General features: G+C 41.9%; 2 protein-coding genes across 2 annotated transcripts in view; both read left to right on the top strand.

The window, feature by feature from the left end:
- The first annotated feature begins 1,458 nt into the window (after positions 1-1,458).
- mbtps1 (membrane-bound transcription factor peptidase, site 1) lies at positions 1,459-51,977 on the top strand. Its single transcript, XM_034177268.1, has 23 exons — positions 1,459-1,689; positions 19,777-20,320; positions 21,200-21,463; positions 22,843-23,058; positions 29,507-29,617; positions 29,720-29,829; positions 29,980-30,096; positions 30,406-30,473; positions 30,784-30,886; positions 32,402-32,553; positions 33,322-33,483; positions 35,978-36,122; positions 36,271-36,459; positions 36,822-36,994; positions 37,818-37,933; positions 38,235-38,391; positions 41,594-41,718; positions 41,817-41,894; positions 43,585-43,725; positions 43,823-43,954; positions 44,067-44,193; positions 46,051-46,181; positions 51,184-51,977. The coding sequence occupies exons 2-23, from the start codon at positions 20,074-20,076 to the stop codon at positions 51,381-51,383; spliced, it is 3,264 nt and encodes a 1,087-aa protein (XP_034033159.1). The 5' UTR covers positions 1,459-1,689; positions 19,777-20,073; the 3' UTR covers positions 51,384-51,977.
- Positions 51,978-67,326: 15,349 nt separating this feature from the next.
- slc38a8a (solute carrier family 38 member 8a) overlaps positions 67,327-72,089 on the top strand; it is a 31,166-nt gene continuing 26,403 nt past the window's right edge. Inside the window, 3 exon segments of the mRNA XM_034175643.1 lie at positions 67,327-67,432; positions 67,435-67,535; positions 70,941-71,139. Coding sequence (XP_034031534.1) covers positions 67,336-67,432; positions 67,435-67,535; positions 70,941-71,139 — 397 coding nt within the window. The 5' untranslated portion in view covers positions 67,327-67,335.

Raw genomic sequence — 72,089 nt, forward strand, 5'->3', positions numbered from 1 at the left:
GTTGCGTTGTTCTTTGTTATTTTCTCTGTTTTGTAAAGTGTCTTTTAGCACTGTGTAAAGCGCTATGTAAATATAATGCATTTTTATTTGTAGTACTTGTATTATAATAAGGTGCTGAGAGCTGCACAGAGCTCTGTATACAGTCCTCTTTCAGGGCTTTTAGCTGGAAAACTTTCACGAGCAAGTTGTTCATGTGCAAATATGGTTTGAGTCGGAGTGTTTCTGTGAAGGCTCTCAGTTGTCCAGGTGGTTTCCATAGTAGAGAAGCTTGAATCTTCGACTGGACTGGGTTGCTTGACGTGAGGACGTTTCGCTTCAAATCACAGAAGCTTCCTCAGCTAAAATTCTTGCTCTGGTGGTCTTGACTTCTGTCTTGACTCTTGTAGAGAAGAATAAACCAGAAGCCAACAAAAGCTGGAGTTTTTAACCTAACCAGACCCCTCCTACCGAGAGGCCGACTGCTATAGGCTAGTGACTAAACAATAGCTCTAATTAGCACCTATTGTGCTCTAGTTAATCTCTAGTTAGTTAGTCTAGTTAGTCTCGTTAATGCCTGTTTTGTTTTATGTTGTCATGTTGTCTTTGTCTTCTAATAAAGAAAAAAAAAATCCATATAGTTTTAAAAAATAAGTGTCGGTTTCTTATCTAATACACCTCGTATATATATATATATATATATATATACACGTGTGTGTGTGTAAAAATGATATTGATAGTCTGATTTATATATATTTATTTTTCTCTGATATATAACATATCTATTGATATGTTTTATATAGAAATATAATGTCAATATAATTAGTGATATTCCAGTATTATATTATTATTATAATATTATATATTATAATTAGTATAATTAGTCAGTGTTTTGTTTATCTATCTAAATGTTTATATATAGCTTAATCATATACTGTCTCTTCAAATTACTCAAATAGTTGACTTTACTGCCACTATCTGCTTCTTGATCATATATTATTGTGTGTTCATATATGTGTAATGTGTGTGTTCACAGTGTTTGCAAAATACCCGTCTACAATTTAGGCGATATCAGAATATTCTATTACTGTTAATCCCACTATGAATATTAAAATGCGACGAACCATTTTTCCTGTATCATAGCAACATGTGTGACGTTTCCGGGGGGAACAAAACGTGAAAATCAGTTTACGATGGATTGTGTTGCCCATCAGCAGAGTCGGATGACCGCTCTAAGATGGCGGCTTTACGGCTCGTCAGCGCCAATAGGTGGTAGCGGTCGATGCGGCGTACTCTTTATAATGTCTATGGTTGGTGCTGCAGGCCTTCTGTGTTGCCACATTTGTTACATGTCTTGTCTCGTCTCTTTCAACTCGAAACGAAATTAATTTTGATAACATTTGAATCAAATGAATAGCTTTGATCCTACAGGAATAATACGAAGGAAGTGGTGTTCCGACACGGCATTTATTATGTGACATTTGACGAACAAGCAGCATATGGTGTTCCTGGGTTTGCGGGATATCCACAGCAAACATGGCAACCCGCTGTAAATCGACGTCACTGGTCTGCGGCTGCCAGTGAGTTTGCTGTTGCTAGCTTTTGTTCGCTGATCGATAATCTGGTTAACTAGCTGGTAGCGCATCCAGACACGGACACTAAAATGATAAAACCTTACATGTAAAAGTGAAGTGTTACACGGTGATCAGCCTGGTGAGTATTATCGGCTCGCAATAGAAGAAAGTAGTCGTGTGTTTGTGAGCTAACGCTGTACATGTGAGCTGATGCTCGGTGAGAGAAAAATGATCTCAGTTTGTTTACTAATTTGACATTCTTGACAAAAGATTTCAGGAGAATAAATCGTCTTTAAGTCGCTGTAAATTGTTAGATTATAGTCAGGGGCGCTTGTCGAGGATATTTGGTGTCAGCCACCAATATTGTTTGTGTTGGAAAAAAGTCATTCTTTTCCGTTTGTGTTGAAGTTGTTTGTTACGGGCTTTTACGTTTAAATTATGCTGTACTGGAAAATAATACATAGTAAATGTCACAAGGATGGTATTTTAATTATACAACTAGCAGTACGGCCTGTTATTTTTTTCTGCTTTAAAAAATTATGTTGAATACCCTGCAGGCATGTTTATTTTTACAAAAATGTCTCCATTTAGCAAACAATAATAAAAATACAGGGTTGAATATCTTTTTATTCTTGTATATTTTACTTTTTCCCCCCCTCCAGTTAATGCAGTGTTAATTGCAGGGAGATCATCCCCCCCCCTTTTGCCTGTTGTTTGATATTTATATGATTATATTCATCTAAAGTGTTTTAATGGCAGTTTTAGCTGTTTTGTTGGACCTATATAATGGTTTTGTGTGTGAAGTGACATTTGTAATGACTTGAAATGCTTTATTGCTGCACTTCCAACAGGATAAAATGTCTGTCAATGCAATACACATTATTGTACAGTGTAACGAGATAATGCTTGCAGCTGTTTAAATGTCCAAGGAATAACAAGTGTTCAAAAACCTAAATAATATAATGTAAGAGAAGTATAATGATAAACAAAGTAGTTCAGCAGTCTGAAGTGCATAAAGTAAAAAATAGTGCAGCAGCATGAATGTGCAATTCAGTAAAAATAATCACATTTTCAAAACTGTATTCATTCACTCATTCATTTATTTTTTGGAGCTTGTACCAGGGTATGAGGTGGGATACCCCCTTGACAGGCTGCCAGTCTATCGCAGGGTACACATAAGAATAATAAACAGTAAAGCAGTATTGCAGTGTGTGATATTAGATCTGTACAGTTAGAATGGATATTGCACCTGTTAATCTATAATTATATATATATGTGTGTGTGTGTGTCTATGTATATTGCCTCCAGAATGGATTCACAATGCTTCACTTTCCATGTTTTATGTTGCAGTCTCATTCCAAAATAGATTAAATTTTCCTCAAATTTATACACAATACCCCATAATGAGATTGTGAAAAGGGTTTTTTCCACATTTATTAAAAAACAAAAACAAAAAAACTAAGAAATCACATGTACATTAAGTATTCACAGTCTTTGTCATGAAGCTCAAAATTAAGCTCAGGTGCCTCCTGTTTCCATTGATCATCCTTGAGATGTTTCTGCAGCTTAATTGGAGTCCACCTGGGGTAAACTCAGTTGATTGGACATGATTTGGAAAGACGCACCCCTGTCTACATATAAGGTCCCATAGTTGACAGTCAGAGCGCAAACCAAGCTTGAAGTCAAAGGAATTGTCTGTAGACAGGATTGTCTCGAGGCACAAATCTGGGCAAGGGTACAGAAACATTTCTGCTTCTTAGAAGGTCCCAATATGCACAGTGACCTCTATCATACATAATGGAAGAAGTTCAGATCCACCAGGATTCTTCCTTGAGCTGGCCGCCCATCTAAACTGAGCGATCGGGGAAGAAGAGCCTTAGTCAGGGAGGTGACCAAGAACATTTATATAAAATATCAATGGAGGCCAGCAGGTGGTGCTGTGCAGAACAACTTAAGTAAACTTCACTCCCCAAGGTGAAAGGATCCTTGTCATTTGATTGGTGCTTTGTATGTCACATGACATGATTATTCATCCCATTTGCGTTGCATTGCATTTAGAGTGCAATTTAGTTCCATTTAGGCTGTAAATTTGGTTCCATGCGTTTGGTACCATTGCGCTCTGTACACGCACGCACGCGCACATACACGTGCACACATATACACAACGCATGCACACACAAAACAAATCCACTGCATGGTAAGCTGTCTGGAGGCTGTTAGCAGGAAGTTAGAATGAAAAGCTGGACTAATTTCTCAGATTTTTTTTTTCCCCTGCACTGAGGAAATACACAGTCCTTTTTTAGTAGTAGTACACACATGCACAAGTGCGTCCCTTTTGTGTGAGTGCACCCGCAGGACAACGACACAAGCAAGACGATGATTTGATTGAGCAAACTGACGTTGCTAGTTCTTCCAACACACACACACGCACACACAAAAATCCACTCCACTGTAAGCCGTCTGGATGCTTGAAGAGCTGTTCAGATGAAAAGCTGACATGATTTTGACATGACTCACTGCGGTATTGTATCACTTCCTGTTCCGGAGCACAGCGGTGTTTTGCTGTATCTGTTAGCTGTTTAATCTGCGCAGTTAGATTGATCTAGTTAACTAGATAACGATTTGTTTCACAGTGTAATCTTCATGTGCCTTAACTAAAGCACTCCCTCTGCCGAATCACCTCTAAATTATTTACACATTATTCACTTTGTGTGTTTTTAGGAATCCCCTAGCTTAGCGCAGCTACTAGCTCTTAGCCGGTTTAGCATGGCGGCTTCTCCTGTCTCTCCTGCACTTTTCTGCTTTGGGTGTGAAATGTTTAGTTATTCCTCGGCCTCCTTTAGCAGTAATGGTACTTATAATAAGTGTAGCTTATTCGTAGCTTTGGAGGCCAGGCTGGGCGAATTGGAGACTCGGCTCCGCACCTTGGAAAATCCTACAGCTAGCCAGGCCCCTGTAGTTGGTGCGGACCAAGGTAGCTTATTCGCCGTTAGTTCCCCTCCGGCAGATCCCGAGCAGCCGGGAAAGCAGGCCGACTGGGTGACTGTGAGGAGGAAGCGTAGTCCTAAAAAGAAGCCCCGTGTACACCGCCAACCCGTTCACATCTCTAACCGTTTTTCCCCACTCGGTGACACACCCGCCGAGGATCAAACTCTGGTTATTGGCGACTCTGTTTTGAGAAATGTGAAGTTAGCGACACCAACAACCATAGTCAATTGTCTTCAGGGGGCCAGAGCAGGCGACATTGAAGGAAATTTGAAACTGCTGGCTAAGGCTAAGCGTAAATTTGGTAAGATTGTAATTCACGTCGGCAGTAATGACACCCGGTTACGCCAATCGGAGGTCACTAAAATTAACATTGAATCGGTGTGTAACTTTGCAAAAACAATGTCGGACTCTGTAGTTTTCTCTGGGCCCCTCCCCAATCGGACCGGGAGTGACATGTTTAGTTGCATGTTCTCCTTGAATTGCTGGCTGTCTGAGTGGTGTCCAAAAAAATGAGGTGGGCTTCATAGATAATTGGCAAAGCTTCTGGGGAAAACCTGGTCTTGTTAGGAGAGACGGCATCCATCCCACTTTGGATGGAGCAGCTCTCATTTCTAGAAATCTGGCCAGTTTTCTTAAATCCTCCAAACCGTGACTATCCAGGGTTGGGACCAGGAAGCAGAGTTGTAGTCTTACACACCTCTCTGCAGCTTCTCTCCCCCTGCCACCCCCTCATTACCCCATCCCCGTAGAGACAGTGCCTGCTCCCAGACCACCAATAACCAGCAAAAATCTATTTAAGCATAAAAATTCAAAAGAAAAAATAATATAGCACCTCAACTGCACCACAGACTAAAACAGTTAAATGTGGTCTATTAAACATTAGATCTCTCTCTTCTAAGTCCCTGTTAGTAAATGATATAATAATTGATCAACATATTGATTTATTCTGCCTTACAGAAACCTGTTACAGCAGGATGAATATGTTAGTTTAAATGAGTCAACACCTCCGAGTCACACTAACTGCCAGAACGCTCGTAGCAGGGGCTGAGGCGGAGAATTAGCAGCAATCTTCCACTCCAGCTTATTAATTAATCAAAAACCCAGACAGAGCTTTAATTCATTTGAAAGCTTGTCTGTTAGTCTTGTCCATCCAAATTGGAAGTCCCAAAAACCAGTTTTATTTGTTGTTATCTATCATCCACCTGGTCGTTACTGTGACTTTCTCTGTGAATTTTCGGACCTTTTGTCTGACTTAGTGCTTAGCTCAGATAAGATAATTATAGTGGGCGATTTTAACATCCACACAGATGCTGAGAATGACAGCCTCAACACTGCATTTAATCTATTGTTAGACTCGATTGGCTTTGCTATTGTTAGACTCAATTGGCATTGCTCAAAATGTAAATGAGTCCACCCACCACTTTAATCATACCTTAGATCTTGTTCTGCCTTATGGTATGGGAATTGAAGACTTAACAGTATTCCCTGAAAACCCCCTTCTGTCTGATCATTTCTTAATAACATTTACATTTACTTTAATGGACTACCCAGCAGTGGGGAATACGTTTCATTACAGTAGAAGTCTTTCGGAAAGCGCTGTAACTAGGTTTAAGGATATGATTCCTTCTTTATGTTCTCCAATGCCATATACCAACACAGGACAGAGTAGCTACCTAAACTCTGTGACTGAGATAGATTATCTCGTCAATAGTTTTATATCTTCATTGAGGACAACTTTGGATGCTGTAGCTCCTCTGAAAAAGAGAGCCTTAAATCAGAATTGCCTGACTCCGTGGTATAACTCACAAACTCGCAGCTTAAAGCAGATAACCCGTAAGTTGGAGAGGAAATGGTGTCTCACTAATTTAGAACATCTTCACTTAGCCTGGAAAAAGAGTCTGTTGCTCTATAAAAAAGCCCTCCGTAAAGCTAGGACATCTTACTACTCATCACTAATTGAAGAAAATAAGAACAACCCCAGGTTTCTTTTCAGCACTGTAGCCAGGCTGACAGAGTCAGAGCTCTATTGAGCCGAGTATTCCTTTAACTTTAACTAGTAATGACTTCATGACTTTCTTTGCTAATAAAATTTTAACTATTAGAGGAAAAAATTACTCATAACCATCCCAAAGACATATCGTTCTCTTTGGCTGCTTTCAGTAATGCCGGTATTTGGTTAGACTCTTTCTCTCCGATTGTTCTGTCTGAGTTATTTTCATTAGTTACTTCCTCCAAACCATCAACATGTCTATTAGACCCCATTCCTACCAGGCTGCTCAAGGAAGCCCTACCATTAATTAATGCTTCAATCTTAAATATGATCAAACTGTCTTTATTAGTTGGCTATGTACCACAGGCTTTTAAGGTGGCAGTAATTAAACCATTACTTAAAAAGCCATCACTTGACCCAGCTATCTTAGCTAATTATAGGCCAATCTCCAACCTTCCTTTTCTCTCAAAAATTCTTGAAAGGGTAGTTGTAACACAGCTAACTGATCATCTGCAGAGGAATGGTCTATTTGAAGAGTTTCAGTCAGGGTTTAGAATTCATCATAGTACAGGCATAGTAAGGCACTGCGCTGCGGTGGTTTGAATCATATTTATCTAATACAACCCCTGGCAAAGATTATGGAATCACCGGCCTCAGAGGATGTTCATTCAGTTGTTTAATTTTGTAGAAAAAAAGCAGATCACAGACATGACACAAAACTAAAGTCATTTCAAATGGCGACTTTCTGGCTTTAAGAAACACTATAAGAAATCAAGAAAAAAAGATTGTGGCAGTCAGTAACGATTACTTTTTTAGACCAAGCAGAGGAAAAAAATATGGAATCACTCAACTCTGAGGAAAAAATTGTGGAATCACCCTCTAAATTTTCATCCCCCAAATTAACACCTGCATCAAATCAGATCTGCTCATTGACATTGAACCTATGTTATGACATTGACCCTATGTGTCTTTTTGCAAGGAATGTTTTTGCAGTTTTTGCTCTATGGCAAGATGCATTATCATCTTGAAAAATGATTTCATCATCCCCAAACATCCTTTCAGTTGTCCAAAATATCAACATAAACTTGTGCATTTATTGATGATGTAATGACAGCCATCTCCCCAGTGCCTTTACCTGACATGCAGCCCCATATCATCAATGACTGTGGAAATTTACATGTTCTCTTCAGGCAGTCATCTTTATAAATCTCATTGGAAAGGCACCAAACAAAAGTTCCAGCATCATCACCTTGCCCAATGTAGATTCGAGATTCATCACTGAATATGACTTTCATCCAGTCATCCACAGTCCACAATTACTTTTCCTTAGCCCATTTTACCTTGTTTTTTCCTGTTTAGGTGTTAATGATGCCTTTCGTTTAGCTTTTCTGTATGTAAATCCCTTTTCCTTTAGGCGGTTTCTTACAGTTCGGTCACAGACGTTGACTCCAGTTTCCTCCCATTCGTTCCTCATTTGTTTTGTTGTACATTTTTCGATTTTTGAGACATATTGCTTTTAAGTTTTCTGTCTTGACGCTTTGATGTCTTCCTTGGTCTACCAGTATGTTTGCCTTTAACAACCTTCCCATGTTGTTTGTATTTGGTCCAGAGTTTAGACACAGCTGACTGTGAACAACCAACATCTTTTGCAACATTGCGTGATGATTTACTCTCTTTTAAGAGTTTGATAATCCTCTCCTTTGTTTCAATTGACATCTCTCGTGTTGGAGCCATGATTCATGTCAGTCCACTTGGTGCAACAGCTCTCCAAGGTGTGTTCACTCCTTTTTAGATGCAGACTAACGAGCAGATCTGATATGATGCAGGTGTTAGTTTTGGGGATGAAAATTTACAGGGTGATTCCACAATTTTTTCCTCAGAATTGAGTGATTCCATATTTTTTTTCTCTGCTTGGTCTAAAAAAGTAACCGTTTACTGACTGCCACAATCTTTTTTTCTTGATTTCTTATAGTGTTTCTTAAAGCCAGAAAGTTGCCATTTGAAATGACTTTAGTTTTGTGTCATGTCTGTGATCTGCTTTTTTCTACAAAATTAAACAACTGAATGAACATCCTCCGAGGCCGGTGATTCCATAATTTTTGCCAGGGGTTGTAGATTACAATTTGTAAATGTAAATGGGGAATCTTCTTCACAGACTAAGGTTAATTATGGAGTTCCACAAGGTTCTGTGCTAGGACCAATTTTATTCACTTTATACATGCTTCCCTTAGGCAGTATTATTAGACAGCATTGCTTAAATTTTCATTGTTACGCAGATGATACTCAGCTTTATCTATCCATGAAGCCAGAGGACACACACCAATTAGCTAAACTGCAGGATTGTCTTACAGACATAAAGACATGGATGACCTTAAATTCAGATAAAACTGAAGTTATTGTACTTGGCCCCACAAATCTTAGAAACATGGTGTCTAACCAGATCCTTACTCTGGATGGCATTACCCTGACTTCTAGTAATACTGTGAGAAATCTTGGAGTCATTTTTGATCAGGATATGTCATTCATTGCGCATATTAAACAAATATGTAGGACTGCTTTTTTGCATTTGCGCAATATCTCTAAAATTAGAAAGGTCTTGTCTCAGAGTGATGCTGAAAAACTAATTCATGCATTTATTTCCTCTAGGCTGGACTATTGTAATTCATTATCAGGTTGTCCTAAAAGTTCCCTGAAAAGCCTTCAGTTAATTCAAAATGCTGCAGCTAGAGTACTGACGGGGACTTGAAGGAGAGAGCATATTTCACCCATATTGGCCTCTCTTCATTGGCTTCCTGTTAATTCTTGAATAGAATTTAAAATTCTTCTTCTTACTTATAAGGTTTTGAATAATCAGGTCCCATCTTATCTTAGGTACCTCATAGTACCATATCACCCCAATAGAGCGCTTCGCTCTCAGACTGCAGGCTTACTTGTAGTTCCTAGGGTTTGTAAGAGTAGAATAGGAGGCAGAGCCTTCAGCTTTCAGGCTCCTCTCCTCTGGAACCAGCTCCCAATTCGGATCAGGGAGACAGACACCCTCTCTACTTTAAGATTAGGCTTAAAACTTTCCTTTTTGCTAAAGCTTATAGTTAGGGCTGGATCAGGTGACCCTGAACCATCCCTTAGTTTTGCTGCTATAGACTTAGACTGCTGGGGGGTTCCCATGATGCACTGAGTGTTTCTTTCTCTTTTTGCTCTGTATGCACAACTCTGCATTTAATCATTAGTGATTGATCTCTGCTCTCTTCCACAGCATGTCTTTTTCCTGGTTCTCTCCCTCAGCCCCAACCAGTCCAGCAGAAGACTGCCCCTCCCTGAGCCTGGTTCTGCTGGAGGTTTCTTCCTGTTAAAAGGGAGTTTTTCCTTCCCACTGTCGCCAAGTGCTTGCTCACAGGGGGTCATTTTGACCGTTGGGGTTTTTACGTAATTATTGTATGGCCTTGCCTTACAATATAAAGTGCCTTGGGGCAACTGTTTGTTGTGATTTGGCGCTATATAAATAAAATTGATTTGATTTGATTTTTCACTGGACTGAGGAGCTACATGGAGTCAGTGCACAGCATCACCAGTTCATGTTGGACTTTAGCAGCAGTGGAACACCAAAATCTAAGTCCCTTTTCTGTTGTTTATAAATTAGTACAAATATCAAATGACAAGGATCTATTTTAGCCGTTATATAAAACAAATAATGGTTTTTACATTCTTTCAATGGAACAAATATTTAATTCGGTGAAAGCTGGAACATACCATTTAATGAGGGGACGCTTTCACCTCATGAAATACGAGGTCTATTAGAAAAGTATCTGACCTTATTATTTTTTTTCAAAAACCATATGGATTTGAATCACGTGTGATTACATCAGACATGCTTGAACCCTCGTGGGCATGCGAGAGTTTTTTCACACCTGTCGGTTACGTCATTCACCTGTGGGCAGTCTTTGAGTGAGGAGTCGCCCACCCTCTCGTCGATTTTTTTTTTTTTTTCTTGTTTAGGAATGGCTCAGAGACTGCTGCTTTGTTTGATCAAAATTTTTTCAAAACTGTATGGCACAACTGAGTGGACACCATTCGATAAATTCAGCTGGTTTTCAGTAAAAATTTTAACGGCTGATGAGAGATTTTGGTCTGGTAGTGTCGCTTTAAGGATGGCCCATGGTGCCTGACGGCGATCTGCGCTTCGAGGCGGCAGTGTCTCGCCGTTTCAAGTTGAAAACTTCCACATTTCAGGCTCTGTTGACCCAGTAAGTCATCAGAGAACTGAGAACTTTCAGAAGAAGTCGGCATGAGGAGTTTATTCGTACATTCCATTGTTAACGGACATTTTGTAATGAAAGAACGTGCGGGCAGTCGCATGTCGGGCCGGACCCGACCGCAGGGGGTCGCGACAGGAAAAACACCTCCGTTGAAAACCTTAACGGGCAAGTTGGAACATGCCCAAGCTGTTAAACAATTTCTCAGTTACTCACTTGTTGAAAGCCATCAAAAGCCGCCTGAATTTTACAAATGGTTTTCAACACGGAGGTGTTTTTCCTGTCGTGGCGCACACAGATTCACCGAGTCGTCACGGAAACGACTCGGCGAATTTGCGCGCACGTCTTTCATTACAAAATGTCCTTAAACAGTGGAATGTCCGCATGAACTCCTCATGCCGGCCTCTTCTGAATCTTCTCTGTTCTCTCACGACGTCCTGGGTCAACAGAGCCTTAAATTAGGATGATTTCAGCTTGAAACAGGCCGACGACGGCGCCTGGAAGCGCTGCAGGACGTCCCGCTCCATGGGAAGTCCTTACACAGACAGAAACACCCCATAATCTCTCATCAGCTGTTAAACTTTTCACCGAAAACCAGCTGAATTTCTCGAATAGTGTCCACTCGGATATTCCTCACAGGTCCAGAAAAAAGTTTGATAAAGCAACGCGCGCCGTCTCGAGCAGCGTGTGAAACAAAGGAATTCAGCCGAGAGGGCGGGACCACATCTCACTCAAGGCCTGCCCACAGGGAAATGACGTCACCGACACGCATGAAAAAACTCATGCATGCGCACGAGGGTTCAAGCATGATTGGTGTAATCGCATGTCAATCAAATCCATATAGTTTTTTTTTTTTTTTTTTTTATAAAACTGCCGGTTAGTTTTATAAGATACCTCGTATTTGTACCATTGAACTCAAACAAATTTGTAGAAATTTGTATAATATATCACACAATGTCTGTGTTGGGAATCAGTTTTTTTTTTTATTATTATTATTTTTATCATTTAGGTGTTTTTCTCAAGTGATACCTTCTTAGGTAGCATTACTGATAATTTTAGACTCTGCAGTTACACAAAAACAGAAAATCCTTATTTGAGAGGTTGGAATACAGGGACATTTGGTGTTTTGGGTTGTTGCAAAATGACTTAATTATTAATCATCGATTAAAATAATTGCGTTTTTATATGGATTGACTCAGAATTTACTTATTGTTTTCCAACAGTGTGGATATTTAATAACATGAAATCATCATTTTGCAGTAATTCTCTTGCTCTTTTTCCCTTTCTTTTCTCCCTGCTGTCCACAAATTAAAACTGTTGTTGTGGCTGGTTATTTCTGCCTGTAGCTTTCTTTTGATTACGGATGGGGGTCTTTCCTAGGTTTTTAATTTGGCAGCAGCTTGGTGGTTTTCCTGCCTACTTTTACTTTTTACTTTTTTTTTTTTTTTTTTTAGCTGTTATGTTGACACAAGTGGTTCCAACCCAGCTTTCTCAGCCCTGCCTTAACCAGTAGGGCTATTTTTACAGCCCTGGCATAAACCACTAATGGCAATCTGTATTGTTTTCTGAAAGACAGGCATCCTGCTCCAAGCCAGAACTAGTGATTTGAGCCCCATACTGTTATACGGCACCAGCCGGGGCTTTGGCTTTAATTACATCGTCTCCACCCATATCATGTCTTGTAACTCATATCTGTATTTTCTGTCCTCTCTGTCATTAAGGCTGAACTGGGACAGATCTGTGACCACACACATTCAGGATAAGGATTTTCTTCAGCCTATGATGAATACGAATCAGATTTTCTGTGTGTTTGTGTGTTTGCCCAAGGCAAACGCTCGATGTGTAACACAAATCTTTCCTCGTTGACTTTAGTGTATATACAGTCAGTGTATGATAAATATTTTTTCAAACTCACAAATGGTTCTATAAAACATTAAAAAATAAATATAATGAAATGGACATTATAAAAAGTTTGTTTAAAGGCTTTTATCCCTGAGTTGCCCGAGAGCAGTAATACCCAAAGCTGCTCTTTCTTTTAGCACACTCCAGGTGGGCTGCCACGTGCCTTTTACTAAAACCCCTGTCACACCTTGATGATTGAGCCAGCGTAGGCCGAGCATATTGAAAATGCTGGCATATGTTTAATAACTTATGGGTAAGTTTTGTATAAAGTTAAGAACACATTGATACAACCCCTGGCAAAAATTATGGAATCACCGGCCTTGGAGGATGTTCATTCAGTTGTTTAATTTTGTAGAAAAAAAGCAGATCACAGACATGACACAAAACTAAAGTCATTTCAAATTTCAACTTTCTGGCTTTAAGAAAAACTATAAGAAATCAAGAAAAAAAAATTGTGGCAGTCAGTAACGGTTACTTTCTTAGACCAAGCAGAGGGAAAAAAAATATGGACTCACTCAATTCTGAGGAATAAATTATGGAATCACCCTGTAAATTTTCATCCCCACAACTAACACCTGCATCAAATCAGATCTGCTCGTTAGTCTGCATCTAAAAAGGAGTGATCACACCTTGGAGAGCTGTTGCACCAAGTGGACTGACATGAATCATGGCTCCAACACGAGAGATGTCAATTGAAACAAAGGAGAGGATTATCAAACTCTTAAGAGGGTAAATCATCACGCAATGTTGCAAAAGATGTTGGTTGTTCACAGTCAGCTGTGTCTTAACTCTGGACCAAATACAAACAACATGGGAATGTTGTTAAAGGCAAACATACTGGTAGACCAAGGAAGACATCAAAGCGTCAAGACAGAAAACTTAAAGCAATATGTCTCAAAAATCGAAAATGCACAACAAAACAAATGAGGAACGAATGGGAGGAAACTGGAGTCAACGTCTGTGACCGAACTGTAAGAAACCGCCTAAAGGAAATTGGATTTACATACAGAAAAGCTAAACAAAAGCCATCATTAACACCTAAACAGAAAAAAAAACAAGGTTACAATGGGCTAAGGAAAAGCAATCGTGGACTGTGGATGACTGGATGAAAGTCATATTCAGTGATGAATCTCAAATCTGCATTGGGCAAGGTGATGATGCTGGAACTTTTGTTTGGTGCCGTTCCAATGAAATTTATAAAGATGACTGCCTGAAGAGAACATGTAAATTTCCACAGTCATTGATGATATGGGGCTGCATGTCAGGTAAAGGCACTGGGGAGATGGCTGTCATTACATCATCAATAAATGCACAAGTTACGTTGATATTTTGGACACTTTTCTTATCCCATCAATTGAAAGGATGTTTGGGGATGATGAAATCATTTTTCAAGATGATAATGCATCTTGCCATAGAGCAAAAACTATGAAAACATTCCTTGCAAAAAGACACATAGGGTCAATGTCATGGCCTGCAAATAGTCCGGATCTTAATCCAATTGAAAATCTTTGGTGGAAGTTGAAGAAAATGGTCCATGACAAGGCTCCAAACCTGCAAAGCTGATCTGGCAACAGCAATCAGAGAAAGTTGGAGCCAGATTGATGAAGAGTACTGTTTGTCACTCATTAAGTCCATGCCTCAGAGACTGCAAGCTGTTATAAAAGCCAGAGGTGGTGCAGCAAAATACTAGTGATGTGTTGGAGCGTTCTTTTGTTTTTCATGATTCCACAATTTTTTCCTCAGAATTGAGTGATTCCATATTTTTTTCCCTCTGCTTGGTCTTAAAAAGTAACCGTTACTGACTGCCACAATTTTGTTTTTCCTGATTTCTTATAGTGTTTATTAAAGCCAGAAAGTTGCCATTTGAAATGACTTTAGTTTTGTGTCATGTCTGTGATCTGCTTTTTTTCTACAAAATTAAACAACTGAATGAACATCCTCCGAGGCCGGTGATTCCATAATTTTTGCCAGTGGTTGTATATGTCGTAGTACGGCTAGGTGGTTTAAAAATTTTGGGCATGCACAAAATTTTCGACGTATGGCTCATACATCCTGCATACATGCGACATAAGTCGTAGATAAGTTATGCACACGCCCACACATGTTACTTTTAAGTCACTCAAAAGTCAAAATACCCAAAACTTATTTATAACCCATGAGTAACGTGCTGTGAACCTATGTGTAACTTATTTGACATGTTACCCATGACCACAGAACTTACAGAACTTGTCAGCTACGTATAATGGCATGTTGACAGCGATTGGTATAAAAAATAGGGTTTGGCAGGAGGAACCCATCAGTACTCTTCAGAGTCCATGGTAAACAGATATGCATGATTCAGCAAAGCCATGAGAATACCTACTAGCTGTCCTCCAACATCAGCAAGATCTCATGTCTTTGACACTGCACCTGCTGTGTGCCAACAGAGCCAGGAGAAGAAGAAATGAACAAAGGAGAAGGAACTGGGTCTGCCCATGGCCATAGCCTCAGCCACAAGACTTCTTGCCAGCAGAAGTTTGTTTCAGCATGACGGCGATGTTGATCCTTCAGGCAGCTTGACACTTGCAGGAATTTGATCCCCACAATTCATTGTGCCAGTGTGTCCTGCTTTGTCCTGCTGGATGCCACCCTATATAAAATAATCATTTCGTACCTGATGACGCATTTGTTCTCAGAACTTGGCTGACGAAACCATTCTCTCATCACTCCCAGAATCACAGAGAAATTATCTACAGCTGCAGGGTGTCTCGTGCATGTTATGCGATGGAGAATGCATTTGGAATCTTATTTATTATATATATATATATATATTATAATGGCTTAGTTAAATGGTTGCATTTTCATTCCTTCCTATAAGTTAGATAATGTATTTAAGTTATGTTTATGTCGTCATAATCGTTCAGATGCCCTGCACGATGACATGCAGTGTTTTCAAATAGGCTGTGCGATCTTCATGACTAGTTCATGAAATTAATGCGTGCCAGAACTTTTGAACATTTCAAAATTTTCTTTGTGCATTGTCATGCTGCCGTGCACAGTTCATGCGTAGTCTACAGCCGTTTTCGAAGTGCTTACTCACTAGCACGGCACAGTCCGCACCAGTGCGGGGAACAAATTTGTGTAAGTGTCGATTTATAGTGTGATCGCCATGTGCTTATCAGTGATACACTGCCGTATGCTTTGCATAAGTGGAATTATTGTGCGCAAGTTGCGTACGCTGGCAACACGATACTCAGTCGTTGGTGTAAATTCATTGAAATATTATATACAAGTTCAGAATAAAGGTCCCTGTTCTTCCCCCAGAAGGATCGACAGCCTTGGTGAAGGAATTCGGGCCCCCCCTTCTCATCTACCCCCCTCAGCCTGCTGTTGCCTCGCAACATCAGACTTTACACACGCGCACACGGACAGAAACTGTCAGACTTTACACACACACAGACAGAAATTGACAGAAATTTAACTCATCGAAGGCAGTGCGGTTTTTACTGCTGCAGCCTTCAGCCCCCAGGCTGGGCGGCGTGGGCCCCTCCTGCTGCGGACTACTTCAAGTTCAGTGCACATAAACAATGTCAAATGTATATGTGTTGTCTTTAATTTTGATGTGTGCCATTATTACGGTAAACAAGTAATAATTGTGGATTAATTGCTGTATCTTGTCTGAGGTAATTGGAGTGTAAACGTAATTGCCCTTTTTTGGGATCAGTAAAGTTGCCTGAAGTCTAAATACGACATGTGTATGTCCAACTGGTTATGAATACGCTATGTATGCATCCAACAGTGGGGGAAGAAAAATTCAGTGTATGTCAGCATTTTTAATACAGTCGGCATATGCTGGAAAAATTGTCAATGTGTGACAGGGCCGTAAGGAGTGGCTCTCGTCTGGCTACTCTACCATACAGACCTGATTGGTGGATTGCTGCAGAGATGGTTGTTCATCTGCAAGCTTCTCCTCTCTCCACAGAGAGCTCTGACATCGGGTTTTTGGTCACCTCCCTGACTAAGGCCCTTCTCCCCGATCACTCAGTTTAGACGTGCGGTCAGCTCTCGGAAGAGTCCTGGTGGATCTGAACTTCTTCCATTTACAGATGATGGAGGCCACTGTGCTCATTGGGACCTTCAAAGCAGCGAAATGTTTCTGTACCCTTCCCCAGATTTGTGTCTCCAGACAATCCTGTCTTGAAGGTCTACAAACAATTCCTTTGACTTCATGCTTGGTTTGTGCTCTGACTGTCAATTGTGGGACCTAATATCATGGCCAAACAACTGAATTTACCCCAGGTGGACTCCATTTAAGCTGTATAAACATCTCAAGGATGATGAGTGGAAACAGGAGGCACCTGAGCTTAATTTTTAGCTTCATAGCAAAGACCTTGAATACTTATGTACATGTGATTTCTTAGTTTTTATTTTTAATAGATTTGCAAAAAAAAAAATTCACATTGTCATTGTGGGGTATTGTGTGTAGAATTTTGAGGAAAAAATGAATTTCATCCATTTTGGAATAAGGCTGTAACATAACAAAATGTGGAAAGGGTGAAGCGCTGTGAATATTTCCAGGATGCACTGTACACAGAGAATGGGCAGTGGTGGCCTTGAACTGGGACAGTCGCATCAATCCACTGCTTTTGTTTATAACAATTTCATTAATTGTCAGAGATTTGTCACACCCCTGTCATCTAGTTTATCTGTCACTTAAAAAAAAAAGTAGGCAAAATTCCAAACATTCTTATCTTGAATTAAATTATATCTTTGGGCATCAGATGATGTTTTTGGGCATCACAGTTGTGGCCTTGATTCTGTTTACTTGTGGTCTTATCTGGCACCATGACCCTCGAACTCAGCATTGTGAGTTGTAGAGACGGATAAACAATTGCATTCGATATATTGTATTTTTCCCCAAAGTCAAGACTTTGTGAATGTCACATTTGCCTGAAATCTTTCAGTGAGTTATGCGAAAGCTCAGCAATAAAACTGACCCGCTGACTTTCAAGAAACCTAAACTTTTCACTGCTAAGACAAGTTACAAGGGGCTGGTTGAAAATTTTTGCCTCCTATGTCAATAACAAACAATTCTTGTATCAGTCGTGTATTTGCTTAAAACTTTGAATTTTCTCTGTCAAGCAGTGATACTTTTCCACGTAGGACAAGTTTTTTTTCTTCTCTTACATGAATAAATTAGGTGTATTGTCTCTGTATAATTGACGCATCATTAGTGTATTGGTGTTCTTTCAGTTTGTAGAAAAAAGCAGAGGGTGAAAGATTTGTGTATTCTGCATTTGTTGACTTGTGTGTGGGCGGGCCTTGTCGTGCTGAATAATTGCTTTTTTTTCTTTAACTAATCCACTTCTAGCATGTATGCAGCTTTTGCAAAGTGTCCACAAATTGGTCGGAGTTGACCGTGCTGCCGTGTTCCAGAAACACTGAGGACTATGCCATCATCTCAGGCTGCTATAGGGCACCCCCTGAGGGCCAGGCCATGCAGGCTTGCCCTTCAAACTCCTCCCACTTCCTGACTGCATTGAAACCCGCACAGGCATCACCACAGACAACATTCATTTGTCCATAATGTTTGCAAGTGCACACAACCCTCCACTATGAGGAATTCAATAACAGCACATCGTTTCAAACGCACGTCCATGTACATCGCTTTTTTGTTGTTGTTTTTACCAACTGCTGTGCGCATGTGTTACCTCGAAGGGGATTCTACAGAAGCGCAAAAACCGTTTTGGTTAGTGATAGTCAAAATGTGATGGATTATTCTCTTACAAGATTGAATCACATTGGAGGCAGAAACCTTTCAGCCGGCCCTCTTTTTTTCCTTTTTTTATCAACAAGTATGTGCTTGTTGATTGTTGTGTTTTGAAGATCGATGATCTCTGTTGATCTGGTATAACATTTGGAGGCTTTGCAGGAAGGAAGGCTGCCTGATTTTTGCCTGTGAGCTGAAGTCACCATGAAGCTGCTTTTCATGATCTCCTACGTAGAGTTTGGAGAATTTGTGATTGTGTTCATAGTCGATTGTTTTTGTCTCTGATTTTGTGACCGGGCTGTCCAAGCCTTGGGCCAAAGACAAATGTTCCTGTAGCTACCATATCCATTTTGATGGAAAGGAGGACAGAGAGGCGTGTGTGTTGAAGTGTGGCATGTCACACGTGTTTCAGGTTGAGCGTGTTTGTTTGCTTTTTGGCGTATCTGCCCTTGAGACATACTGTCGTTCTGTCTTTTGTGTGATGGATTGCATAGCACCAAAAGATTACACGATCAATGTCATATGTGTCTATTTGCCACACTGGACAAAAGTCACAGCAGTACTTCAGTACTGGACCAGGTCAGAAAGGTCTGCACGCTCTGGTTTGGATACAAAACTACTCGTCTTTCCAGAAAGTCATATTACATGAGGATGCTGACAATGTCATCTCTTTTTTTTGTTGTTCTGATCAATTTTTTCATTGTTGACATGGGCTTGTGTGTCTTTTTGTGTTTCAAGAAGAAACAAAGTTGTGTACAAGATTTTCTTCCATATTTATTTATTTATCAATGAATGCCTTTTTAATTTTTTTTTTTCCAATTTATTTCCTTAATATATTGGGACCTTTTTTTGATAACATTTGAGTGCAAGATTGAAAATTCTTTATAATTTATGGTTATAGTGTGCTGGAGACCCTCCTGTCCTGTGCACCAACAGTTTTTCCTGTATATTTATTTTGTGAATTGTTCTGTAATTTGTATCTGTATCATGGCCCAAGCAGAGGGTCACCCCTTTGAGTCTGGTCTGCTTGAGGTTTCTTCCTCAGGAGTTTTTTCTTCCCACTGTTGCTCTGGGGGTTAGTAAGGTTAGACCTTACTTGTGTGAAGCGCCTTGAGGCAACTCTGTTGTGTTTTGGTGCAAAATAAATGAAAATAAATAGAAAAATTACAATTTACTGGTATATTAAACAAAGAATTTATTCAGTATAAAAAAATGATTCAGTGATTGTAAAAATAATCATGAGTTGGAGCCCTGTTTTCATTGTTTTGTTCTGTGCTGCCTGTGATGTAAATGTGAGTGTTGTCTTTCTGATTATTTATTTATTTATTTATTTATTTATTTTCCCAGGGGTAAAACCTGAAGGGCCTGCAGTGGAGCTGTAGCTTGGCACTGCCACTCCTTCTACCACTGCCTTCTCCCCACCTTTATTCGCTCACTGCTTCTCGAGGTCGTCTTCTCCAGTTGTCAACATGGTGGCTGTGTTCATACTCTGGCGGTGTCACTGACCTCCACCGTGGACTCTCCACCATGGAGAGGAAACGCAGAAAGAAATTAATCTAGCTGCTCAGGCTGTTTGCAGTATGGACTCATTTTTAGAACTGTGGACCTGAAAAGCTCTGCTTTTAGCTGTTTGGTTGCCATCAGATGCAGCGCCGGCCCGTGTCAAACGGCCTGTCGGAACTGATGGTTTGTGCCACTTCACAGCTCAGAATGGTCTGGCTTCCTGTGTGGGCGTCCTTGCTGGTGGGGCTGCTGGTGGGCTTTCTGCCTGTGGTGGGGATGGAGCCAGCGGGTAAAGCCAAATCTGTATCTGCCCTCCCACTGTTGTCTGGCTCCAACTGCTCCCAGCTCACCTTAAAAGTAGAGTTCTCCTCCAGAGTGGTGGAACATGGTAAGAATGGAGTTTGAACTGTGGAACGCTCATATTTCTTATTTTCCTGCGTCGGTTTGTCGCGTTCCCACCATTAGTGTCGTAGTGTTGTAAAGGTGTGTTCAAGTCGACATAATTCTGTAGGAAAATCAGACACTGAAATGGGAAGGCTCTGAAACAGACATACCTGTAATGCTTCCAGCATATTTCATCAGTAGCTGGCTGGAAATAAACAGACGTCTGTGCATGTGTCGCCCCATGTGGAGCTGGAGTTATGTCAGGAAGGCTGTAGAACTTGTGCAGTATTGCTAATGCAGTTCTGTACCGGATCCAGTGTGATGAGTTGAAAGCCAACACAATCTGTATATTTATTTTTTATTTGGATTTAATTTCAGTGCAGATACTTTTCCCTCTGGAATCAACCTGCTCATTCTACAATGATTCTTTTATACCCCAAATAGAGCTATAAATGTTATTTGGTCATTTTTTTACATTTAAAAGTTTTTGTCGCTATTTACAATATATCATCAAGAAAAAAAATTGCAGTGCTAGTTTTTTCCCCAATATTGTGCGGCTCTGCTCCTTTCCTTTTACTTTTTGGAAGGAGGGGCTTTGGTCTCTTATCAACAATCCAGTCTGTCAGCTGAACTGTGAGTTAGTTCTTGGTGCAAGGTCATTAATAATTTCTGTACCTGTTTGAACCCTGAGGGGATATATTATTTTTCACCCCACTCTTTATTCTGACATCAGGAGCAGGAAGTTAGAGATTATGGCTGATTCCACATCTCTTCCTTGCAGGACAGATTTAATGTGTTGTTCAGAGAGCGTTGCTGATGTAGGCTAGCAGAAGGTTGAGCCTGATAGTGTTCTCTCATTCTTTCTCCTCACCCCCCTCTCTAGAATACATCGTAGCATTCACAGGATACTTTTCAGCCAAGGCCCGGAGTCTGTACATCAGCAGTGCCCTGCGGAATGTTGGGAATACAGCAGTGGAGTGGCATATTGTTCCCAGAGAAAACCCAGCCTCTGACTTTCCCAGTGACTTTGAGCTGGTCCACATCCGTCAAGCTTCGCCCAGCAGCCTCCTGACTTTAGAGGACCACCCTTACATCAAGAGGGTGACGCCTCAACGCAAAGTGTTTCGTTCACTCAAATACATTCCCTGTAAGTATTTAATTTTTTTATAAACCACTGTTGTGAGAGTCACACCTCAGAAGACATGTTTGTAGTTTCTCTATCTTCTTTGGAATTGTTGGCCCGTTTGTGGCTTTGTTTGCTGGAGGAGGTGATTTGGGGGGAAACAGAACATCTGTGTTTGCTTACTGAAGGAGGGAGGAGGTGGGTTGGTGGCACGTGGTTTGCCAGAGTGTGGTGGTGGTGGTGGTGGTTGGGGGGGGCGCGCACACACACCCTGTTCCTGGCACTAGATGAAAGACTTCAGTTTGCCCCCGTCTGCATACACAAATCAACATGGGGTGCACACAACCTTTTATTTTCCAAAGACTGTGGAACAGGCAGTGGTGGCCACCAAACCTGGGGTTTGGACATGAAAGAAACTTACAAGTAAAACTAAACTAAAGATACATGAAACCTCACATATATCATTAGAGATGGAGAAGGAAGAAGTGTCTGCTTCTGCTGCATTCATACAAAAACCTTCCTGCAGGGTTGTGTGGACTTGTGACTGTTATTTGTGTTTGAGCATGTAACATTGTGAAATAATTAAAGGAATGATTAGCTTCTTTAATTTAGTACATTTCTGTGCTGAAATGGTTTCTCTAACTAGCCACACCTGCTCCACCATCAGTTTGTCATGAACATACTGTCTAGTAGGTGGTAGATATTGGTGCATCAGAATTCACCAAAATTTTAATGACTTTACATTAATTGCCCTTTTATTTTGGTGAATTTCAAGGTGATAGCATTTATTGTTTTTTTACTTTGTTTCTGCTGCATTCATACAAAGTTCTTCCTGCAGGCTTGGGTTGTTATTTAAATTTTAGAACATAACCGCTATTACAATCGGAAAGTTATTCCTCTGATTTGAGAAATTTCTGTGTGGAAACAGTCTCTCTCATTGATTGTCGGGGAGGTGATGGTCTAGTGGTTAAAGCTTTGGGTTTGAGACCAAGGGGTCCTCAGTTCAAATCCCAGCCTGACTAGAAAATCACTAAGGGCCCTTGGGCAAGGTCTGTAATCCCCTTGTTGCTCCCGGTGTGTAGTGAGTACCTTGTATGGCAACACCCTCACATCGGGGTGTATGTGAGGCATTATTGTAAAGCGCTTTGAGCATTTAATTCTAACTGACCCCTCGTCTCACACACATCCAGTTGTAGATCGTTCAGGTTAGTAGGTGTATGTTGGTTTGAGTTATAGATAACTGTCACAGATTATAAAGTCAGTCATAATCTGACAGATTATCCGAAACAGTTATAAATTTGACGGTAAATTACAACACCTTTCTCATCACGGCACACAGATTAAGAGATTGCAAGAAGGCCAAATCCATTATTTCAAAGAACATCTGCTATTTTGTTCTTTAGCACCCGAGTCTGGAGCACCCTGCAATTCCACCCGCGGGACACAAATATGGCAGTCGTGGCAATCATCCCGGCCTTTTCGGCGAACCAGCTTGTCATTGGGTTCGGGTTTCTGGCACGCCACAGGCCGGCACTCCACCCGACGTCTGCTGCGGGCCATCCCTCGCCACGTGGCCCAGATCCTGCAGGCTGATGTTCTCTGGCAGATGGGCCACACGGGTAAGCCCTGGACTTTTAACCTGCGGCACAGCATGTAGCTTTATTAACCGGCACATTTCAGAAGTCCTTTTTTGCAGTGTGGTTAGGTTGAAAATAATAAGGTTTTGGCAATACAGCAATAATACGTTTAAAATGTGTATTGTTACCGCTGCCTGTCGATTAAGCATGTTTGATTTTCTTGTCCTGCTCTTAATGCCACTAGAAAATGCTTTCTCACACACCCCCAACCCTTAATGATGTTTGATTGTTTTGTGGACCTGAATAATCATATTTAGTTGGTTTCTTAAGTGTCCTTTATTTCTTTGTTTGCATTCAGAACCTTTTTGCCATGGCATAGCCATAGATTCTAATATGGCATTAAATCTTAACCTACTGCTGTTGTTAGTGCCAGGAGGTAATGTGTTCCGTGCTGTTTCTTTGTGTCTGTGTCTTATGCAAAAAGTACTGAACTGATTTTCTTGAATCTTGGTAGAAGGCTGTGCTATAGGGGGATTGCATACTTGCCATATTGGATTTTGATCACACAGGGGATTGTGGGAAATGTGTGCCTGCTGTGGATGCACTGACACACTGAGAAAGTAAACAAAATGCTCAGAATGCCAGAGATTACTTTTTGTGTCCCTGGATGCTTCAATAACCATCCCAGGGATAAATGTGAAGTTTTCTGTTTTTCCTAAGAATGCAATGCTTAGAAACAAGTGGATTCACAATATTGAAAGGGCTTGAAATAAGGGAACGCTTCATAAGTTCAAACTTACTTCATCTCACTGAGTCATGTAAGAAAACTTAAATGGTAGACATGGCACTGACACATGCAGTCCTCCTATTGGCTAAGGAGGAAACTGCCAACTTCTGGAGTGGCTTTGATTAAGGGGGTGGATCCAGGAATCTTTAATAGGATGTGCTGGGGTGGGCTTAATAACAGACAGGAAGTCAGTGTAGCACATGTGCACACCACAGCATGTGCTCTTAATTAACATAAGGATTTTAAAAATCCAAAAATAAGCAAGATGGTCAAATAAACATCCATTGCATTGTTTAATGTTATTTGGGGAAAAAGAAATCATCAGAAGAATGGATTGCTAGCCCACAGCATAATAAATACAGGCAGGTCAAGGCGGTTGTTAAATCCAGCTTTTATCAGCTTCGTCTTTTAACCAAAATTAAATCAATTTTATCCTTTTCTGACTTGGAGCGCATCATGCATGCTTTTATTTCTTCACGCCTGGACTACTGCAATTCACTTTTTTATGGAATTAATCAAAATACACTTCACAGATTGCAGTTAGTCCAGAACGCTGCTGCACGCCTCTTAACTGGGAGCAAAAAACATGAACATATTACACCTATTCTTGCGTCTTTGCACTGGCTCCCTGTTAATTTTAGAATTGATTTTAAAATTTTATTATTTTGTTTTTAAAGTTTTAAATGGACTGGCCCCACAATATATTGTAGACCTCCTCCAAATTTACTCCCCAGCGCGTGCTCTGAGGTCTGAGGGCCTTCGTGCGCATGCATGAGTTTTTTCACGTCTGTCGGTTGTGTCATTCGCCTGTGAGCAGGGACGATTTTATGGGGATTACACAGATTAAGGAGTGCTCCAGCTGGTTTAAAGACCGCCCACAGCGTCTGATAGCGCGGCACACTCCGAGCGCTGATCGACAGGCTGAAACCCCGCTGAAACAACCAGATCATTTCCAAAGTGAAGGCTTTGTTGATCCGGGACGTCGTCTGACTTCCACAGAAATGGCAGAAGACGTGGACATCAGCACTTTTTCGGCACATTCCACTGTTACAGGAGTTTTTGTCATGGAAAGAGAAGCGGGGGGATGCGCCACGGAGCCGCTCATGGCGCGGACAAAAGCACCTCCGTGTTGGCCTCACAGGACGGCTTTCAGACAGCTTTCGGTGGCTTTTCAGTCGTGTGACTATCCGAGAAATTGTGGATGAGCTGGACATGCCAGAACATGTCCTGTGAGGCTTCATCACGGCATTGCTTTGCGCCATGCGGCTCCGTCCCGACACGCGAATTTCTCCGCACGTCTGTCTCAATGTGCCGAAAAAGTGCTGATGTCCACGTCTTCTGCAATTTCTGTGGGAGTCAGACGACGTCCCGGATCAACAAAGCGTTCAGTTTGGAAATGAACGGCACATTCCACTGTTACAGGAGTTTTTGTCATGGAAAGAGGAGCAGAGAAATTTGCGCGTCGGGACGGAGCTGCATGGCGCAAAGCAATGCCGTGATGAAGCCTCACAGGACATGTTCTGGCATATTCAGCTCATCCACAATTTCTCGGATAGTCACACAACTGAAAAGCCACCGAAAGCCGTCTGAAAGCCATGTGAAAGCCGTCCTGTGAGACCAACACGGAGGTGCTTTTGTCCGCGCCATGAGCGGCTCTGTGGGGCATCCCTCCGCTTCTCTTTCCATGACGAAAACTCCTGTAACAGTGGAATGTGCCGAAAAAGTGCTGATGTCCACGTCTTCTGCCATTTCTTTGGAAGTCAGACAACGTCCCGGATCAACAAAGCCTTCACTTTGGAAATGATCTGGTTGTTTCAGCCTGTCGATCGGCGCTCGGAGTGCGCTGCGCTCTCAGACGCTGTGGGCGGTCTTTAAACCGGCTGGAGCACTCCTTAATCTGTGTAATCCCCATAAAATCGTCCCTGAAAGCCATCTGAATTTTCCGAATGGTGTCCACCTGGCGGTCTCTCACAGTTTCTGGGAAAATTTGATGCAGCAAACCTCCAAATCGTTCAGACATTTTATTTACAATAAAAATGGGACGAGAGGGGTGGACCACTGCTCACCCAAAGCCTGCTCACAGGCGAATGACGCAACGACAGGCATGAAAAAACTCACGCATGCGCACCAAGGTTCAAGCTTGGCTGATGCATCACACGTGATTCAAATCCATATGGTTTTTGAAAAAATAAAAAGGCCGGATACTTTTCTAACAGACCTTGTATTGTTCAAAATGTGCATTTGTGTGTATTGTTTGAACCTTTTTGTTGTACAGTCTTTCACATAAGACCTCAAATTACTTTTATAAAGTGTCAAAACAGTGATTTATTATAGTTTGCTGTGTGTTTTGAATAAATGTGTGGAAAATTATTTTTTGCTTTACTTTTTTCTTTCTTATTTTTAATTGTAAACCTTTATTACACTTATAAAACACAACAAAAGCATATACGAGGGCTGTCAATAAAGTATAGGTCCTTTTTTATTTTTTTCAAAAACTATATGGATTTCATTCATATGTTTTTACGTCAGACATGCTTGAACCCTTGTGCGCATGCGTGAGTTTTTCCACGCCTGTCGGTGATGTCATTCGCCTGTGAGCACTCCTTGTGGGAGGAGTCGTCCAGCCCCTTGTCGGAATTCCTTTGAGAAGTTGCTGAGAGACTGGCGCTTTGTTTGATCAAAATTTTTTCTAAACCTGTAAGGCACATCGAAGTGGACACGGTTCGAAAAATTAAGCTGGTTTTCGGTGAAAAGTTTAACGGCTGATGAGAGATTTTGAGGTGATACTGTCGCTTTAAGGACTTCCCACGGTGCGAGACGTCGCGCAGCGCTCCCAGGCGCCGTCGTCAGCCTGTTTCAAGCTGAAAACCTCCACATTTCAGGCTCTATTGATCCAGGAGGTCGTGAGAGAACAGAGAAGTTTCAGAAGAAGTCGTTTCAGCATTTTATCTGGATATTTCACTGTTAAAGGAGATTTTTTTAATGAAAGACGTGCGGACGGGTCCGCGCGTCGGGACGCAGCCGGCGCGGTGTGGCGGCACAGGAAAAACACCTCCGTGTTAATCATTTGTAAAATCCAGGCGGCTTTTGATGGCTTTCAGTGGAGTGAGTATATGAGAAATTGTTTAACAGCTGGACATGTTCCAACTTGTCCTTAAGGCTTCCAACAGAGGTGTTTTTCCTGTGGCGGAGCGTCGCAGCGGCTGCGAGCCGACGCTGCAATCCGTCTGCACGTCTTTCATTAAAAAAATCTCCTTTAACAGTGGAATATCCGGATAAAATGCTGAAACCGACTTCTTCTGAAACTTCTCTGTTCTCTCACGACGTCCTGGATCAATAGAGCCTGAAATGTGGAGGTTTTCAGCTTGAAACAGGCTGATGACGGCACCTGAGAGTGCTGCGCGACGTCTCGCACCGTGGGAAGTCCTTAAAGCGACAGTATCACCTCAAAATCTCTCATCAGCCGTTAAAATTTTCACCGAAAACCAGCTTATTTTTTTCGAACCGTGTCCACTTCGATGTGCCTCAAAGGTTTAGAAAAAATTTTGATCAAACAAAGCGACAGTCTCTCAGCAATTTCTCAGACAAAGGAATTCCAACGAGGGGCTGGACGACTCCTCCCACAAGGAGTGCTCACAGGCGAATGACGTCACCGACAGGCGTGGAAAAACTCACGCATGCGCACGAGGGTTCAAGCATGTCTGACGTAAAATCATATGAATGAAATCCATATAGTCTTTGAAAAAAATAAAAAGGACCTATACTTTATTGACAGACCTCGTATATTCTGAAAGCACAGGTTGTCCTGAAAAAAAGAGACATAAAACTTGATTGTGGGATGCAGGGAGAGCTGTTAACAGCAATAATAAAACATTTATGACAGACGAGTGAACTGTCCAAAAAAGCCCTCAGACCCCAGAGGGTTAAAGGGTGGGGAGGTTGTTTCTGTAGTTTTTTTTAAACCCTCCCTCTGATTTCTTTATGTGGAACCTGTGGTTACAATCTTATTATATAGTGGTGTGTGTGTGTGTGTGTGTGAGTAACTTCGATCATGGAGAAACTGGGGAGAAATTACATTTGCCATTTGGTTTGCTTATGTATTTTGGGTCAAGGATGAATGCCACCAAAATGGAACATTGATAGGACTAATATTTTGGGGGAAATTAGGGATATTAGGTAACAACTGTGAACAGTGGCTGTTGATAATTAAATTCTGGACTCACGCCATAGCAGGGGGTGGTAAATCATCTATATATTGAAATTAAAGTGGCCTCTGTGTACGTGTGTGCATGTGTGTAATTTCAATTACGGAGAAACTGGGGAGAGCGAAAATTCTGCAAAAATGAAAAGTTAATAGTACAAATACTTTTGGAGAAATTGGGGATATTGCATAACAGCAGTGAACAGTAAATGTTGATATCACCATTAATCACTCCCTGGGAATCAGTCAAGCTCTGAACAAAGGAAATATCTAAACCTTGCTGTTGTAAAACATGACATCAGCTAAATGTGCCAAATAATAAATAGTTATTCACCAAACGTTCTCATTTTTAATTTCCTGCACTTTCAGTTAAAATTATTATAGAAACTTTGCATAATTTATTACCGCCCTTGAAAAATATCAGCTACCTTTTTTATGAACATGACCTAATCTAGAGCCCATGGATCCCCACGGGTAGCATGCTAACATGTACTTAAAGCCCTGGTCACATGGTGCTAATGAAGGACACTGAAGCCAAAACGAAACAAGAAATCTGCTCTTGCGTTGACATCATTTAACCGTTGTCCAGCTATGTTCCTGTAGCTGCCGCTTCGTCAGAATTTTTAAACTGTTAAAAAATATAAACCAATCCAAACAACAACCTCAATTTGTCCGTATTTAGTTTTGCTTTCTTGTCTTGATGGTTGTTTCATAGTTCCTGTAACGACTGTTGTCCAACCTCGCAAGTGCGACGTCTTGCATGAACATTGACAATATCTGAATGGATCAATAACTAAAGGTCCAACAAGCTGAACATAACATCCTTGTATCGCTGATGACTCATCCATGTGTGGGACGAAAAGCAACGTTGTCATACAGAAACAATAACAAGAACGTTTTATCGACTACTTTAACTATTTCTGCCCGTTCCAGCCGTTTGTGACTGGCCTGTGTGTGCGCACACGTAGTTGTCAAAACAACCAGACCCCACACCTGCAATTACCGTGGACATGAGGACAGAGCTGGCTGCACTCGGTCTCAATCCCGCTGTCCTTCATGTCATCATAAATGTTTCATTTTGATTTTGTTTAAATTGTTAAGGTTAATGTTCGCTGTGTTTTTCTTTCTTTAGTTTTGGCTTTGTTTTGTTCCTTTTTGCGCTCTTGATTCACATGCTTTTCAGTGATGGGAAAAGTGCAGGATAATTCATCCACCTTTTCTTGACGATTTATGACTTTTTTCCTTCGTTTAGCTATCATCATGTTCTTTGTGACCGGGGCTTAAGCGGTGGCGGTGGTACGCGCTCTTGAAGTGCTTTTAGGTTAAAATGGCATTTTTCGTGTTGTGCAACACACTAATATGCAGCATTTTAAATATGTTTTGGCTGAGGATTGTTCTACCAGTCACTGTCCTGTAGTATCACTTTTGAGCTTTTTGGGAGATCAGAAGATGTCATTGTGCATTTTGTGTGTGTGTGTGTGTGTGTGTGTGCGCGCGCACAGGATCTGGTGTGAAGGTGGCCGTGTTTGATACAGGCCTGAGTGAGAAGCACCCTCATTTTAAAAACGTGAAGGAAAGGACCAACTGGACAAACGAGAAGACGCTGGATGATGGTGAGGATTGAACACAGACATGTATTTCAGCTGGAAGCTGTAAAATTGGACTTACGTGTGTGTATGTCTGAGGTCAATGACGGTCATGCTTGTATGTTTCAGGTTTGGGTCACGGTACGTTTGTAGCGGGAGTGATTGCCAGTATGCGGGAGTGTCAGGGCTTTGCACCGGATTCAGAGCTGCACATTTTCAGAGTGTTCACAAACAACCAGGTACACACAGAGCTGGTTCTTATGAATGAAATGTGAGGTAATCTTTAACACTCTACTGAGAACGGTTCCACGTTAGACAGAATTGTGTTTAGGAGTATTTGATTTTTTGTGTGTGTGTATGTGTGTGTCTGTCCTTTCCTTTCCTTCCAGGTGTCCTACACGTCGTGGTTCCTGGATGCTTTCAACTATGCCATCCTAAAGAAGATCGATGTTCTCAACCTCAGCATTGGGGGACCTGACTTCATGGACCACCCCTTTGTTGATAAGGTGATACCCATATCCTAGTTTGGCAGGCGGGGTTGGGGGGGAGACTAATAATAATGACACACACACAAATGAGGATTGTTGGTCTCATAAAGAGCCAAGTGTACGTGAAAAAAAACAGAACTCTCACAAAATTCTAGGATGCCTGAACCATTTGGGCAGTTCTGTATAAGATGTTTGAGTCCGACTGGAGAACCACATCGGCCTCCTGCTGCTGCAGCGTTACCGTCCACTGGACGCTCGAGCTTCACCCATTAACCCAGCAGTAACCTTTCACCCTCACTCTAAACCATTTTCTTGTTTGTTTGACAGGTGTGGGAGCTCACTGCTAACAGAGTGATTATGGTCTCTGCTATCGGCAACGATGGACCTCTGTATGGGTGAGCTGGTCCCTCAAATCTACACTTTCATTTTCATGTACCTGCTGCTGTTCTTCACATAACCGGACCATAAAACATCACTGAGTCATTTCTACACCAGTGGGTGGATGAAGTTTACATGTATGGTGTCTTGCTTTTTACATATCTTTTCTGCTTGGCTCTAGCATTACAAAGTTTATCCTCCAGGGGGCAGATTAGCATTGAATCATCTGTGGCTGTGAACAGAATAATGTACTTTATTGTATATGTGGTGACACCGTACAGTTGAGACTTTTATATAATCTTAAAACAATTAATTCATCTGTCTCAGCACATTGAACAACCCAGCAGACCAGATGGACGTGATCGGGGTCGGAGGGATCGACTTTGAAGACAACATCGCTCGTTTTTCTTCCAGAGGCATGACCACCTGGGTATGTTCAGCCATGAACACAGGGTTTGACGTCTCATTAACATAATTTGTTTGCTTGTTAGCAGGTTAGCACAAATGGCAGTTAGTAAATTTTCACAACCCTTCATGGGAAAGTCAGGTTTAATCTAGAGTAGAAATGTTACTTTTTTTTTTTTTTAGAAGTTCTCACTGACCATTTCCCAGGTCCAACTCTGGGTACTTGTGAAATTTTGTAGTTTTTCAGTGATAACATTAATGATTTTAGGTCAGATATTTCATTCTTTTATCTTGATTATTCAATTTAAAGTGTGGAAAGGTGATTTTTAAAAACAAAACAAATAAAAAAAAAAAAAACAGCCAGCCTTGATGTGACCGCCTGTGACCATTTTAGTCCAATATCAGAACTGCCCTCATCAAAAATTTTAGAATAGAATCTTTATTTGTTATTGTACACGATGTGGGATGTTCTGTGCATTTAAAAGACATGGAGAGACATTTTAATTCAGTTTGTATTTCATGCAAAACATTTTAGTCTCATTTCTTTTCGTCAACAATAATACATGTTAATTTTGTTCTTGGTTGACCTTTAAAAACACTGTCTGTCTCGTTTTCATCATGAAAAAATGGTCATTGACTAATATATTTCATCACATCTTGTCTGCCAAATTTAACACTAATTTCATATCCTTTTGAAATAGTTGCGATATCCTGATACGTTGTAGGTGTAATGTGGTAAAGCACTGAAAATAAGGGATATAATTGCAGCTTTAGTCCTTATAGTCCATAAAAAAAAATCCTCAAAGTGTCAACAGATGAGATTTTAGCAGCTCTTTGTCATTTTTCATAAAGGAAAATACATTTTTTACTGTCTGTAAATGATTTGAGGGTTTTTAACCTGTAAATTTAGTGGCAATGTGATATTGTCATGAAAATTTTACTGATCGATATGGACAGCTGTAACAGCCTGTTAGAAAGTCTGCAGTTTTTACTTAGTATATCAAAGTGCAAGATCATTTTATACCACAAAATGTTGCTGGAGCTCCTGAAGGAATCGCTGGAAACGTTGAGCACACAGGGGAAAAAAGATGGAGAGTGACTGTGAAAGCGCACTCGTGTCACATGCACCTCCCATCCGGACCTTTCACAATAAAAGCTTTTACACATATGCTGCTGCTATGACAACAACAGTGTTATTTATTGGTGTAAGACTTTCTAATGTTGTGTACAAACTGCTCTTCAAAATAAAATACCAGACAAAAGTTTAACTCAATCCTTTTAGTTTTTCTCATTTATAGTTCTCAGGATACTAGTCTATGAAATAATTATGTTATGATAAATATCTGTTGATCAGTATGGGGATCAAAAAGTGTTTTCTTTTTTTGTTTGTTTGTTTGTTTGTTTTTGTGTAGTAGTAGTAGTAGTAGTAATTTTGCTATTATTCATCTATTTATTTATTTTTTATTTATTTATTTTTGGCCATATTGCCCAGCCCAGTTTTAGTATACTTTCAGATGTATGTTTGTGCATCTCTGTCCAGGAGCTGCCCGGGGGCTACGGCAGGGTGAAGCCTGACATTGTCACCTATGGTTCTGGCGTTCGGGGGTCAGGGATGAAGGAGGGATGTCGTTCCCTGTCGGGGACCAGTGTGGCTTCTCCTGTGGTGGCCGGCGCTGTCACGCTCTTAGCCAGGTTCATATCAGCAGCTCAAGTCCATCCTCAGAGAGTGGCACAAATCTTTATTCATCTTATTATTTATTTTCCTTGTGATTTGTTTGAATAATTGTAATTTTAAAGCAACAAAAGAGAAGCTGAACACAAAAGGAAGCTCCGGCTTCAAGGCCTGTCTGAGTCCTCTGAGAGCATTTCAAACATTAGTTCTATTATCTAAAGCGAGAGCGTGTCTTACTGTGTGAACGCTCTCTTCAGACTGTGTGGAATACTCCTGGATAATAGCTGGAACAGGTCTGGAGCTCTCTGTTGGCCTGTGATGGTTCCAGTTACAGCACATCCACGTGAGAGTGTCGCTGCACATCGATCCGGTCTGTGAAAACACGTGTTTTTGGACTTCTCGTGTTTCTTTCCGTGTTGGATGCGGTGTGAATGTCTGTTGTGCTGCAATCCAACACGAGCAGTCATGAACTCTTTCCCAGTTGAAGGTTTATTACTTATGTATTTATTGCTGTTGGGTCTTATAATTCAGATGACAATAACTCTCTTTATAAAGCCTGTTTGAGGTGTGGCTGTAACTGAGAGATTCAACAGATGGATCATGTTTTGGGAATTAACATCACTCTGGTTGTCACAGGCACCTCTGCTTTCTCTCTGGAGAGACACACACACACACACACACTAGTTCTTCTCTTTCCTCCAGCAGTGTTTTGATTCAAATCCGAGGAAACTGACACCGTTTCACTCTCAGATGAACACTGCCTCAGCCTGTCCTCCTCTGTCCTCCAGCACGGTTCTGAACCGGGAGTTGGTGAACCCAGCCTCCATGAAGCAGGCGCTGATTGCCTCGGCGCGCAGGCTGCCAGGGGTCAACATGTTTGAGCAGGGCCACGGTAAACTAGATCTGATCAGAGCCTACCAAATCCTCAACAGCTACAGACCTCAGGCCAGGTAAGTAGAACATGCAGAGTCCACTGTTGGGATGGAACAGATGTCCTCATACCTGCACAACCACACACCCTTTTAAGGCCCCTTCACACATAGTGTGAAGTTTGGTCAAATACGGAGAAACAGCATGAAACAGTTTGAATTAGCACACCACAAAACAGCCCGAAGGTTGATGCACGTGATGGTGTCTTTCGAGCAGGAACACATTGTGAGGTGCACCACATTGCACTGCTTATGTGGAATAAATAAAACATAAAAAACAGCTGGTACCTGTGGAACCACATCGCGCTGCTGATGTAGAATTTAAAAAAAAACACCCACGGGATTTGTACCTGCACTTTACTGATTGCCAGCCCGAAACTTTACCACTGAGCTCCCGTCACTGGCCTGTAAACGGAGTTCACTCTTCTCATAAATGGTTAATGGGCTCCATTTATATAGCGCTTTTCCATCTGCATCAGACACTCAAAGCGCTTTACAAATAATGCCTCACATTCACCCCAACATACAGCAAGGCGCCTTGTATGGCGCCTTGCTGCCATACAAGGCGCTCACTACACACCAGGAGCAACTAGGGGATTAAGGAAGTTGCCCAAGGACCCTTAGTGATTTTCCAGTCAAGCTGGGATTTGAACCGAGGATCTTCTGGTCATCACCACGTGTGTCACAGTGGGCAGTTGTTAGTCCATGTCTGTCCAAACACAGTACATGGTGCTCAGCTGGGATCGCCACAGCTGCTTCAGTGGGTGGACACACCTCCTGTCAGTTTAGAGCACACACCAAAGCCACACTCGTGGGGCACTTAGACAGATTTCACTGCCAGCACGACAGTGATTGTCTGCTGACTGTTCTCGTGCCAGAGGGCAAATGGCCACACAGTTTTAAGTGCCAAGCGAGTGGTGTTAGATGTTCATGCATGTCAGCTGGAATTTGGCCGACACCTGTTGCGAGAGGGATTGATGGGTCTTTCAGCCGTTGGTGTGTGCAAATAATTGTAGCAACAGATGTACAAGGCGTTTGAGGCAGGGATGATTTTACACATTTTGTACACAATTCTTGCTTCATGCGCACTTTGTGCGCACTTCAACCAAAATTTACACTATGTGTGAAGGGGCCCTTAAATACCTCCCCAATTACAGGTGCATTTGAAAAAAATTGTATATTTTGGTAAAAGTTTAATATTTTCTGTCAGGTATTTTAGAAAGTGAAACATTTATGTTTTCTAGACTCATTACACATAAACTGAATTGTTTGAAGCATTTTTTTTATTTTAATTTTGATAATTATGGTTTACAGCTTCAAAAAAATACAAAATGCATATGTCAAAATATTAGAATATTTCACTTCAAGTTTGAGTAACTCCCTATTTCTGCAGTATAAATAACTTGAGTCTGTCAGTCTGGTTCAGTCCACACAAACACAATTTTGGTGAAGACTGCTGACACTCACTGACACCCTCCACAAGGAGGGTAAGGGCCGGATCAGGGCATATTCATAGAGGAATAAAGTGTGGTTGGAAAAGAGGAACAAGCAACAGGGATGAGTGTAGCATTGAAAAACTTGTCAAGGAAAGCCAATTCAAGAGCTTAGGGAAGCTCCACCAGGAGCGGACTGAGGCTGGAGTCAGTGCAACAGCCACCACCAGATGCATCCAGGAAATGGGGTATAAGTGTCGCGTTCCTAGTGTCAAGCCAATCCTGAACCAGAGACAGTGTCATAAGCTTCTTACTTGGGCTATGGAGAAAAAGAACTGGACTCGAAGGAACATGTTAAGGACCATTCTGTGGCCGAGCTTCATCCACCTATCATGTTTCATAGAAATTGGCCTAAAGATGTGGGAAGAGCAGGCCAACAAACAGATGTGACCTTAACCCCAGTGATTGAACTTTGGGAAATATTTGCTCTCATCTTGGCTATTTTGGAATCCACATTTGACTTAAATCAGTGAAGCAAAATTTTGATCTTTGACTCAAAGAATGACCTTTTATCTTTGTAAAATACAACTTTGAAGGCCAATTCCAGTGTTGACCTTCATCCACACGTTTGGTGGAAACTGGCCAATAGACTTGAAAGCCAACAAACAGACAACTGTTTGTCAACTGTATTAGTATCACTGTATAGGTTGTTATAAGAAATAAAAAAGAAACATGCTTGTTAGGTTTGTGATCCTTGCACAGGCAGTGACCAGGACAATGTGTGAAAATCAAAACTTGGTCCCCATTTTGAAAAATGTTTGTGAATAGGACAGGTTAAATGCAGACACATAATTTCCATAAGGGGATTAAGTATAAATTAAGTGATCATCTAAAATTCATGTGCTGAAATAAAGATCAAATTTTGATCATTTGTCCCCACACACAGTTATTTAACATTCTTTTCATGTAACCTTCTTTCTGTAACTTAAAAAAAAAAAAAAGAATATAGTGTAAGTCTTGTTTTGGAAGTGCTCCACACAAGTGAAGCATTCCGTGCTCTAACATTATGACTTGTCCGCCAGTCTTTCTCCCAGCTACATTGACCTGACAGAATGCCCGTACATGTGGCCATACTGCTCTCAGCCGATCTACTACGGAGGAATGCCCACCATCGTCAACGTGACCATTCTCAACGGTATGGGTGTGACCGGTAGGATTGTTGACAAGGTGAGCACCATAAACAATCAGAATCAGTCATTTCAGCATCTTTTTCATGAAACGTTACAATAGACATGGAGAAAACGCTGTTGTTCATAAATTTGTAAACAAACATTTATCTTCTTGAGCCTTCTTAAGAGTCTTCTCTCCCGTTCAGCCCATCTGGCAGCCATACCTTCCACAGAACGGCGACCACATTGATGTGGCCGTCTCGTACTCACCAGTGCTCTGGCCGTGGGCCGGCTACCTGGCTGTGTCCATCTCTGTGGCCAAGAAAGCGGCATTATGGGAGGGGATCGCTCAAGGTCATGTGATGGTTACAGTGGCATCACCTGCAGAGAATGACGTGAGTTGATGCAACCACACCTGACCTTTGTGTACCTAATGCAGAGTCATTTATAGGTGTTACTATGCAGATGTGGGACAGTCACTGTCAAGTCATCCTCAAGTCATGAATCAGCAAGTCTCAAGTCAGCTTGCAAACAATTGATGGTCATTTTGACTTGAGACTTGATTTGGGACTTGCTGATTCATGACTTGAGAGTGACTTCCTCCCATCTCTGTTACTATGAGAAGCTTTTGTTTTTCCTTTGAGAATACATGGTGCGTAGTAAACCATGTGAAATGGTATACTTACCTTCATTTCACAATTTGGAAATATCACATTTGTCACAACCAATAATCATCTTGACCTTTCACCCACTGCAGTCTGAGGTTGGCGGTGATCTGACTTCCACCGTCAAATTGCCAGTCAAGGTGAAGATTGTTCCAACTCCTCCACGGAGTAAAAGGGTGCTGTGGGACCAGTACCACAACCTGCGCTACCCACCAGGCTACTTCCCACGGGATAACCTCCGCATGAAAAATGATCCCCTAGACTGGTCTGTGCAAATGCTTTGTTTTGAAACTTTAACAGTAATTGTGTAATAATGTCATTTTATTACATAAAGAAGTCATATTGTAAGACCTGACACTCACTCTATGATTACAGTGAAGGACAAAGGACATGGTGTTAGGTTCAAGCCTATGCCTTGTTTTGAATATACCATTTTCAAATATTGTCCCAACTGTTCCCTGTGTGGGGACGAGGGAAACATTAGGTGAATCCCCAACAACAAAAACTAATATGGCTGTTCACCATGTCTTATGTGGCTAGAAGACTGTAAACATTTCCAATTTATCTCACATGAACACTGTGGAATGTCTCTGAAAGTTTCTTTACATTTGTTGGTTTTATTTTATTTAGAAAATGAATGACGAAATTCTGCAGGCCTTCTTTCATGTGTCCTCATCCAAATCCATTTTCAGTATGAACCCGTCGTTCAATACGGAGCAAGTTTTGCAGTGTGTGATGCATAACTGCTCATACAAATGCAGTCCTAATAACAGGCTTTAAATTATCTTGATAATTTAATGAAGGTAGCGTTCCAAACAAAAAACACATCCAGTACTACATCTTCTACTGCTTTCTATCATGACCCGTCTTTGAGATGAAAGTATTATAAACATTCCAAAGATAGTTTTTCTATGTTCTCAAAAATAAAAGCTGCTTACAAATTGGTGAATTAGAAAATACAGCTGGTTTTGACCTGCTTCTTGTGCGGGTGGTTTGCTTTTTGAGCCAAACTGTACTTTTCAATATTTGGACAATCAAGTTTCAATCGAAACCAACTTGGCCACATGTTTTGTTCTTGTTCTTTTCAGGAATGGGGACCACATCCATACTAACTTCAGAGATATGTATCAGCACCTGAGGAGTATGGGATACTTCGTAGAAGTGTTGGGAGCTCCCATAACTTGCTTTGATGCCAGTCAGTACGGTAAGATTACTGAACATGCATTTTTGGTTCAACATCCTTCAGACAATTGGGAAACTATCATGAGGTCTTTTACATTGTAAATAAAATTTTGTTTACAAGAAATCAAACTTGTACCAAAAGACTTCTAAATTAATTTGTACACACCAGTTTTGGGTCCCTTTATGTATGTGCTGCTGTCGTACAGAAGGAAAAAACCCTCAGAATATGGAGATGTACTTGAACACACACAAAAAGACTCCTATTTGACATAGCTTCTGCAGTTGCACATGTTAACAGTTTGGTCGCCTTTGTGTCTCTGCAGGCACGCTGCTGATGGTGGACAGCGAGGAGGAGTACTTCCCAGAGGAGATCACCAAGCTGCGGAGGGACGTGGACAAAGGTCTCTCGCTAATCATCTTCAGTGACTGGTACAACATCTCTGTCATGAGGAAGGTCAAGTTCTACGATGAAAACACCAGGTATTCAACTCTCAACCTAAACATAGACCACACAGAAATCACCAGCGCTGACTAACATATCCATTACCACATACAATTCAGAACCAAATAGGGAAATGTGATACTTTATTGAAAAATGGTGTATAACTTCTTTTATAGCCTCTAAATAATAGTTGTAAAGATGTAAGGGTAGAGTGTGGTGGTTGTGTGTGTCTGGGATGGCCTATGCTCTCTGTCCCAGACACAAACAACCCTCCACCCATGTATACAGCTATCTATATACATCTGTCTTTCCGGCAAACTTTTGTATCTTATAACTCAAGAACTGTAAAACTCTAAAAATCAAAGTTTTTATACATTAATACTGGGAGGTCAAAGCTCTGTGCACCAAAAAATCATGTGTTTCTAACATTTTAAATGCTTTTTTCCCTAAATATTTGGGTTTCAAGTAGGAAATGTGCAAAACACCTGAAATATTCACATTGCCCACTAGATGGCGGCAGTAGCTGCTCAAATGTGCAGCAAGGTCTCAACTGGGCAACTTACATGTGGGTGTATATTAGGGATGTCCCAATCCGATCATGTGATCGGAAATCGGGCCCGATCATGTGGTTTCAGACTTGATCGAAATCGGACGTTGCATCCCGATCAGGAATCCGATATAGATTTTATCCTCATTATTTTGATCAGCGCTATTTCAAGCTTGTTTCTGTGTAGGCTCTCAGTTGTCCAGGTGGTTTCCATAGTAGAGAAGCTTGAATCTTCGACTGGACTGGGTTGCTTGACGCGAGGACGTTTCGCTTCAAATCGCGGCAGCTTCCTCAGCTAAAATTCTTGCTCTGGAAGTCTGACTTCTGTCTGACTCTTGTAGAGACGAATGAACAGAAGCCAACAAAAGCTGGAGTTTTAAACCTAACCAGACCCCTCCTACTGAGAGGCAGACTGCTATAGGCTAGTGACTAAACAATAGCTCTAATTAGCAACTGTTGTGCTCTAGTTAGCACTCTCCTAATGACAGGGCAGCTGTCCCTCCTAATGATGGGATGGATGCCTTTCTTGATGGCTCCCTTGATGACTCTCCTGATGATGTGAATGACTCATTACCATGAACAAAGGACTGAAACTCCTTTGACCTGAGTACCCCATTGTAAACAGGGGACAAAGCGTGTCTCAGACCCCTCCCCGGTTAAGGCTGGCTTTCAAACGTTTCACAAAGAATGCCTCCTTGACCCCTCTCTCATACCATTTATTTTCTCTGGCTAATATTTTAACTTCCTTGTCCTCAAACGTGTGGTTAGTGTCTTTAAGGTGGAGATGAACTGCAGACTGAGGTCCACTGGCGCCCTCTCTGCTGTGCTGGTATAGTCTTTTGTGTAAAGGTTGCTTAGTCTCACCTATGTAGTGTTCGTTACAGTTTTCCTGACATCTGATAGAATACACTACATTGCTCTCTTTGTAACTAGGGATCCTGTCCTTAGGGTGAACTAATTTCTGTCTCAAGGTGTTAATCGGTATAAAGTAAACTGGGATTTTGTGCTGTCTGAAGATCCTCTGTAGTTTTTGGGAAAAACTATACCAGCACCGCAGAGAGGGCGCCAGTGCAACTTCAACTTTGTCACTGATTCTTGAACATTGCTCTCAAGAATCTGCTGATATTGACTGGAATCCATGTGACCCTCAACTTTAACAAGATTCCCAATACCTGCACTGGCCACACAGTCCCACAGCATGATGGAACCACCTCCAAATTTTACTGTAGGTAGCAAGAATGCTGTGTTCTTTTTCAGCCCCTTGTTCTGTCCAAATAACTCAATTTTAGTTTCATCAGTCCACAGCACCTTATTCCAGAATGAAGCTGGCTTGTCCAAATGTGCTTTAGGATACCTCAAGCGACTGTGTTTGTGGCGTTTACGCAAAAAAGGCTTCCTCTGCATTACAGCATCATACAGCATCTTTGTGCAAAGTGCGCTCTATAGTTGAACGATGCACAGAGACACTATCTGCAGCAAGATCATGTTGTAGGTCTTTGGAGCAGGTCTGTGGGTTGACTGTGACTGTTCTCACCATCCTTTGCTTCAGCTTATCTGAGATTTTTCTTGGCCTGCCACTTCAGGACTTAACTAGTACTGTGCCTGCAGTCTTCCATTTCCTCACTATGTTCCTCACCTAAGGTGAAGACTGGATCTCTTTGATACTAGGTCCCTTCAGAGGATTCTTGGGTATGATTATAACAACTTGCATGTCAAATGAACAGTTAACTTAGGGACACTATGTTGAGGGGTATCATCTTTTATATTGTGCGGAAACACAAGCTATAACATTTTGGACAGGCGTCTTGTTCCCAGGGACTGGGGAAGGCCAAGAGGATGCCCACGTCTCACCTGGGTGCAACATAATACATGGCTACTTTTTGTGGGTACACAACACAGCATGCTACCTGACCTGACTGCTTCACCTCAGGGAGCTTTGGTGGCTTCTGTCTCATCGTGCACTTTGATTTGCCCACAAATCTATTAATTCATCAGAAAACCTCTCACTGGTGTCTGTTGTCAGATAAAACCCCTTTGCACCTTATGCACAGTCTGAACACACCCCAAATTAACCGGCACTATATGCTTTTGACTGGACGATTGATCATTTCCCAACATGTCTTCTTCCTGCTTTTCACTTATTGAATGTGTGTGTCTATAAAACATCTGTAAAACTTGTTTTTTAATTATGACTTCACTGGTACGACTTTCATAAAATGGTAATTGAATGGACTTATATAGAACTTTTCCATCTGCATGAGATGCTCAAAGTACTTTACAAATAATGCCTCATATTCACCCTGATGTGAGGGTGCTACCATACAAGGCGCTTACTACACACTGGGAGCAATATGGGATTAAGGACCTTGCCTAAGGGCCCTTAGTGATTTTCCAGTCAGGCTGGGATTTGAACCGAGGATCTTCTAGTCTCAAGCCCAACACTTAATCACTAGACCATCACCTCCCCATGAAAACAAACAGGGAGGTGCATGCTGTCAAATATTAACTTCAGTTTTGCCAATTTAGCAGATGGTCTGATATTGTGGTTTATTGACTCGTGCATCCATAATATGTGATGGTGCACATTTTTAGCCGATCACTTCCACAGCTTCTGTCAGATGTTGCTATGATTCTTCAGTTGGCATTTTAAGCTCTGCTGGTTGAATGGATGATTTTCTTGTTGTTGCATGCAGGCAGTGGTGGATGCCGGACACAGGGGGCGCCAATGTGCCAGCTTTAAATGACCTGATCTCAGTGTGGGGGATGGCTTTCAGTGACGGGTTGTATGAGGGAGACTTCACTTTGGCTGATCATGACAGTAAGGAATATGGAATATTATTAATCCTGTGCTCTGTTGTAGATATTCTTATTGTTAATTTAAGTTCCTCCTATACTCATTCTTTTCATTTTTTTAAGTGTACTACGCCTCAGGTTGCAGCCTTGCCCGATTCCCAGAAGATGGAATAGTGATTGCCAAGAATCTTAAGGACCAAGGTAGTATCCCCTCCTGCCTTAGTGTAACACAGCCCCTTTTACTAACTGTACTGATTGATGGTACTTTTTAACATTATGGGGTCTAAGGGTGTTTTGCACCCCCGCCCCCCCCCCCCCCCTTTTTTTTTTTACCATACTTTCAGTGTTTCCCATTTAAATGTACTTTGTTTTAGTACAATGCCCATGTGTTGCCTATCAAAATGTCGGGAACAATCTCAGCTTTTTGAATCTTTGACATATTTATCTACAGCCCTATATAGAGAATTTGGCCCCTGAATATGAAATGCATTTTTAGAAAATTCTTTAAAATCTGTATTGAAAATACACCTTTATTTCTGTGAACAAACTATTTTGATGCTAGAAATGAGCCTACCAATCTTGTATTCAGTGAAAATTCTGTCAGTCACTGCATATTCCTAAATTGTTGAGTGATTCAGTAAAATGACACTCAATAAAAATGCTTACTACATATCAAGCTTCATTCATTCATTGCATTTACACTTTTTTTGCGAGCCGCCCCTAGTCAAAGACGCCCATTCATATCCATGACTTTTATACCAAATGTAACTCATGCAGAGTGACTTTGATCATTTTGAAATAGTCAGACTAATGGAGAGTCAATCTGTCAAACACAGAGACAAACTAACAAACATTCAGACAGACAAACAGAATAGATCAGTAAAAATAGATCTTATGCTCCCATCATATTAAATGGCGCTGAGGTGAAAACAGTTGAAAACTGTAAATTTCTGGGATTGTTTTTATCTGATGACTTGAGCTGGAATTATAACACCAACAGAATTGTTAAAAAGTCTCGACAACGGCTTTTTTTTTCTGTGTAAGCTGAAAGAATTTACGCTGAACAAGAATATTCTCTTAAATTTTTATCACAACTGCATTGAAAGTCTTCTTACAAACGCTATAACTGCATGGTTTGGAAATGCCACTGCTAAAGAAAGGAAGGCTTTGAATAGAGTGGTTCGTTCAGCCAGTAGGACTATTGTTGTGGAACTGTCTGTCCTGGAGGACATTTACAAAAAAAGGCTTTGGCTATTACTAAAGATCTCCTCCATCCTGCCAGGGACCTGTTTGAGCTCCTTCCCTCCGGTAGGCGCTATCGGTCTATTAAATGTGGGACATCACGTTATAGAAAAAGTTTCTTCCCACAAGCCGTGGCAATGATCAATACTCTTTGATTAGTTTTAAATGTATCTTAAATTACTTTGTGGCTTTGTCATTTTTATGGCCTTTTTTAGTTCTTTTATGTCTTTTTATTGTTTGTGTGTGCACTTTTGAGCTCCTTGCACCATTTTTCCCAATGTGGTTTTAATACTGCAAATGGCAAATGAACTTGAACTTCTAACAAACTAACAAATGTTCTGAATAACAGACCTGTTAATCTGTGTAGATGTACATTAACAGTGAGAGTGACAATGTCTGCTGAGAGCAGAGGCAGCAGGCAAGCTTTGACCATGTGATGTTCTCCGGCCTCTAGAATCAAAGATGACCTAGAGCAGAGATGGGGCAAGATCCTAAACTTTGTACTTTCAGGAAGTGGCCAAGCAAAGTCTCTGTGACATTCCGTCACTGACGTATGAATAGAACTATGACAAAAAGTTAACTCGGACACGCTGGTGCGTCCATGGACCCCAGAGGGTTAAACTGTCATCATGTTGTTTGTATCTGGTAGGTCTGGAAGTGTTGAAGCAGGAGACGGCAGTAGTGGAAGAAGTCCCCATCCTGGGACTGTACCAAACGCCCTCTGATGGAGGTGGGCGTATCGCTCTCTACGGAGATTCCAACTGTATAGACGACAGTCACAGACAGAAAGGTAACGCTTTACAGTGTGTGTGGTTCTAGTTGTTTTAGTCCTCACTGTGTAACACAAACAAAAGAGTGACTGTTTTTGATTTTTTTTTTTCATCCAGACTGTTTCTGGCTGTTAGACGCTCTCCTCCAGTATACGTCCTACAGTATGACTCCGCCCAGTCTCAGCCACTCACACAGCCGGGTAGCGCCACCAACAGGCACAGACCGGCTACTGCCACAGAGACTGGAAGGTGAGGGGAAGATCTACTCAAATACATGTCTTAGTTTAGTGACGCTCAGCTGGACACGCCCACTGGTTTACATTGTTTGAAAACAAAAAGATCTTTTTGTCTTTCAACCCAGGAAACCATCTTTACCGTTACTCCAAGGTTCTGGAGACTCATCTGGGAGACCCAAAGCCCCGCCCCCTGCCTGCCTGCCCCCACTTGTTTTGGGCAAAACCACAGCCAGTCAATGAGACGGCGCCCAGGTAGCTCGAACTTTTACAGTGTTAATTATCCACCTGTGAGGTAATCAGACTTGCCGTGTTTTAACCGTCGGCGTGAAATGATCCTGGTCATGTGACTTCTCTTTATCAGGCCCCAAACAAACAAACCATGTTGTCATTGTTCTGTGCTAGCAATACAGATGGCACCAAACACAAACAACACTGAACAGGGGAAGCGATCTCACACACAGAAACACACAATGAGATAACAAAATAATTCCAGCAGGTGGCAGACAAAGGACACATGTATTCTACACACCTGCTCCTAATTTCCATCAGTCCGTCAGCACTCTCCAACCACCCAACAGGTGGCAGCAGACAGGCAAATCAAACTGGATTTTTGTATGATTTGGTGCATCAAAGTGAACCAGATTTTAATCAGTTATCCTGATGACATACCGTTTTCATTTGGGAAGATGCAGTTTGATGAGATTCATAGTGTTTGAGGTATCATGGACTTCTGCATTCACACTGTATTTTCTATATATAATATATTTCTATATTTTCTGTATTTTCACACTAATTCATGCATTTATTTCTTCTAGGCTGGACTATTGTAATTCATTATTATCAGGTTGTCCTAAAAGTTCCCTGAAAAGCCTTCAGTTAATTCAAAATGCTGCAGCTAGAGTACTAAAGGGGACTAGAAGGAGAGAGCATATTTCACCCATATTGGCTTCTCTTCATTGGCTCCCTGTTAATTCCAGAATAGAATTTAAAATTCTTCTTCTTACTTATAAGGTTTTGAATAATCAGGTCCCATATTATCTTAGGGACCTCTTAGTACCATATCACCCCAATAGAGCGCTTCGCTCTCAGACTGCAGGCTTACTTGTAGTTCCTAGGGTTTGTAAGAGTAGAATGGGAGGCAGAGCCTTCAGCTTTCAGGCTCCTCTCCTGTGGAACCAGCTCCCAATTCAGATCAGGGAGACAGACACCCTCTCTACTTTTTAGATTAAGCTTAAAACTTTCCTTTTTGAAAAAGCTTATAGTTAGGGCTGGATCAGGTGACCCTGAACCATCCCTTAGTTATGCTGCTGTAGACTTAAACTGCTGGGGGGTTCCCATGATGCACTGAGTGTTTCTTTTTATTCACCTCTTTTTGCTCTGTATGCACCACTTTGCAATTAATCATTAGTGATTGATCTCTGCTCTCTTCCACAGCATGTCTTTTTCCTGATTCTCTCCCTCAGCCCCAACCAGTCCCAGCAGAATACTGCCCCTCCCTGAGCCTGGTTCTGTTGGAGGTTTCTTCTTGTTAAAAGGGAGTTTTTCCTTCCCACTGTCGCCAAGTGCTTGCTCATAGGGGGTCGTTTTGACCGTTGGGGTTTTTCTGTAATTATTGTATGGCTTTTGCCTTAATATAAAGTGCCTTGGGGCAGCTGTTTGTTGTGATTTGGTGCTATATAAATAAAATTGATTTGATTTATTTTGCAGGCTGCGTGGCAAAAGCCCAGCAGTAATCTCTTAATAAAAAAACAACAAAAGAAATATGTCATTATTAGATATTTGAGCATGTCATTTATTTTTTTAGCCCCTCTGATTTTCTGTTGGTAAAATTAAAATTTTTGTGTCCAGAATGTGGTTTTGCTGTTGTGCTTTTTGCTCTTGTACTTTTCCCGCCAGCTTCACATTTGTGTCTCTTCTGAACAAATTTACAGACTGTTTCATGAATATTCAGTGATGTTTTCTTCAGTCAGCGCTCCATGTAAAGGAAGAAATGTGCCCCACTTTGTAGGAATGGGGCACATTTAGAGCCTCGTGTCGATTATACTGCAGGCTGCCGATCTGGTTTTAACCTTTAGAACGTCACCCTTTTGTCTCTCTTTCTGCCCTCAGTAACCTGTGGAAGCACCAGAAGCTTCTCTCGGTGGATCTGGATAAGATCACACTGCCTAACGTCAGGCCGTATCGTCCCCAGGTCAGGCCACTGTCCCCGGGAGAGAGCGGGGCCTGGGACATACCTGGAGGTAACCACAGCACCACAGTCCTCTTTATGTGGGTTTCAGTCCAGTGCTGCCGTCTCGGGTCATTAACATGAACAGAACGTTGGTGCGCCACTGACGCCACAGTCGCTCCTATCTGTTGGTGCAGCCTTGAGAAAAAGAAACATCTGTAGTAGAGATGAAGGCTGCTGCTGCATTCAGTGGGAACTGGGAACTCTGATTTTCAAATAAGAAAAAAAGAAAATGCCACCAGAAAAGTTTATGTATTTAAGTTGCACAGTTTCACATTTATGTAATCATACAGGCTGACATAATGATTGAGAGGCAATTAATCGTGTTAGTTCATGGGGATAGGAGTTGTTTTGTCAATATTTTAGACCTGGGTTCGATTCCTGGACACATTACCTGTCCATGTCCTTGGACAAGACTCTTTATCTGCATCTTAAAAGGGAGGGAGTGCCAAGATGGCGCCGTTGTGTCTGGCTGCTCATCTGCTGCTCTCCAGTCTGTTTATTTTATTGTTTTTAATTTATGCTGTTTTTAAGTCAGAGGCACTGCGGGTGTATGATTGCCAAACTCTGCTGGATCTCCAGCCCCCGGTTCGTGGTGTGGTGTGGTTATCGGCGGGTGGACAGAACTTTCTGCCCTCATTTTTATCGGAGGTGCCGGTTTTTCTGTGCCGTGCTCCTGCGCTGCCTTTCGGCCGAAAGCGCAGTCGTCGCCGCGGGAGACGGAGTGGACGTCTGGTGAAGCTGAAGTTCTGTTTGGCCTGCTGTTTGGCTTCCGGACGAGCTGTGCACAGAATTCTGGCAGGATCTGTGCTGCCCTGGTGCCTTGTGGATCCGGTTAGAGCCTGTGTGGTGCCGCTGGTCGGCTCTGAGGACTGTTGGCCCGGCCGTCCACGTCTTCGCCGGATTGATGTGCGCCAGTGGCGCTGTCGGAACCTGGGCTTCGCCGGGTTCCGAACACTGAGACTGTCATCCTCACTGAGGTCCTTACCCTGGGTCTCCTGAACATCAGATCACTGTCCTCAAAATCATTGTTGATTAATGATTTAATCATGGATCACCATTTAGATATGATTGTCTTGTGTGAAACCTGGCTCAAACCCACAACTCTCCTTCCTTTGAATGAGGCCTGCCACCAGCGTACACATTTAGTCACGTGTCTCGTGGTGTGAAGCAAAGCGGGGGTGTGGCTTTTATTTACAAATCTAGGTTTCTTTATTAGCTGTTGGGGGTCACAAATCTAATTCCTTTCAGCATCTGACTCTCCGCTGTGCCCATGATGCTAAGTACTGTCAGGGTCATAAAACTGGAGCTCAGCTATGTTATTTTGTCACTGTTTATAGGCCCCCTGGCCCATATTCTGACTTCTTAGATGAATTTGGTGCATTCATCTCTAGTTTGTCAACTAGTGCAGACAACATTTTGATTATTGGTGACTTTAACATTCATATAAATAAGCCCTCTGATCCACTTAGCAAATCATTTATGCAAATTGTGGATGCTTTAGGATTCCAGCAATGCATTCAGGACCCGACACACATTAGTGGAAATACCCTGGATCTGGTTCTTGCACGTGGGTTTGCTGTCACAAATACTGACTTTTTGCCTCTCGCATCTATAGTTTCTGACCATTCACTTATCAGGTTTACATTTACGCTGCCACGTTTAGTGAAACAACAACCTTGTCTACTACTGCAGCATCGTATTAAACCCTCAACTATGACTGAACTTGAGGCCAGACTACCTGATATTTTAGCTTTGAATCTGGAGAATGCTAAATCAGTGGACAGCCTCGCAGATAGTCTAAATTTAACGCTTAAAACTACGCTTGATAAGATTGCGCCCCCTCTTTTAAGGTCATGCCCTCCTAAGGCACAGTCACCTTGGTTCATTGATTATTTGCGTGACCTCAGACAGAAGGCTAGAAGTTTGGAACAAAAATGGCGTTATTCCAAATTAGGTGTTCCGCCTTGTGTGGCGGGATGCTATTTTAGATTATAAGCATGCACTACTGGCCACGAAGCGGACCTATTACTCTGATTTGATCAGTAAAAGCAAACATAACTCAAAGTTTTTGTTTGACACGGTCGCATTTCTTATTCACAGGCAGCCACCTGTTAGTCGTTCTCCCTTTTCAGCACAGGATTTCTTGGATTATTTTGAGAAGAAAATAGAAGATATTAGGCTGAGCATATCTCAGCACGCCTCGGCCCAGCCGTTAAAACCTGCTATGGAGGTGGGCGCTACCACTGAGGTGTTACCTAGATTGACAGAATTTAATAGTATTTCATTGGGCGTGCTGATGAAACTTGTGGCGTCTACAAAAAGCACAACCTGTTTATTTGATCCCATACTAACAAAATTAAGGACCTGTGGCCCACTCTTGGGCCGACTATGCTGGAAATTATTAATCTGTCGTTAACCTCTGGATCTGTTCCGAAATGTTTTAAATCAGCAGTGATTAAACCATTACTTAAGAAATCTGACCCTAGTGTATTGAAAAATTACAAGCCAATATCAAATCTATCATTCTGTTCCAAAATTTTAGAAAAGGTGGTTTCACGGCAGCTCATAGACCACCTCACTGAGAATGATCTTTTGAGCCGCTGCAGTCTGCTTTTAGGAAATATCACTCCACAGAGACAGCGCTCACTAAAGTTGTGAATGATCTTCTGCGAGCAATGGACTCAGACACCACTACGGTTTTGGTGTTGTTAGATCTCAGTGCTGCGTTTGATACCGTGGATCATCATATTTTGCCCAATAGGTTGGAGAATTTCATATCTGTCCAGTCGTTCTCAATGTGTCTTGTATAATGGCACTACCTCTGACCTTGCTGACATGAGATTTGGGGTTCCACAGGGATCTGTTTTAGGCCCCTTGCTTTTCTCCCTGTATGTGGCACCCCTTGGGCATATACTGTGGAGTTTTGGGATTGCCTTTCATTGTTATGCTGATGATACTCAGTTGTACATGCCGATAACTACGGGAAATCTCACTCCCATAAAATCCCTGGAGGACTGTCTTCTATCAGTGAGAAGTTGGATGTCTAGTAACTTCCTACTTTTAAACTTTGATAAGACTGAAATGATGGTTCTTGGTCCAGCGAGACATCGGCCTCAGTTTGACCAGCTGGCGCTCAGCCTGGGTTCCTGTGTCATAGATCATACGGACAAAATGAGGAACCTTGGGGTAATTTTTGATCCCACGTTGTCTTTTGACCTCCACATCAGGGATGTTACTAGGACTGCTTTTTTCCATCTGAGAAATATAGCGAGGATCCGCCCCATCCTGTCCATGGCTGATGCTGAGACCCTGATTCATGCTTTTGTTTCTTCTAGACTAGATTATTGTAATGTTCTATTTTCAGGGTTACCACAGTCCAGCATTAGGGGTCTTCAGCTGGTTCAGAACACTGCCGCCAGACTTCTGACACGTAGCAGAAGGTCTGAACATATCACACCCATTTTGGCATCTTTGCACTGGCTCCCTGTCTCTGTGAGAGCAGATTTTAAGGTTTTGTTATTGACTTATAAGGTTGTTCATGGACTGGCGCCATCTTATCTGGCTGATCTGGTGGAACTCTACGTGCCGGCCCGGGCTTTGCGGTCGCAGGATGCGGGACTTCTCTGTGTTCCCAGGGTGAGGAAGAAGTCAGCAGGTCAAAGAGCCTTTTCGTATCGTGCACCCACCCTGTGGAACAGTCTTCCTGCGACCGTGAGGCAGTCTGAGTCTGTGGACATTAAGTCAAGACTCAAAACCTATTTTTATTCTCTTTCTTATGGATGGTTTTTATTTTTATTTGTTTTATTCTTTTACTTCTGTTTTTATTCATGTATTTGAATTTTTTTTATTCATTTTTAATGATTTATTCAATTTTATGTTGACTTGTTTTATGTAAGGCGCCTTGAGATGGCTTTTGCTGTGATTTGGCGCATTATAAGCTAATCTTCTCAGCCCACCCAGCTGGAAATGGGTTCCGGTCTTAGCTGGGGAAGTAACTTGTGATGGACTGGCATTGACTTACTTCTTCCTCCACCAGAGGGCAAAATTGGGTAACGCAGGCGCTAAAGGGGTAAAATATGATGCATATGATGTAGTTTCTCTACATGGCACTTTCTCTGAGATTTTGGGTGAATTACACGCAAACAAAGTGAAAATGCAAAGAAAAAGTGATGATGCGGTGGAAAGTGGACATGTGTTGCAGTTTGTTTATGACCCCGTGCTCAATTGTGTTGAGGCAGGGTTGCAAGCGAGAGAACACAGCTACTCTGGCTAGGTGTGTAGGCTAGCACTTACTGACACGACCTCTCCCATTTGCCTTGTCTTCCCTTCTCCACTGGGAACAGAAAAAAAACTGCACTTTTCGCGACTGCTTCAGTGATTGCAGCCAAAAACAAAACTGTACACCATTTGTCCGTGTGAAGTTATGCTGTGTATATACTGCGCAAAGGGAACAGCTGTTCCCATAAGTAGTCAAATCCCACAATATCACGCAGGGTTCAAACGAGACTGCAGTGCCTTATTCCTACTTGGGAACTCAAAAAATGGTTGTCAGCTCCAAAGTCGATGTTATTCCGTAAATTGGTAGCTGATACATTAAAGGTTATCCAGTCCTCCGTCTTGTGCCCAATTTCTTTTGTGTCTTTATTTAAATGAAGCATCTTTTGTTGTTGTTGTTGTTTTCTCCACTTTGTGCATTAAATGCTCTGACTTTCTGCTCTTGAGCTCCATCGAATACAACTCATGTATTATTGAGCACAAACTGACAGGTCAGTAGTTCTGAACCCAGAGTGAAGCCAAGTCTCAAAATGCCCTTAAGCAAAACAACAACAAAAAAAACCTGCTCAATCTTAGAGCAAAAAGAAAAGTAGAACAAAGATGTAGATGATGAGTTTGATTTTATTTTGACAGTTCATTTTCTGACAAGCTGATGTCTTCTAGTTGAGATGATATTGATATAAACAAAATGACTGTTGGTGTAAACGTTTGACTGACCTTTGCTCTTTTCCACTCAGGAATAATGCCTGGTCGTTACAACCAGGAAGTGGGTCAGACCATTCCTGTTTTTGCCTTTCTGGGAGCCATGGTGGTTCTTTCCTTTTTTGTGGTCCAACTCACAAAAGCCAAGAGCAAACCCAAGCGCAGGAAACCCCGCATCAAACGTCCCACATACCTGCAGCAGCAGACGGCGACTGGGAAGAACCCGACGGTCTGATTGGACCTGCGATGTACAGCTGGTGCTGGGTTCGGACCAGAGTGGGCTTTACCCTGGCAGATGTCAGAGGTTCGGGCTTAATCAAAGTGTCATAAACTCTAGAGGCGAACGTCTTGGAGCCTGTTGACAAACTTCAGCTGCAGGTACGTCAGCAGAAACCGTTTCCGTGTCTCTGTGGCCCGGGTGCGTGGATTTGTGGACTAATGAACAGTATTCCTTGGTGTTGTGCCTGGTCCAAAAACGGTGTTCTTGCTTTTCTGACCAAACACCTTCTTCATTGATGAAATATTTTTGACTTTTCTATTTATTTAATTTGTTGATGCCCTGACACACAAACATAGTCGCTTCATACAGTCACATAACGACAGGTGGACAGTGGACCTGAGGATGGACTGTTTTTTCCTGAATGGACAGTCAGATCCTGCCCATATGGATTCAGTCTTTTTTTTTTTCCTTTTTTTCTCTTTTTTTTTTTTTTAAAGAATATTTTATAATGAACTCTGGCCAAACCTTGTGTTAATATTCTTCTTTGTGACCTGATGGTCAACAAACTCTTTAAATACATCTTCAAATAAAAAAAGCATATTCAAATCATTCTGCTTGATATGTTCACACTGATGGTTCAATCCAGATTTATTGCATATTTGACTCAAATCTGGTCTCACTGATTGATTGTTGCAAGGATCTGTACACAATTCTTGGAAGCTGAAAATGTCCCAGTTCTTGCATGGCCGGCATACTCACCGGACATGTCACCCATTGAGCATGTTTGGGATGCTCTGGACCGGCGTACACGACAGCCTGTACCAGTTCCTGCCAATATCCAGCAACTTCGCACAGCCATTGAAGAGGAGTGGACCAACATTCCACAGGCCACAATTGAAAACCTGATCAACTCTATGCGAAGGAGATGTGTTGCACTGCATGAGGCAAATGGTGGTCACACCAGATACTGACTGGTATCCCCCCCAATAAAACAAAACTGCACCTTTCAGAGTGGCCTTTTATTGTGGGCAGTCTAAGGCACACCTGTGCACTAATCATGGTGTCTAATCAGTATCTTGATATGGCACACCTGTGAGGTGGGATGGATTATCTCAGCAAAGAAGTGCTCACTATCACAGATTTAGACTGGTTTGTGAACAATATTTGAGGGAAATGGTGATATTGTGTATGTGGAAAAAGTTTTAGATCTTTGAGTTCATCTCATACAAAATGGGAGCAAAACCAAAAGTGTTGTGTTCATATCTTTGTTGAGTGTATATGTGTGTGTATGTGTGTGTGTATATGTATATGTGTGTGTGTGTGTGTGTATATGTGTCAATCAATCAATTTTATTTATATAGCGCCAAATCACAACAAACAGTTGCCCCAAGGCGCTTTATATTGTAAGGCAAGGCCATACAATAATTACGTAAAAACCCCAACGGTCAAAACGACCCCCTGTGAGCAAGCACTTGGCGACAGTGGGAAGGATAAACTCCCTTTTAACAGGAAGAAACCTCCAGCAGAACCAGGCTCAGGGAGGGGCAGTCTTCTGCTGGGACTGGTTGGGGCTGAGGGAGAGAACCAGGAAAAAGACATGCTGTGGAGGGGAGCAGAGATCAATCACTAATGATTAAATGCAGAGTGGTGCATACAGAGCAAAAAGAGAAAGAAACACTCAGTGCATCATGGAAACCACCCAGCAGTCTAAGTCTATAGCACCATAACTAAGGGATGGTTCAGGGTCACCTGATCCAGCCCTAACTATAAGCTTTAGCAAAAAGGAAAGTTTTAAGCCTAATCTTAAAAGTAGAGAGGGTGTCTGTCTCCCTGATCTGAATTGGGAGCTGGTTCCACAGGAGAGGAGCCTGAAAGCTGAAGGCTCTGCCTCCCATTCTACTCTTACAAACCCTAGGAACTACAAGTAAGCCTGCAGTCTGAGAGCGAAGCGCTCTATTGGGGTGATATGGTACTATGAGGTCCCTAAGATAAGATGGGACCTGATTATTCAAAACCTTATAAGTAAGAAGAAGAATTTTAAATTCTATTCTAGAATTAACAGGAAGCCACACTTTGAAGCCGTCAGACCATTCAGAGTGAAGCACATCTCCAAGGAATCAGTTGGCGACCGGGGTTGAAGCCACTTTGGTATGTGGCATAAATCAGATTTTGGGAAAGTGGATTGAATGTCCAGACTGATTTTTTTTTTTTGGGGGGGGGGGGGGTTCCCTAAATATCCCCTAAATATCGCCCAAAAAATCAGTTTGGATACATTCTGGATTTGCTAAAAATCTGATTTGGGGTGAAGACCTGAATGTGGTCTCAGAAAAAACAGCTTCCAGCTATTTAAGGGCGTAAATAAACATCCTGATGTGGCGGTACTGTGGTAAGCGAGAACAGTTCTCACATCTTGTGCTGACCCATTTAAATTTTCCTCCACCAAATGTTTTGGATGTGTGTCAAACATTTTAAAGGGTCATTGCTGCTACTTTTAGTTATCCGTTTGCTGTGGTAGCTTAATGAATAATAATTATTGTTTTGGATTCTACGAGTTACAAATATGAATCGAGTCCATTTCCTTGGCACTGTGTTGAGAAGGAATAATTGCATTCCTTTCTGCAGGCGAATGGCCTAATTCCATTTCATTGATGGGTTTAGTATTGGTTCTAGACTGGATTCAGTGATGCAGATTGATTTCATCAGAGGTGATGTCCGTCTGTGTGCTTGGGGGTTTAAGCTTTGGCTCCTTATCCTGGTCTAATAGGCCAGATCAGCCTGTGAATCTGTCACCCGTCCTCTTAGATGACGGCTCCAGTGGTGAACTAATCTTCCTCGGAACCTTGGGAAACTGGAAAATGACCTTTAGAGCCAGCTAGTTGAGCTAACAAGATTTGGGAAAGCTGGTTGTTAGCCGAGGTCACATGCCCTTCTACCCTCCAGGGTTCCCAGATGCCAGGACTTCCTGGTGGGCCAATCAGAGTGGCTGCTCACATCCTGGACGGACAGTTTAAAGAGACACTGTGGCGGCGCTGTTAAAAGAGACACTGTGGCGGCGCTGAACTGAACTCCTACACCCTCCTGACACAACCCCTGTCTGATTGACCAGGTCTTGTGTCCTGCCAACCTGTACCTATCCCCTCCACTTTATCCACTGACCTGTGACAGCCCGGGTAACAGATGGCCTCACCTGGTTCGCCTGCACCCTTCATCAATCTCCCAAACCTACTGAAAGTTTCAGCGTTGTCCATGTTATCGTGCTTACATTTATGACAACCAGACCAAACCAGTTTATTAAGTTTCATCAGAATGAGTTTTTGGTTTAGAGTAGTTTCAAACTAGTTTGAAAGGGGGGGAAACAGTTTCAGGTTTTGGGCTTGTTTAAATTTCATCTAAATTAGTTTACAACTGTTTGAAGTCAGATTAATTTTTTTTTTTCTATTTAGCTAGGTGAAATCTATTTTAAACCATTTAAAATTGGTTTAGAGCTATTTCAAACCATTTTGAAAACAGATTGGACAGATGCTTGGTTCTTTCTGAGGCTGAGTACTTTTTATTACTGTACATTATTTACTTGCTATTTATTGCTGTCATTGAAACAAATCCCACGATATGTGGACTGTGGACATGAGGCCTTATATACGAGGGCTGTCCATAAAGTATAGGTCCTTTTATTTTTTTCAAAAACTATATGGATTTCATTCATATGTTTTTACGTCAGACATGCTTGAACCCTCGTGCGCATGCGTGAGTTTTTCCACGCCTGTCGGTGACGTCATTCGCCTATGAGCACTCCTTGTGGGAGGAGTTGTCCAGCCCCTCGTCGGAATTCCTTTGTCTGAGAAGTTGCTGAGAGACTGGCGCTTTGTTTGATCAAAGTTTTTCTAAACCTGTGAGACACATCGAAGTGGACACGGTTCGAAAAATTAAGCTGGTTTTCGGTGAAAATTTTAACGGCTGATGAGACATTTTGAGGTGATACTGTCGCTTTAAGGACTTCCCACGGAGCGAGACGTCGTGCAGCGCTCTCAGGCGCCGTCGTCAGCCTGTTTCAAGCTGAAAACCTCCACATTTCAGGCTCTATTGATCCAGGACGTCGTGAGAGAACAGAGAAGTTTCAGAAGAAGTCGGTTTCAGCATTTTATCCGGATATTCCACTGTTAAAGGAGATTTTTTTTAATGAAAGACGTGCGGGCGGATTGCAGCACCGGCTCGCAGTCGCCGCGACGCTCCGCCACAGGAAAAACACCTCCGTTGGAAGCCTTAAGGACAAGTTGGAACATGTCCAGCTGTTAAACAATTTCTCATATACTCACTCCACTGAAAGCCTTCAAAAGCCGCCTGGATTTTACAAATGGTTATCAACACGGAGGTGTTTTTCCTGTGCCACCGCACCGGCTGCGTCCCGATGCGCGGACCCGTCCGCACGTCTTTCATTAAAAAAATCTCCGTTAACAGTGGAATATCTAGATAAAATGCTGAAACCGACTTCTTCTGAAACTTCTCTGTTCTCTCACGACGTCCTGGATCAATAGAGCCTGAAATGTGGAGGTTTTCAGCTTGAAACAGGCTGACGACGGCGCCTGGGACCGCTGCGCAACGTCTCGCTCCGTGAGAAATCCTTAAAGCGACAGTATCACCTCAAAATCTCCCATCAGCCGTTAAAATTTTCACCGAAAACCAGCTTAATTTTTCGAACCATGTCCACTTTGATGTGTCTCACAGGTTTAGAAAAAATTTTGATCAAACAAAGAGCCAGTCTCTCAGCAACTTCTCAGACAAAGGAATTCCGACGAGGGGCTGGACGACTCCTCCCACAAGGAGTGCTCACAGGCAAATGACGTCACCGACAGGCGTGGAAAAACTCATACATGCGCACGAGGGTTCAAGCGTGTCTGACATAAAAACATATGAATGAAATCCATATAGCTTTTGAAAAAAATAAAAAGGTCCTATACTTTATGGACAGCCCTCGTATGTCCCTCCCCCTTTCATGGGTTGACAGATGACATGCGATTTGTACTCACGGGAAAAAACTGTAAGTCACTTCAAAATATACGTAAGTGGCAGGACAAGCAAAAAACAATACAAAACTGTGACCCACATTCTAGAAAATATGGTAACCTGTGTCTCATCCAGGGTGACTCTTTCGTGCAACAGGTTCTGGGGATAAAAACTGGGACCTGTGGGTGTCAAGGTCTATATAGGACTTCCTGATAGCTCCCACCAATTATCTCCCTGCCACATCCCATGAAGCCACCTGTTTTGTTTAATCAGAATAGATAAAGGCGAGGGTTTCATCTACTTTTTGGTCTTTAAGGTAAAGGGGTAAAGCTGATGGTGCTTCTGTATCATAATTTGAGTCTTAAAGTGGATGTTCACCAACAAACCATTACACAACTTCCTGCTTACGTCCTTTATCTAAGTGTGTCTCACTTCCTGGGGTGAAAGCTGTTACCTCCGAGTTACACCTCAGGAAATTGATTTGTGTAACATTTTAATTATTTTTTTAATCTGTGGGGAAAAAGTCAAGAACTCAATTTCAGGAATGAAATAAGTTGACATTGCCTATTTTTGTATGAAATTTGGACACTAACAGCCGCCATCTGCCTCATCTGTGTTTATGGTTCATTCAGGCGTCTCCACAGACTGCTCCATTGTGACCTCACTTTCCAGGTCAGAGAAGGAGGCGTGCAGGAAAAAAAAAATTAATCCTGTATGCCGACATCAAAAGACAGACGATGAAAGCTTTTGTGTGGCTAACCTCAAGGATCAATCAGAAAAACACGTGTGGAATCTCAGCAGTGCAAAGATGACATCACGGCTCCTTCCATAGAGAATGGGCTGACTGTTGTTGGAATCGAAGCATGTAGATGTGAGATGCTTCCTCAGAAGAACCACGAAACGTCTCAGCCATAATCATCAGCAGCTCTTTCAGGCGCACACAGACACACAAACCTCCAGTGTGATGCTGGATCCAATCAGGGAATAATAACTTTATGGTTGACTTATTGTGCAAAACGATACAAAGCTTTTAATTTAGCATGATTGATTTTTGATTTCTTGGAGCCTCCTCAGTTTGAACCTCAGTTTGACTCTCAGCTTCATATTACAGCCTGACAGATGTAGATTTTTGGGGGGCGTTGATATGAATATTGGGGAGTAAAAAATTGACAATACCGATAACATTTGCTGATATTTTTTTTTAAATCGCAGTCATTCCTAACATTTTGTTATTAAGCCCTGGTAATTGAGATTTGATGTTTTACATTTAAACATAAATTTTATTATAAATAACTATGAATATAATCAACATGTGCCACGCTGCCATCACTTGGATTGGCAGTTGTTGTATTGCATCGCTCAGCATTTGCATAAAATAGACTTCTCATCTATTTTGGCTCCGCATAGCTGGCGGCACGGTGACAACTTTTCTCTTGTCGCTGTAAAATTTCCACTCTGATTGAACATGAATGTCACCTGTTCACTTTGCCTCTGTCTCTTGTAGGAAATGCGACCAAGGGGTGATGGGGTCCCAGCCATGCTTGACCGCACTGTAAAAAATGCTGTTGAAACACTCTGCTGGGCAAACTCTGTCATGACACTGTTTTTAACAGCCAATAAGTGTTTTTATGCATTGTTTATTCTGTGAATTAAATGTTTTTGTATCTACAACAATAACATAGTCATGTTCATGACAGGTTCGTACTGTCTGATATTACTGGCCAACCAATACATCATTCTGGTTCTGCTTTATGTATCCAAAATGATTGAAATCATTTTCATGAAATATGAGACTATCGCGCATTAAACGACTCAATTTGAGAAAATATTTGGTCTTTTTTTGTTGGTAGCTAGGGATATTTTTTGAGAACATGTTACTGAAAGCCCTACCTGATGGTGGAAGGACTGGATCATCTGTGGTTAGTTAGTACACTGTGTTGTTGTTAGCATTTAATTAGCTGATTAACATGTTTGGGGCCTTTGCAATCAGGTAACCAAATGCTAAATGGCAAGCTGCCTAGCAAAAAAGTCCACGGCCACATTTCCTACATTATTCCACAAGTTAATGATGTTTGTGAAATACTTTAAATCTAGTATTATTACTATCTTTAGGTGCTATGTTTGTATTTTGCTGACAAGGTCGGTATGACTATTACCAAAGACGTCTCTGTCACCCCAATAGATGGGCTGCCATAAGATAAATGGTGCCCCCTGGAAGAGGGATAATACGTAATAATATTTCTACTGGATCTACTGTGGTGACCCCGAGTAACTGGGGGCAGCCAAAAACAAAATAATTCAATACATTGAGGGAATTATATTGTTTGTATCGGTGGTGGAAGTAAATTTCACAATGGGGGGGGGGGCCGCGGATGAAGCAGGCTATTATGTGTTTAGCTTGGTAAATACGCCATCTAGTGGTTGTGTTAGTTCACTTTGTTTAACACAGTAGAAGAAGAATTTAGACAGGAAGTCATTGAAAGACAGTCTCACTGCAGTTCATGGCAGTTCCACTTTCCTGGCTCCTTCATTTTGGTGTTTGTTAAAGCATCGTCTGTAAGTGTTCCATAGTATAAATAATTGGACATCAGTGCTTTGGTTGCATATTTAAGGGTCAAAACATTTTTGCCGCGATATAAAAGATGAAAAACTGTATGCTAATACTAATGCTAATCGTGATGCTAATTGCTAAACTGACAGCTATATCTCATGGTTATATCTATAGTAATGTGCTAGTTGAAGCCTGAATGTTGTTTTAGGACAAATAATGATATCTGTTTCTTGTCTGTATTGTTACAGTTTCACAAAAAAGAAAACAAGATTCAGTAAACTACGTTGAATGTCTCCCGGAGTCCGCAAAGTTTCTGGATCTGTGTTTAGCTGTTCGATAGCTAGATCAGTTTCTAGCGAGGCCATTACAGTGAAAAGCCGGCACCACAGCAAACAGCAATGCTACAGAAGCCACCACGTGGAGCCACTGCCATCTCGAAGAGCTGAGTAAAGAGTGACCAGGCAGAAGAAATCTACGCTTCAACACCTCTATACAGGAAACATACCGACTCAAAATGACTGAAACCAGATCCCAGAAAAGTGACATTCGATCAGTCCTTTCATGAAAGTCGTCATCACATGCAAGCTCAAGAGCCAACATTGAACTACTGAGAGCAAAAGCAAAGGCTGAAGCTGCTCAAACAAGAGCCTCCTATGCACAAAAAGAAATAGAAATCAAAGTTGAACAAGCACGTTTACAAGCCACTCTTGATGCTCTTAGGGCAGAGCAAGAAAAGGAAGCTGCTATAGCAGAAGCAAATACTTTAGAAGCTGGACTACTTGAATTTAGCCTTGAAACAGGCAGTGAAACCTGTGGGTCATCTCACACTGAGGACCAAAAACAGCGCACTGCCGAATATGTATTAGAACAAGCAGCTGTTACTGCAGCACAGCAAAACATTCCAGCAACGACTGAAAATGTTACTCCAGCATCTCCTCCCCAACCTGTAGCAAAACAGGAAAGCAAACTGAACTATGCATCAAATTATGCTGCCTTTGACAATGGCCTTGATAAACCCCTGTCAACCAGCTTTAAACCACTCACACCTGGGTTTCAAACTGTCCCCAAAACAAGCAATGTTCTGAGTGATTATATGCCAACCCTGCCAACCTATGACCTTGCCAAATACCTCGCATGCAGCCAACTCATAACGACAGGCCTTTCCACCTTCAATGACCAGCCTATAAACTACTGGGTGTGGAAATCAACCTTCAAAAGTGCCATAGCAGGTTTAGACCTATCTGCAGGAGAAGAGCTTGATTTGCTAGTACGGTACCTTGGTAAAAACTCATCCAAACAAGCCAAACAAATGAAAGCAGTCAACATAAGGTGTCCCGAAGCTGGCTTAATTATGACTTGGGAGAGACTTGAGGAAACATTCGGCTCTACAGAGGCCATAGAGCAAGCCCTGTTTGATAAAGTAGAAAGTTTCCCCAAAATTACAATGAGAGAACCTTTTAAACTCTGTGATCTCGCCGATCTGCTGTTAGAGGTAGAGGCTGCCAAACTCGATGGCTATTTACCTGGCTTATCTTATTTAGACACATCAAGGGGAATCCAACCTATCATAGACCTTACAACATACAGGAGAAGTGGATGACATACAGCTCAAAGTATAAATGTGAACATGGCACCAGCTTTCCCCCCTTCACTGTCTTTTCCAACTTTATACATACTGAAGCTAAAACACGAACTGACCCCAGTTTTAATTTGCGCAGTTCTAACCAGCCTGCACTGGAGAGGAAATATGGTCCTGAAAGATTTTCTAAAGTGCCCATATCTGTTCACAAAATTCAAATCACTTCAGCTGACAGATCAGAGGAAGGATGAAAACCCCAGCTAACCCAAACAAGCAATGCCCAATTCACAATAAAGCCCACCCCCTAAAACGATGCAGAGGGTTCAGAGAGAAATCGATGGAAGAGCGCAAACAGATCCTTAAAAAGTTTAACATCTAGCATCTGCTGTTGCTCGTCCACTGATCACCTTGCAAAGAACTGTACCACAGAAATTGTATGTACAGAGTGTAATAGCAATACTCACGTTTCAGCTCTCCATCCAGGTGCAACCCCCTGGGAGTCCAAAGAATCCCCTCCCCTCACACAGCAAGGCGGGGAGAATGACAAATCACACCTAAGAAGTTTCGTTGAGCTGCACCAAAGTTTGTGGGGAAGGCGTGAGTGCCAGGGAATGTTCAAAGATAACACTACTGAATGCGTACCCTGCTGGCCACAAAGAGCAAACAAAGAAAATGTATGCAATTTTGGATGAACAGAGCAACTGCTCACTTGCTCGCTCTCAGTTCTTTGACCTGTTCCAGATCCAAGGAACAAATCACCCATACACGCTAAAGACGTGCTGGACTCACAGGGGTAACTGGAAGGAGAGCGTGTGGCTTTATAGTGGAGTCAGTGAACGAAAAGTTAAGCCTCCCTCTGCCAACACTCCTCGAATGCAATGACATTCCCAATAACCACTCAGAAATCCCTACCTCAGAAGCTGCCCGCCACCACGCCCATCTGCAATAGATTGCTAATATGATCCCACCACTCGATCATACGGCTGACATATTGCTTCTGCTCGGCAGAGATGTGCTGAGGGTTCATAAGGTCAGAGAGTAAATAAATGGCCCAGGCAACTCTCCATTTGCTCAGAGACTTGATTTAGGATGGGTGGTGGTAGGTGACATCTGGATGGAGTACACAGACCCTCACAAGTGAACACCTACAAAACCTTTGTTCTGGAGAACGGCCGAACAAGCTACTTTCAGCCATGCAACAGTCAAATCAAAGCCAAAGAAACATTCGCAAAGATTCCTGAACACTACCAAAATCAAGGGCAAATCTCCCCAAGCACTCATGACCTCGGATGTAATGTGGACAGCATCGGTCAACAAATTTTTGCATGCACAGTGGATGACCACAAACTTGCTCCTTCAGTCGAGGACACACGTTTTCTCCAAATAATGGACTCTGAGTTCTGTCAAGGCAGTGATAATAGCGGGGTAGGCCCTCTGCCTTTCAGGTCACCACGGCAAAGGCTACCTAACAGGCAACTGGCTTACGACCGCCGCATGTCACTCAGATGCACTCTGGAAAAACGGCCTGAGATGAAGGCACATTTTCTGGAGTTCATGAAGAACATGCTCAGCAGAGGGCATGCAGAAGTTGCGCCACCTCTTGGTCAGAACCAAGAATTCTGGTACCTGCCTCTGTTCAGGGTTTATCACCCAAGGAAACCTAATAAAATCAGGGTTGTGTTTGACTCAAGTGCTCCATACGAGGGAGCCTCACTCAGTGATGTGTTGCTTACAGGCCCAGACCTCAACAACAGTCTGGTTGGTGTGCTGATGAGGTTCAGGAAGGAGCAAGTCGCAATAACTGCAGATATCAAACACATGTTCCACTGTTTTGTCGTTGAAGCGAACCACAGAGACTTTCTCTGCTTCTTATGGTACAAAGATAATGACATGTCCTCAGACATTGAGTACCGTATGTGTGTGCACATCTTTGGGAACAGTCCTTCACCCTCTGTCACCATGTATGGCCTGAAAAGAGCCGCAGCTATTGGCGAAATGCACTTTGCAAGTGATGTGCGCCAGTTTATTCAGAGAGAGTTCTATGTTGATGATGTTCTAAAGTCATTTGCTACAGAGGAAGAAGCTGTTAACGTTCTCAAACGAGCCCAACATGCCCTTGCAGCTTCAAACCTCTGACTGCACAAATTCACCTCCAGTCGTGCTGCCGTCCTAGAGGCCTTTCAACCGGAGGGCCGAGCAAAAGACATTGAGAACTTAGACTTGTGTGCTCAATCTTTACCTGTACAACACAGTCTAGGGCTGTTGTGGAACACTGGTGCAGACTCGTTCACATTCAAAGTTGATGATGATCAAAAACCCTTCACACGTAGAGGCGTCCTCTCTACCGTTAATAGCCTCTACGACCCACTTGGGTTTCTCGCTCCTGTCACAGTTCAAGGCATATTAATTCTGAGAGAACTCTGCAGCACTACTGCCGACTGGGATGCACCTCTTCCATACAGCATGAAAGCAGAGTGGAGTAAATGGAAAAACTCACTCCAAGAGTTGCAAAATGTCCAAATACTACATCCATATACAACCCTGTCTACCTCAAATGCCCCAAAGAAAGAACTCTGTGTGTTTGCTGATGCATCAGTAAAAGCCTTCACCGTTGTCGCCTACATAAAAGTATCACAGAAGTGGGCTTTGTATTCAGGAAAGCAAAGTTGGCTCCGCAAACATGCCTAACAATTCCTAGGTTAGAGTTATGCACTGCAATACTTGCAGTTGAAGTCACAGAACTGATTGTAGCAGAAATGAACATTACATTTGACAACATTGAGTATTACACAGACAGTAAAGTTGTACTAGGATACATATACAACCAGTCTCGTAGGTTCTATGTATATGTGCATAACAGAGTTCAACGCATCCTCCAGTCAGCACGTCCCAACCAGTGGAAATACATTCCATGTGAGCTCAACCCAGCCGACTATGGGTCCCGATCTGTAACAACGGCACAGCTGAGCAGTACAACATGGTTAGAAGGACCAGCCTTTCTTGCCGAGTCATCTGTGCAGTTTTCATTTCCAAACACATACGACCTTGTTGGTCCCACCCTCGACAAAGAAATACGCCCTCTGGTTGCAACAAGCCTCACTCATGCGACAAAACCTACAGTAAGTCCGACACGTTTTGAGAAGTTCTCCAACTACAGTACTCTCATCAGAGCATTAGCTCATCTGATTCATGTTGCTTCTTCCTTTGCTCACTCCAACCAAGTTTCCAGTTGTCGTGGCTGGCACCTTTGCTGACCTACAGAACAGGAGCTTATATAAGCCAAAGTTTATGTTGTAAAAGGTGTTCAGAGTGAGTATTATAAAGAAGAACTGGAACGTATACATGAAAAGACCAAGATTCCCCCTTCAAGCAGCCTCTGGAAGCTGCACCCTGTTCTAGACAAAGATGGACTCTTAAGAGTTGGGGGCCGTATCGCACAGTCTGAGCTAGGCATTGACGTTACCAATCCCTCATCATTCCTGCTTGACATCACCTCGCAACACTCCTAATCCGCCACTACCATGAGACTGTGAAACATCAGAGGAGACATTTCACAGAGGGCGCAATTAGAACAGCAGGATTCTGGCTGGTAGGAGCAAAGCGAAGCATCGGCTCGTTTCTTTACAAATGCGTCACCTGCAGAAAGTTAAGAGGAAAAACAATGTCAACAAATGGGAAACTTACCATCTGAGCGGATGCAAGTGGCACCCCCCTTCACATATGTGGGTGTTGATGTGTTTGGGCCATGGGATGTAGTAATACGCCGCACAAGAGGAGGACAGGCTAACTCTACAAGGTGGGCAGTAATGTTCTCATGTATGTCAACAAGAGCAGTCCATATAGAGTTAATTGAAACAATGAGCACTGACAGCTTCATCAATGCTCTGAGACGTCTTTTTGCAATTAGAGGTCCTGTGAAACAACAAGGTCTAATTGCGGCACAAACTTATTGGTGCTTCCAGAGAACTGAAAATGGATAAGATAAACTTCAACACAAGGACATTGAAACTACTTGAATGAACAAAACTGCTCATGGATCTTCAACCCGCCTCACGCATCACATATGGCGGTGCTAGGATCGAATGATTGGAATTGCCAGCGGCATTCTCGCTCCATGCTCCAGGACTGTGAAAAAGTACAACTAACTTATGAACTGTTGTCAGCATTCATGGCTGAAGTGTCTACCATCATGAACGCTCGCCCTCTGTTCCTGTGTCACTGATCCTGAGTCGCCCCTTCATCACACCCTCCGATGTTGCTCACAATGAAACAGGATCAGCACCACCGCCTCCTGGCAACTTTGAAAAAGGAATGCTCCTGAAAGTACAGTGGAAAAGAGTACAATGTCTCGCTGACACATTCTGGTCCAAATGGAGACAGGAATACCTCCACACACTTCAGTTGCACCACAAATGGCAGGATAAGAAACCAAGTCTCAAAGAAGGAGATATTGTTTTGTTTAAAGACCCTCAGGTGAAGAGGAATGAGTGGCCCATGTCCATTGTCACAAAAACCTTTTCAAGTCAAGATGGACTAGTTAGGAAAGTTGAAGTAACAACTTCTCATGCCGGCAACAAAAAGACTTTCTGCCGCCCTGTAACAGAAGTCATTCTGCTGGTCTCTTCTGAGTAAAGAAATTTACAGGCTATTGAAATGTGGGATTCACTGTAATCCCAGGAGGGGGAGTATTATGTTCACTGTGGATTATTATGTGTTTAGCTTGGTAATACGCCATCGAGTGGTTGTGTTAGTTCACTTTAAGACAGTAGAAGAAGAATTTAGACAGGAAGTCACTGAAAGACAGTCTCACTGCAGTTCATGGCAGTTCCACTTTCCTGGCTCCTTCATTTTGGTGTTTGTTAAGCATCATCTGTAAGTATTCCATAGTATAAATAATTGGACACCAGTGCTTTGGTTGCATATTTAAGGGTCAAAATATTTTTGCCGCACTATAAAAATGAAAAACTGTATGCTAATACTAGTCAAATCAATTTATTTATATAGCGCCAAATCACAACAAACAGTTGCCCCAAGGCGCTTTATATTAAGGCAAAAGCCATACAATAATTACAGAAAAACCCAATGGTCAAAACGACCCCTATGAGCAAGCACTTGGCGACAGTGGGAATGAAAAACTCCCTTTTAATAGGAAGAAACCTCCAGCAGAACCAGGCTCAGGGAGGGGCAGTCTTCTGCTGGGACTGGTTGGGGCTGAGGGGAGAGAATCAGGAAAAAAACAATGCTGTGGAGGGGAGCAGAGATCAATCACTAATGATTAAATGCAGAGTGGTGCATACAGAGCAAAAAGAGAAAGAAACACTCAGTGCATCATGGGAAACCCCCCAGCAGTCTGTCTATAGCAGCATAACCTAAGGGATGGTTCAGGGTCACCTGATCCAGCCCTAACTATAAGCTTTAGCAAAAGGAAAGTTTTAAGCCTAATCTTAAAAGTAGAGAGGGGTGTCTGTCTCCCTGATCCGAATTGGGAGCTGGTTTCCACAGGAGAGGAGCCTGAAAGCTGAAGGCTCTGCCTCCCATTCTACTCTTACAAACCCTAGGAACTACAAGTAAGCCTGCAGTCTGAGAGCGAATGCGCTCTATTGGGGTGATATGGTACTGTGATGGTCCCTAAGATAAGATGGGACCTGATTATTCAAAACCTTATAAGTAAGAAGAAGAATTTTAAATTCTAGACTTAACAGGGAGCCAATGAAGAGAGGCCCATATGGGTGAGATATGCTCTCTCCTTAGTCCCTGTCAGTACTCTAGCTGCAGCATTTTGAATAACTGAAGGCTTTTCAGGGAACTTTTAGGACAACCTGATAATAATGAATTACAGTAGTGCAGCCTAGAGGAAATAAATGCATCTGAATTAGTTTTTCAGCATCACTCTGAGGACAAAGACCTTCTAATTTTAGAGATATTGCGCAAATGCAAAAAGCAGGCCTACATATTTGTTCAATATGCACATTGAAGGACATATCCTGATCAAAATGACTTCAAGATTTACTAATTTACTAATGCTAATCATGATGCTAATTGCTAAGCTGGCAGCTATATCTCATGGTTATATCTCTAGTAATGTGCTAGTTGAAGCCTGACTGTTGTTTTAGTACAATATTGATATGCATTTTTTTTCTGTTTCTTGTCTGTATGTTACAGTTTCACAAAAAAGAAAAGATTCAGTAAACTACGTTGAACGTCTCCCGGAGTCCGCAAAGTTTCTGGATCTGTGTTTAGCTGTTTGGATAGCTAGGTCAGTTTCTAGCGAGGCCATTACACAGGCTATATTTCATTGGCGCTGGTCAACATTATTAAATGTCATGGTCTGAGGTGTTGTTTTGACATTTGTACGTTGAATCATTTGGTAATTTATATATTATCATTTACTTGATAATTTGCTGAGGCAAAATCACAGAATTTGCTTGGTTTGTGTACTTTGTATAATAAAATATATTCTATTTTATCTTAAGATCCATTAAGGTTATTATTAGTTATTTCATGAAAGCCCCCTCCTAGTTGAACCATGTGGGGGGCTGGTGCCCCCTGATTTCCTCACTTCTGATGCCTGTGCCTCGCAGGTTTCATCTCTTTTCGCTGCTCAGGCGATTTCCTTATGTGATGTTTGTCAAAGAAATAACCAGAGAAGCCTCATTTTACATTTAAGAAGGGCAACATTAATTCATGAAATAATGCTGTAGTTTTGCTTAAGGAGCAGCACCTGGAAGTGGGGGGCTCAGCCCCGCCCTCCTCACCTTCTCCTCACCTCCTCCTCTTCAGAGGAGTCAGTCTCGGGGGCAGAGGGAGGAGCTGCCCTCACTTTCTCCGGTCAGAGCATGGAGGAGTTGGCCCGTGAGAGCATCAGCCTGCTGACCCCAGCTGGACCCTCACCGGTCCGCTCTGGTTCCGGGCCTCGGCTCGGTTCTGTTGGAGCCGTTTCATCATGCTGAAGTCCGCGCTGGGAGCCGGACTCCTCAACTTCCCCTGGGCCTTCCAGAGAGCCGGAGGAGTCCACAGCGCCATCACCGTGGAGCTGGTAGGAGATCAACCTGCCTTCATTATCACCCGTTATTGTGTTAACATTTAAAATAAGTTCTTTTTTTCTACTTCTGGTCGAAGAATAACTGCGTATGTGCTGTTCGGTTTTCACACAGAAAGACTTTCCTGGATGCTGTGACTCAATATACATATACAATTATCACACGTTATATAAATTTTTCATACTTTATAAATGGAACTGTGAAGATGTTTTAACAGCACGAAGGAAAGGTCAAAATCAAAAAACATAAAAAAAAAACCTGGTCCATTTTTAACTAGTATTGTTAATAAAGATATTTATATGTGCTAGCATTTATTTATTTAGTCTACGTTCTGTTTTTTTGTCTCGTGTTTTTTGCTGTTTTGTAATCAGAATATTTTATTTTCCTTTTGCATAAATTTGTGTATGGTGTTTGGTTTATACTTTAAATATTTTTGGTGTCTTTTTACGTTTGTTCTATAAGTTAAATATTAGTATGACCGTATCATTAGTTGTTTTTATTTATTTTTTGAAATTAATTAATTTCCTCCTCTACATTCCTGTTTACTGTCAGTTTCTTCAAGGACCATCATATCAGTAATCGCCCTGTAATGGAAGCTTCTTTGTTTGATCCTCTTCAGTAGATTTTATGATCAATTTGTAATTTTATTGCCCCAATAAAATAAATGTTATTTTTAACTTAGTTCTATAACGTTTGATGATTAGTTGTTTAATCAACAGCTATATTGATAATTGATTAATTGTTTTCAGCCATTTTTTAAAGTCTCCGAACACTCAGATTTCAGCTTATTAAATGGGATTTTTTTTAACTCATCTCTGCTACTACAAATAATATCTTTGGGCTGTGGATATTTGAAGACATAGTCTTGGGTTCTGGAAAATGTTGGACATTTTTCCACCATTTTCTGATGTTTTATGGACCAAACAACTAACTGATTAAAAAAGTAAATTGTTTGATGAATCAGTTTTGAAAATAATAAATTGCAGCTTTAATATAAACATCCAAATAAATTGTGTCATTTGAATATTCTGGCCGTGTTTTAGTCGTGTCTCATGGGTTCAGATTTAAAGCTACAGTGTGCAGGTTGTAGCGGCGTTTATTTGCGGAAATATAGCATTCATAACAGTTCAGGGGTGTGTAATTACCTGCAACAATAAATCAGTGTTTTCATGAGTTTAATATGTACACGTATCAATATCTACATCCCCCCACCCCGTGTGGGCGCCATGTTGATACACTATCCCAGTAGGAACATACGTACTACACCTTTTGTGGTTTGTAGCGTGGCCTGAAGACTGAGGAAGCAAAAAGAAGAATCGGTGGTTGCTCCCCCATACATTGACTATACTGGTTGCTGTGAAATTGAGGGTCATACAGTGCATCTGGAAAGTATTCACAGCGCTTCCCTTTTTCATATTTTATGTTACAGCCTCATTCCAAAATGGAATAAAGTCATTTTTTTCCCCCCTCAACATTCTACACACAACACCCCATAATAACAAGGGGGGGGGGGGTTTGTTGTTTTTTTTTTGGTTTGTTTTACATTTTTTCAAATTTAAACCAAAAAAAAAATCACATCTATGTAAGTATTCACATCCTTTGCTCAGTACTTTGTTGATGCACCTTTGGCAGCAATTACAACCTCACGTCTTCCTGAATATGATGCCACAAGCTTGGTGCACCTATGTTTGGGCAGTTTGGTCCATTCCTTTTTGCAGCACCTCTCAAGCTCCATCAGGTTGGATGGGGAGCGTCAGTGCACAAACATTTTCAGATCTCTCCAGAGATGTTCAATCAGATTCAGGTCTGGGCTCTGGTTGGACCACTCAAGGACATTCACAGAATTGTCCTGAAGCCACTCCTTTGATATCTTGGCTGTGTGTTCAGGGTCATTGTCCTGCTGAAAGATGAACCGTCGCCCCAGTCTGAGTTCAAGAGTGCTCTGGAGCAGGTTTTCATCCAGGTTGTCTCTGTACATTGCTGCATTCATCTTCTGAGGGAAAAATTTCCTCCATTTTGGAAAAAGACTAACATGACAAAATGTGTAAAAAGTGAAGCGTTGTGAATAATTTCCGTATGCACTATGCATATTGCTGAACACGAGAATGAAAAAGCGCATGAATCCCCATCACCAAGGTAGCAAAAATGTAACAGTGACTGCAGTCTGCAACATCACCACTAGATGGTGGCAAAGCCTGCATACTGTAGCTTTAACACAAAGCCTGGCTTATTTTATTATTTATTTTGAAACCAGTAGTGTTCTGTTGTCGACCTTCAGCTGTCTTAAGTGTTCTTATTGAAACTGGATATTTGTTCTAGGAGGAGCAGAAAAAAGCCAAACGACATCACACCACACTCACTTATTTGTTATGTAATGTAGTAGAGTTGTGAATTGACTTAAAAAAAATCTACTTTAATTTGCTGCTGTGACTGCACTTGTGGTATTTTGTGTTGTGCAAGTGTATCTTGTTTTTTTTATCACCTCACAGCTGAGATTACAGAAATCTTTTGTCCTGTTTTATTTGTACTTTTCTTCTCTTTTGTTCCTTCTTCTTGTCTTTTTGTTCATTTTTCTGCTTGAATGTATTTTTGATGGACTCTGCCTGCCTGTCTGTCTTTCTCCTCTGTCTGTCTGTGATACAAGCAGCTTCAGAGTTTGTTGTCCCATGTCGGCTGCAAGTCAAGTCGGGAGACTAACAGCCTGGTTGGTCCATAAGTATTTGGACACACATGCTGTATTTGTACTTTTTCAATCTCTTATCCAAAAAGGCTGAAGGTTCCCTCCAGGGCTCGATGTGATTTCTTAGTGTCGTGGAAGTGGCTGCACTGTTGCCTGCTTCATGACCTGACCTGGCCTACTGGTTTGACTAAAACAATTTGAAGACAGGAGTTTAGTTTTCTGAAAGCCTGCGGTGGGTTAAATTTATTCTGGTGACCATGTTGGGTTTTGAAGCAGCCTTTTCTAACCCGCTTGCATCCATTAAACCTTTAACCGGTAACATTTGGGGCGTGAGGAACCAATGAACCAGTGCAACCTGATCGATCCTCTTCTTTATTGATCCTGTCTGCACATTAAACTAGAAGGCATTGCTGCTTATTCTGACAAGAAGCGGGATTCGAGCACATTGTCTGCGGCTCTGATGTAATTGTTCGGTCAAGCTTTTGCATGAACGTGTAAAAGTTTTGACTGCAGACTTCAGATCTGATCCTCGTGATCTTTAGTGTTTGTGGCGGCCGTTAGCGATGCCACTCTGGGGTTTGGGTCGTCTGGATTTAGAAGTTTGAATAAATGAGCCCTGACAATTGGTCTCTGCTCGTTTCCTGCTCCTTATTTCAACCAGCCAACAGAAAATAAATACTTAGTGAGCCAATTGTGTGGGTCTCCTGTGTCCGTGTCTCAGGTCTCCCTCGTGTTCCTGATCAGCAGACTGATCATTCTGGGTTATTCGACCTCCATCAGTGGTCAGTGCACCTATCAGGCTGTGGTGAAGCAGGTGTGTGGTCCGACCATTGGCCAGCTGTGTGAGATCTGCTTCGTCTTCAACCTCTTCATGATCTCCGTGGCCTTTCTGGTCATCATGGACGACCAGCTAGAGAAGTGTGAGTCAGCTGGTTAAAGTTTTTCACACCTTCAGGAACAAACAGGGTAAACGACATAATAGACTTCATTCCAATAAGTCGTCATTGGTTCAGTTTTGAAGGATAAGTCCAGGTTTTTCCCATGTTGGTTGTGCATGTGGATTCACATGAGGTACACAGTGGCAAAAATGAGAGGAGCCAGAAATTACATTGATATTAGAACCCTGTTAGTAGTACGGATGGCACAATAACACTATTTCATACCCGATACTATACCGATACTGGAAACTTCAGCATCTGCCGATACAGATCAAAGCAGCTACTGTATTTTCCAGAGTACAAGTCAAGTTTTTTTTTTCTTAAAAAAAAAAAAAAAAAAAAGGACATAGATGGTTGAGCAACGGGACATGGACAGTTGAGCCAGGAATTCACTCAAAGCTGTTTTTCCGAACCTTAAATGTCTGACGTTTACTTATTAATATTGATATATTTTACAGTTATGTACAACATGTATTGCTGGAAATGTCATTGCATTATAATACTTTGATTTCTTGTGCACTATATGTAACGTAAATAAACTAACTCGAGCTAACATTGAAGACACATGCAGGGTTCATATAAATCACTATATTAGAAAAAAAAATGTATATCTTCAAAAGGCTGATGTGTAGACTTAAAAACAAAAGGTTGTGTTATGATGTTGCTTTTCGAGAATTTTGCCACGTCTTTCATATGCATACATTAATTGTCCAAACTAACTTTTTAAACAAAACTTATCACTCAAATGGAGAAATCATCAAAGGTGAGTAGGGTGCTACTCACAAAAGGCAACACAAAATGACAAAGTATTAATTTAATTCAATGGAAAAAAAATATTTTTCTTTATGCCGCATCCTGAAGATCTTGTTGAGTTTTATGTTTGTTTTTCTGTAGTACTTTTGGTTTCCCCTAAAGTAGGTTTTATGCTGCGT

This window comes from Thalassophryne amazonica, chromosome 8 (genome assembly GCF_902500255.1).
Source record: "Thalassophryne amazonica chromosome 8, fThaAma1.1, whole genome shotgun sequence".
In the NCBI taxonomy this organism is placed as follows: Eukaryota; Metazoa; Chordata; class Actinopteri; order Batrachoidiformes; family Batrachoididae; genus Thalassophryne; species Thalassophryne amazonica.

Bases quoted from the DNA above. Each gene is read 5' to 3' on its own strand.
- mbtps1 (XM_034177268.1), top strand. From the start codon at position 20,074: ATGCAGCGCCGGCCCGTGTCAAACGGCCTGTCGGAACTGATGGTTTGT. The intron at 20,321-21,199 runs GTAAGAATGGAG...CCCCCTCTCTAG, and splicing joins CTCCAGAGTGGTGGAACATG to AATACATCGTAGCATTCACA. The intron at 41,719-41,816 runs GTAAGGAATATG...CATTTTTTTAAG, and splicing joins CACTTTGGCTGATCATGACA to TGTACTACGCCTCAGGTTGC.